This window comes from Mixophyes fleayi, chromosome 11 (genome assembly GCF_038048845.1).
Source record: "Mixophyes fleayi isolate aMixFle1 chromosome 11, aMixFle1.hap1, whole genome shotgun sequence".
Lineage (NCBI taxonomy): Eukaryota > Metazoa > Chordata > Amphibia > Anura > Limnodynastidae > Mixophyes > Mixophyes fleayi.
This window is the reverse complement of record NC_134412.1, coordinates 5,933,192-5,994,139: the sequence shown is the minus strand read 5'-3', so window position 1 is coordinate 5,994,139 and position 60,948 is coordinate 5,933,192. Positions and strand designations below refer to the sequence as shown.

General features: G+C 41.5%; 1 protein-coding gene across 1 annotated transcript; it reads right to left on the bottom strand.

Annotated features, from left to right (window-relative positions):
* Window positions 1-848: 848 nt before the first annotated feature.
* On the bottom strand, window positions 849-57,074 carry LOC142106874 (IgGFc-binding protein-like). Its single transcript, XM_075189913.1, has 21 exons — window positions 57,021-57,074; window positions 49,840-51,063; window positions 47,325-47,674; window positions 43,906-44,175; window positions 40,836-41,133; window positions 37,448-38,046; window positions 36,549-37,116; window positions 34,244-34,851; window positions 29,627-30,197; window positions 28,125-28,324; window positions 27,582-27,723; window positions 15,978-16,306; window positions 13,849-14,419; window positions 12,716-13,314; window positions 11,669-12,233; window positions 10,158-10,738; window positions 8,757-9,327; window positions 6,595-6,794; window positions 5,031-5,405; window positions 3,140-3,429; window positions 849-1,807 (listed from the first exon to the last, which is right to left on the bottom strand). Exons 1-21 carry the CDS (start codon window positions 57,070-57,072, stop codon window positions 1,798-1,800), a joined length of 8,973 nt encoding a protein of 2,990 aa, XP_075046014.1. The 5' UTR covers window positions 57,073-57,074; the 3' UTR covers window positions 849-1,797.
* Between the last annotated feature and the right edge of the window lie 3,874 nt (window positions 57,075-60,948).

Below are 60,948 nucleotides of genomic sequence, written 5' to 3'. Positions count from 1 at the left end.
GAGCCCGTATGGAGAAGCTTCCACTGCAGCTCCGCAAAGGAGGCAATTTGTGGGATAGGAGGTCACTTTGTCCTGACCTGTGGAGTAGCTCACATTAATCATATGCAAACGCTACCAATCAGATTCTAGCATTTTCTGGAAATGATAAGTGCTAGCTAGATTCTGATTGGTTGCTACAGACAACACCTCCACTTTTCATTTATAGTAGGTTTGATAAATTTACCCCACACTATCTATTGAATAACTAGGTACACTGGTCTTTCATGCTTACACTTGAACTGAAAGAGCTTAATTTATATATATATATCTATATATTTTTTTCTTTTTCTTATTTTCCATTCAAATAGAGCAAACGCAAATGCAATGAAACGTTCATTGTCCTCTATTGCCTTAATTTTAGTCCTGTAGCTAGACTCCTTAAGATACAATCTGTATTTGACTAAGAAAGGATGTCCGCAGTCAGACCACACAAGTAAATTTGTGCTTAGCAGACACTTGGGTTGGAGGGCATGGGGCATATCTACTCCCTGGGCCGGTCCCATAGTGGGCTAATTTGGTCACTAGGCCACCTGCATATTTTTTCTTTTAAAATAGGCTGCCGAGTCGGTTCTCGCCCCCCCGGGCTAAAATCTGCCAGCCTTCCCCTGCCACCTGCTGATATTATCCGTGCCCTCTCAGGGTACAGTCATCTGGGATTTAAATCTGGTTAGATCCAGGTAATAGAATTCTCTGCATAATTTTTAATGTGTCATGGTGCAGAAATTAATTGTTCTGATTCATTCATACTTTTTCAATAAGATTTGCACAAGTGTACAAGATTATACATAAAGGCTAGATCGATACTGGTCCAAAATCAAAACTTTTGCTTTTATTAAGTATTTTATGTTTAGCATTGATTACATCAGCGAAAATGATAGTTCATCACTAATATTTTTTTCTATAGAAATAAGCATATAAAGTAAGAAATTAACAACTACAAACGTAATTCGTGCTCTTTATCCAAAATAGCATGCTCCCCTATAAAGCAATTTGATAATGTTGTCAAAATTATGCAGAAAAGTAACTGTTCACAATATCTGATGTGACAATATATCTTATATAACGCTGTACATTTTATTTACTGAAGATAATGATTCAGCTAAAGTGGAACTTAATGGAGGCTAAGAAATTAACATATGTTGACATTAAATGATGTAGCTTTTTATACATTGGAAATTAAGGATGGATAATATATAAAAAATACATCTACATACTTAATATTTGCTATAATTGGTAAGGTGCTATAATAATCTCTGAACTTTGAGGCCAATGTGATAGACATATCACAATGAACAGACTTTGTGATGGCTATTTAAAAAACAAATCTGAGATAGACAGATAAAGAAAGAGAAAAGTTTACATGCTAGCACTACAATATGTTTGTGACTCGGCATTGGTATGTAGTTTTTAAAAAATATGGAAATGTGCATTGACCAATTTAGAAATAAAATACAGAGTAAAGACAATCACTCTGGTACACGAGGCAAGGTACAATAGAACTGATTTTGGCTTCTTTTTATTTTAGATTTATCTCCATTCCTACAAGAATACATTTTTCTATAACGGAAGACAAGACAATAGAATTATGCGTAATCTATTGGTGAATGAGCACTTTTTTCCAAGGTAAAAACGTTTCATTGAGAGCAAACGTCTGTCTCAGGAAACACATTTGACGAGCAGGTGATTCTTGCAGCGAAGTAATAAGAAGAGGAGAGAGGATTTGTTGTGTCGTTGAAAGAAACATGTAGATTGATCTTCTCACACCGAACTAAAGCAAACAGAATAAACATTGTTAAAAGTTTTGAATATTCAAACTGAAATTGTTGTGATACTCTTTAAAAGAAAGTATAAGTTGTGATCCTGACTTTAGTTGTAGGTAAATTATTTGAATGGATTGTGAGTGATGCAAATTGGAACTATATTGTAGAAAATTATTTTATAACAGCAGTTTTTTCGTGAAGGATCGGTTATGGCTAACGAGCACAATTAGTTTTTCTGAAGAGGCAAACGTCAAACGAGATCTTGGCAGCGGAATTGATGTGATAGAGTTGGATTTTGTTCTACATAACAGTAAGGTACATAGAATGGGAGTAGTAAGTCTAGGGGTAAAACTACGTACATGGGTCAAGAACTGATTGAAGAACAGGTGACAAAGGATCGTTAGAAATGGAATATATTCCAACTGGATGAAAGTCCTTAGTGATGTACCACAGGGATCTGTATTGATTGTCCTTTTAAATTATTTTTTTTATTAATGACCTTGTAGGGTGGCCTAAGAAGTAAGGTGTCCATATTTACTGATGACACTAATGTTTATTAAAACGGAGCAGAAAAGGAAATTTCCACCATAAATTTTTCACAAAATATTAAGTGACCTATGAGAAGATAAATGTAAGGTAGATAAGTGTTGGGTTACGCTACTTGGGCTATGGTAATAGTTTGTTACTTTGAGATGAAATGAAATACAATTGGGAAAAACAGCTGGAGAAGCATTAGTTGACAGAAAGCAGAGTTGCAGCCCAATGTCAGATAGTGGCTGAAAAAGCAAAAACAAAAATCATGGGATTCATTAAAAACAGGAATGTATGTACATGATTACCATGGAATAAGTCACTTAGTTTAATGTCGTTTTTCTAAACAGTGAAAATGTTACTAATCATTAGTATTAAAAGTGATAAAGATATTCTGAGCAAGAGTATCTATGAGGTACTGGATTGTCAATGTTTATAGCTCATAGTTCAAAGGTTACACTAGATAACTCTTGTTTGTACAATGCATTATCACTGTAGCATATTCACTACCCAAGCATTAATATAGATTGTAAGCTCTCACAAGCAGGGTCTGTTCTACCTGTCTGTACCTTCTCCATCAACCTGGTATGTTTCTGTTTTGTTTTTATGCGTGATTTGTGTTTTTGTATGATTTGTTATGCCGACTTTCTAGCTCTGCAGTTTTATTTGCATTGCAAATAAACATTGAAGACGATCTCCCTTTGGATCCCGGGTATTGGCCAAGCATGGTGTCTGTTCCGTGGACCGTTGCTCAGAGCCGTTAAAATGTATAAACAGGACTTTATAATCTAACAGTCAGCAGCTCTTACCATGTGGTAAGGTATCTTGCAGTCCAGGAGCGGACAGTGTACTCGATGTCCATTGACAGGTCTCCGTTCTTCAGACGCAGATCATCGTTGGCATCCCCATTAAAGTTTCCGCAGGGTCCACAAAGATCTCCGGCTAATTTTTCCTTGACAATCAATGTGACCTTACCATTTAAATTCAACCGCACTCTGACCAATTCATGCAGCTCAATAGATATTTCGGTTCGGGACAACATAATATTTACAGCGCCATCTCCGAGAACGCTTGAGCCTTCCAGCTCCCGTCCATTTAACTATAGATAATGAACAGAAAACATTATTCATAAATTACACATATGACATTAATAATGTCAGAGTATACTGTATAATATACTGATATAATGTACAAGATGCCTTCTATCTATCTATCTATTTAGATTAAGCATTATTAGAGCCAATTATTACTGTTCCCATAATTTTTTTTAACATAGATACAAAAACATCATTTAATATTATTATTATTATTATTATTATAATTATTATTATTATCATTTATTTGTTAGGCGCCACAGGGTTTCCGCAGCTCTGTACATAGTACAAACAGTAGACCATACAGGGTGACATAGTACACAACAATAAACACAAAGTACCAGTGTTTCAGAAACTCCGGGCAGACATATGGAGTAAAGACGGAGCAGAAGAACAGGTATGGAGACAGGAGGGGAGAGGGGCCCTGCCCATAAGAGCTTACATCCTAAGGGAGGGTGAACAAAAACAGGCACAGAAGGGAGCCAGTGAAGCAGGGGGGAGAGAAGAGAGGGACCAGGGATATGTATTAGTGAAGATCAAATCACATTTTCACGGCTTGCCTAGAGTCTTCTCTAGTGTTCTAAACGGAAAGCAACAAAGGAAAATCTTAAGGGAAATAATTCAAGATAGAGATCTATTTTGCACATGTACCGTAATGATATCTGTAACATGTAGGTTACTGCAGGGAAATAAGGCAGATTTGTAATGCTTCAATATTACTTTAAATTTTTTATTAGCCCACACCCACCACATCGGGGTTGTGGGATGAGCCCTAGTGCTTTCAGTAAGGGGGTGCATTTATTGCAGACCCAGTGCCATTAGGAAATTTAGCCCTGTGCTGAATGGCCTGGTCTAGTTGACTCTAAGGCAGAAGGAACCCACGCTTCGGTTTTACCTGCTATACTGCCACCGATCCTGGCTGGTGTTACCTCGTGCTGGTATTGGCACTGTCGGAAGTACCCCGCACTTTCAATCCCCTCAATTTTGCTAATACCATCCTAGGCTAGCATCGCTAGTGATGGGCGTACTTTTGGGGGAATCACTTAAACATGCGACTGTATGTACTACACAAGTTGCACATTTTTCGGACGCAATACAAGTCTACATTTTTGGGTCATTTGCGTCCAACCTTACATGACGACCCAAGAAAGGATATCTATCATGGTTTGGCCCTTAAATCAAATGTATGCACACGTTCCTCATTTTCTATCCTATTTTGCTGTTGGATATTGTACAATGCTACTAAACTAACACAAAACCCCTTCTGGGCATTACAAATGCAATTGGTCTAGTTGAGAAACTTCTGTTATTTGGCAATTATACCGAATAACCAAATGTCAGCGAGCACCATTCAGAAAGGCCGTAAGCCAATCAGATACACCTGCAACCTAGTCGAGATGATTAAAACAGAAAATTGTTGCTTTGATCCCGAAAAATAGAAAAACAATGCAATTTTTTAAAGCTCCGTTCTTGGTCAACATAGGTTACCTTAAATGTTGGAGTTGGATTTCTATAATGCTAGCTATGAAAGGTATTGTCTTTATTTTGTGTTGGTCCTACCCGTGCTCATCTATTGATATTAAAATAAGAAACTGTAAAATCTCACCCAGATTTCTTGCTCTCCATTGACTGATATCAGCCCTTGGGACGTAAAGATGTGCAAAGTTATTCCATTACTGGTCCTTCCTCTGCATTTTCTTACGTCAACGACAATTATAAAATGCTCATTTGCGTTTTTGCTGCAAGTTGATGACATCACATACGACCCTTCTGTTGGGAATGTTCCAGACACCCCGTCAAAAGTAGTGAAGTGGTAGTCAGCACTTAGGGTACATTGAGATTCCCGTGGCTGGCAGCTGCGCAGCCCTTCTCTCACTTGGCACACCTCATTGGCTGCGCAACTTATACTGGCACAGGACACAACACCAGACTGGCAGCTGCAGCGCTGACTGCAATCTTCAGAAACCACAGATTCACCTGCCTGAGATAGAAGAACAATGTCAGCTTTAAGGAAATTGGAATTTCTATGGAGAATTTATGTTTTCAACAAAATAATATAAAGATTACGACCACCTTTGTAAACTTTGGAGGGGTAAAATGTGTACAATACACCCAAAATATCTATTCTTAATATAACTCCTATTCCATGTGCTACAATTTACTGTATACAACCTCTAGTAGAGTGTGTAAAGCCCTCACATTACCTGCAGTCCCTTAAGGGCCCACGCATCTGCCTATGTGGCCCTCAGTCTATGGCCTGGCCCCAGAGGTAGTCTGGGCTGGGGGGCAGGGGTCATCAGCCCCCGGGCTGGTCCCAGAGTGGGCTATCTTGTGCTGAGTCACTGAGCCACATGCATTTTTTTCTCGTTATAATAGGCTGCTGAGTCGAGTCTTGCCCCCCCTGGCTAAAATTTGCCAGCCCTCCCCTGCCTGGCCCCTGTTGGTGCTTCATCTTGCTGACTTCAATGTGTTTTAATTTGTATGTGCTAATCAGCTCCTACCTGAAGATGGGAAGACCTTGATGCACCAGTGCTTGGTTGAGTCATAGATGGAGATTTATACTTCGTTCACATCCCACCCTGGCAAATTTCCTGGTCGACCGGGTTCACATTGATCCCGGGTCTGTCCGGGTCTCCCTGGCAACATCACAAGAGGAGCTTTGATTAGCATCTCTTGTGATGTTGTTTTTTTTACAGCTTTGTAAAACTTGTCGATGTGACCCGGTATTTTTTAACCCGGGTCTCACCGTTCAGACTGTTATCTGTCGGACCCTGCAAAAGACCCGGGTCTAATTACCTAGTCATCCGACCCGGTAGATGCAGGAGACCCGTTCACACTCGGCCTTGACCCGGCTCATCAGGGCTCTCCCTGGCAATAACCCGGAATATTGAGGCAGTGTGAATGGGGTATTAGAGATGCCTGGCCTGTCAAAGATGCACAGGAATTGTGACGGCTACATACATTCTAATTGAAAGAGTATATAGGAAACTGTTACAGATAAGATAGAGACTATACTTTCAAAATGCATGTTTTGGCCTATTTTAAACATTCAATGAACCCCCCCCCCCCCCCCCCCAAATAAAAGCTGTTGATGATTTATTTAAGCATACACCAGTCACTGGGGAAATAAGAAAAAGGTAAGTGACTGATTAAACCAACATTGGACTTACTTTCAAATACCTTCCATTGAAGTTACATCCACAGATATCCATTGTTACACATTTGTCTCCATCGAACACATACCCAGGGTCACACTGACAACCTTCAAAACATCTGCTGGTACAAAAGCTTTGCGCAAGGAGACCACTACAGGTGGAGTCACAGGTCCGGGTACACTGCTCGTAATGGCTGTTGGACTGACAAACGTGTGCTGTGCAGAATTAACAGGTTAGTATTATTACTAAGGCACAGGTGGGTTTGCAGTAAAAAGTATTTGTATATTAGACATAAACAAACTGACAGAGTGGGCAGTCTTCTCAAGCACCACGGCTCATTTTCAATCATTATTATTATTATTGTCATTGATTTGTAAGGCACCATAGTGCTCTGCAGTGTCAGACAGTGGGGAAAACAGACCATACACAAACAGGAACATACAAGGTAGAAAAAGTAAATATAGTGCGAAAACAAATGGTAGTGAGGGCTGTGCTCATAAGAGAGCTACATTCTGGAGAGAAAAAGACAGAGCAAGGACAAGAGCAGCGGGTGGGGGTCAGAGTGGTGATTGGGACAGTTCTGTAGGTGTATTAGTGTGAGTAGTATAGGTGGGAGTAGGGTAGGTGTGAGAGTGAGTTAGTGTGAGTAACGTATAGGTAGGAGTAGGGTAGGTATGAGGGTGTACCAGTGTGAGTAGTATAGGTAGGAGTAGGGTAGGTGTGAGGGTGTAGCATTTAGAGTAATATAGGTGGGAGAAGGGTAGGCTCTAAATGGGTTCGTTTTCAGAAAGTGTTTAGAAATTTGATTGCCAGAAGAGTGTCTGATCAGACATGGAAGGAAATTTCAAAGGTGGATAGTTGTACAGGTGAAGTCTTGTTGGTGGTATGGTGAGGTTCTTATCAAACAACAGGCGAGGTGCAGGCCACATGTAGATCTAAAAAGGCATGATGGAGAGTATTTATAATGAGGTTTGCAATGAATGAAGTCTTGTAGGTTACTGTGAGTAATATAAATTAGATTCTGGAGGATATGTGGAGTGGTGAAAACCCATCTATTTTTTAGAGATGACCATATCCCAGATAACACTATACCCTCTAATGCAGCCTCACAACTATCTCAATCTCCACTCTGAGTCACACTCGCTCCTCGTTACAGCTGTGCCCTCTTCCACTTAGAATGTGAGCTCTCTAATGAGCAGGGTCCTCCATACTCTTTGTTTTCATGTCTGCATTTTTTTTATCTACCTTGTATGTCCCTGTTTTATGTATGTCCTATTTTTCCTACTGTACAGCGCTTCAGAGCACTGTGGTGCCTTACAAATCTACGATAATAATAATAATAATAATAATAATAATGCTTCAGTGGATATATCAAGAGAGGAAGATCAGTGTTGCCCAGCATTTAGGATGGATTGAAGCAGGAATATATAAGCAGAATACCAGATAAGAGGAGGTTACAGTAGTTGTGGTGGGAGATGATGAGATAAATTACAAGAGGTTTGGCTGCATCTTGGGAAAGAAAAGAGAGTGAGTATCATCACACTGCCAGGGTTGACATCACTGCTCAGAAAATGTTTATTTAGTAGAGAGATCTTAAATACATTTTGAAACCAGATCAGCATCACCAGTATAATGCGTGTTTTTGCTCCAAATCAATAAATTAATGGATTGATCTGGGTCTGAGGTGACATCATCTGTTCATCAATGTGTTGGCAAGGTATACATTATTATAAATAGGTGGAGTATATTTCAGAGAGAGGAGAAGAGTATTGTGAAAAGGAATTACATTAAAAAATATACTTTGTAAATAGACAAATCTGCATGGTAATATCATCATCATCATCATTTAGTTATATAGCGCCAACATATTCCGTAACACTTTACAATTGGGGACAAATATAGTAAACTAATAAACAAACTGGGTAAAACGGACAAAGAGGTAAGAAGGCCATCAATGTTCAAACTATCAAATAGTAGCGATAAGTTGTGATAAGAAGAAATATCTCATGCTCCAATTAAACCCTTGAGAACTATATATCCTATATATCAACGTATTGCCTGTAAAAATAATTAACCAATTACTGCGGGAAAAAAGCCCAACATTAATGTTCAAAATAGCCATTAGAATGCAGGTATTAATTTATAACGAATCAAAGAATTGGTAGAACACGACTTACGGCAGCTGGCACTATCCCTCCAGGCTCCTATTTTAGCTCCTTTCTCTTGACATAATGCCGTATAGGCTTGCAAATTGGCACACAGAGCATCCTGACCATCATGCCCGGCACAGACATCGTACACACAGCTCTTGGCATAGTTCTCTGGGGGCACCAGGACGTGGCAGTCCTTAAATGGACCTTGGAGATCTGTTATCAGTCCACATTTGGTGGGTGACTTAGCCTCAATGGATTTAGCTTCAGTACAGGTCGAACATTGATCTCCAGTACATCCCTGGCAATTAGACCCATCTCTAGCTCTTGCCCAGGACGCACCAAACACCGCTGGATCAGTGACTCTGGTACCATCTGGTCGACGGAAATCATCCGTACTGTCCTTGTTGTAATTTCCACAGAGCCCTTCGGTCAATCCTGAGAATGAACTGGGTACCCAGACGGAAACATAGTACTGTCGATCAAACAGTACCTTAAAACCGGCTTTAGTATGAAAAATCACATTATTTCCTTCTTCGGTTACCCAACATATACGATTTTCCGACTGGCAGGGTAGGTTGTATCGCTCTCCATTCACCTGAGATTAAAAAAACACCAACAAAAATGCAAATAACCAAACAACTCTTACAAGAAAATAGTTTAATGGGTGGTTGCAAGCAGAAATCTACTAGGGCTATAACAATGACAGTTATTAATAGTTATTCTACCCGATTTATTCATATCTTTCTAAAATAAATGGTATTGTTTACTGTACTCTATCACCAAAGTTGCCTATACATTGTCCCCAACTGGTGATCCACACGCATAACGATGGGAGATCATTGACTGAGTTCTCCATTTTGCTCATCAAATCTGGATTTTAATTTTCCAGAAACCATCATTTCAAAGGCCACACATATTAAAGTATGGTTTTAAGGTTAAAAAAAACCATGAATGAGTGGCCAATTTTAGTTGTAGGGTAGATCGTTATGGATGGTTTCAGAGGTGACCGTTGTACTTTGAGCTATACCTATGCATTCATTAACGTTAGCACACATTGTCACACAAACGTGGCTGTGATTCAAAATACATTTTTCTTGCCAGGTTATGACATTTACCAGTGGTGTACAATATTTAGGACAGGGTAGCTAGCTCAACCAGAAACATATAAAAGGATTTTCAGCAAAGGCCTTAAGACCAAACCATTAACAAGTAAATACCTATATGTGCCATGACCACTGTACATTAACCTTTCAATAATCAACATTTTCCATTAAAAACTTCACCCATATACAGTTATTTAAAAAAATGTCAGAAGGAAATAAGTTAATGGAAATAATAAAAAAATGATTATACATTTACCAATGTGTTATTAACAAACGAAAAAGATAAATATTAAATATTTAAAATTACAATTAAATCACTCACCACTATGGTCCAGGCTCTCTCTCTTTCCAAGCGTATGACATGACCTTCATAGGTCACAGTGACTGATTTGGTTACTGCAACACTTCCATATGGTTCGTTGTCTACCGTCACCAGGAAGTTTACCCGGTCTGTCTGAATTCTAACAAGGATGTAGGAGCAGGTGCCTTGGAAGTCATAGTATACTAGATCAAAGGTGATATAGTGTGGGTCACCCCAGGCTACACATTGCCCAAACTCTTTGGCATGGCAACCTAGGACACCGTCCACCACTTTGCACTCGTCATTTTCTCCACAGCTGCTGTCCACGCAGGTGGTGATGCCATTCTGCCCGCATGTGCATTTCCTCCGGCACAGATTGTCGGTGTAGAATTCCAGCCCCAACTTATAATAGGTGTTGCCATAAACACAGCCACATTCTGGAACAGGCACACAATCTTGTCCACTGAGGATGAAGCCATTATTACAGTAGCACCCTTCAGTCTGGGATTTAACGCAAGCTGGAGGAGTTGTGAGACCAAAACAGGTGGCCGGACATCCATCCCCAAGGAGCCCATAATGACTATTCTTGGGGCAGGTCATTTCTGTAAACCCAAAATGAGAGAATTAGAAATGAATTAATCATAGAATGTTACAGGAGTGCAAACAACATTTTCATGTCTTTTTGACCACAAATTAAGTCTATAATTTTCTCTTGCCCCAAAAGCTTAATTAAGTACAGGATTTTAATTAAAGCAAACAAATACATTTTTGTGTACTATCACCATTGTGTCTACTAAGAAAAATTACTGGAACCGTGCATAAATTGCAATCTGCTACTGGAATACCATCTCAGTTCCGCCACAGGACTCAGTAAGTTCAACCATGATTTTTGCTGCCATCCATGCTCCTCCTTTGGTGACCTTTGTGGCCTCCTTGGTTACAGCAGCTGCTTCTACAACTTTGTACATAGGGAACAAGTGTTCTGGCTCTGTATTCAGCAGCAAGCATGATTCCAAAGGAAAAAAAACGGGCACACAGGTATTCCAAGCTGGTGGTTGACCATAGGAGTGCCCACGTGGAACAAGAGCTAAAGCTGTTTCCAGAACCAAAATAAGAAGGAGGTTTAGTTGATTTAAATGGTGAAGGACAGTCTTGATTCTACAAGGACTGGTTCATCTTTCTCCAGCACCCATTGTCTCTTCTGACTTTAACCGTGCAACTTGCCAGAAATGTCAGTCGCCAATGATGCTTTAATATTGGTATCTGATAATGCTTCTGCCTTACAGTTGCCACACACAGTTTACCCTCCCCTTCCACAATTGTGATTCCACTCATTTATGAATTTATTGTTCCCTACACCGCTTAGATCGTACGCTCATTTGAGCAAGGGCAACTTAACCTTTTGTTTCATATCATTGTATGATATTTATTTGTACGATGTAACTCTATACAGTGCTATGTAATATATTATTTATAAATAAAGGATAATAGTAAGAAGAAAACTCGTTATAATTAAAAATGTAAAACATTACCGCAGAAAGATGGTGTCCTCCATTCATTGATTATGTGACCATTTCTTTGACATTCAGAGACATAGGACGCAATGCTGGCACAGACAATTGGTTGGTGACCCTTGTAGGCACATGCATCAAATACACAGTTGTCAAAGTATGGAGTTGGGTCAATGGAAGAATAGCATTGGCTGAATGGACCATCGGGTTTGGTGAGAAGTCCACAATGCTGGTCACCCTTGTAGACTTCCTTTTCTTTCTCGCTGCACTTTGAACAGTCTGAGCATTCAGCCGTGCATCCCTCTACTTCTCCCACCTTCCAGTGGTTTCCTAGTTCTTCAGGAGTTTTGGCTATTACACCCTCATCTATGGTGAAGTCATCAGAGGGGTCTCCATTGTAGTTCCCACACAAACCATTAACGGCTGCTTTGTATGTACTTGGCAATCGGATAACCAAATTGCTCCATCCATCAAAAGTCATTGTTAAATCAATATCTAACTTGACAATCACATTTGCTCCTGACGTGAAAGCTACGATCTTTGTTGACTCATAATAAAAAGGCAAGGACATCAACACACCATCAACCTAATAAAAAATAAACATATTTAATACAGACAGTTAAGTGTGTGTGTGTCTGTGTGTATGTGTGTGTGTGAGAAATAGTGGCACAAAACTAACAAGTAGATGATGCATTTATTTTATTATTGCTATTGTTAGTTCACTCGAGAAAGTAAGGGGACATCAGTGTTTATTTTAAGTATTGTCATTAATAATGTGTTTACTAGTACCAAACTGACTACTTGGTTTTTTTTGTGCCTAGGTGGACTAGGAGGAGTAAACTGTACCCCACTCAAAGTGTGAGGCAACACTACTGTTTTCAATAAGGTGCAGTTATGTTCCAGCCCCTATGGAGTTAACAATTTTTGTAAAGCTGTCAATTTTGGAACACGTTCATGTTTATCTATCTTTGTCCCTGGCCACAGGCTACCGCTGTCAATATAATAATGTACTTATCCCTACCAATCCTATGGTCACTGGAAGTTGTAATTTCTATAAGAATTCCGTACCTTGATCTGCTGCGGGTAGTCTCTGCTCATGGTGACGGTTATGTCGTACACTTCCAATATCACGTCTTTGGTGAAGGACACGGCTTTGTTACCTCTGTGGTCATTCTGTACACTGATATTGAAGGGCGTCAGAGATAAGTCACTTGACGTTACCTCTACCATCCGGTAGATGCAAGTGCCCATATAGTCAAATCTCTTAATATCAAATGTCACATAATGAGGATCACCAGAGGCTGTGCAAGTGGCATACTCGGTAGGATAGCAACCACGTATGCCATTGACCACCATGCATGACTCGCTGTCTTTGCACTTGACTTGTTGACAAACCACAACTCCCACCGCCGGGTCACATTTGCAGAGCACGGTGCACTTCTCATCATACCAGGACTGGTTAGGTTCGTAATACCGTCCATTATATTGACAACCGCAGCTTGAGAGGGGAACACACTTGTCACCACTGAGGACCATTTTGTCATTGCATTCACATGTCTCTACACAGGACTTTGTGCATTTTGCTGGGGCATTTCTTTCGGAGCAATAGGCCGGACAGGCATTTCCACAGGCGTTATAATGACTGTTCACATCTTCACATATCTTGGCTGAAATAAATACAAGGAAGGAATACCGTTCATGAAATATGTCTTGAAGACTGTAGACACATGATTGCCTTGTGCAAATAACTCGTTTTGCTGTTGGTTCTAGTAATTCAGCACTGTGAAACCAACTTTTATTTTCGCCTAAATGCATATTACTTTTAAAAGGATTGTCCATTTTTGGACTGCTCATCCCATTTATATAATCAGCCCCCCCAAATAGCAACTAGAGGGGTCCTTCTATTGAAACACTCGTTGCCTAAAACCACAAGTCAATCGCATTTACTGGTGCAGTTTGTGTTCTGAGTTCAGGTAACAGGGATTATTGTTGAGGATCCCCATTTACTATCCAGCTGGGGCAGATTGTTAAAGGTCAATAGAAATTATATTGGTTTCTGAAAAAAATGTTTAATGTCTGTTAAATTGATAAATTGATAAATTATTTTTAAGAGCTCTAGAACATTTTATATGTGTGGCTAAAACACTAATATACTACAGCCACCTCTATGTATATAGAGTAAGTAAATATATTGCACTCACGACAGCCAGATGGTGTCCTCCAATCATAGAGCTTAACTCCTTCCTGTAGGCAAGTGCTTGCGTACGTCTCAAGCGCTTGGCAAAGGATATTTTTGGCGCCATCATTCATGCAGACATCAAAGAGACAGTCATCAAAGAACTTGTTGGGGCTGACTTTTGGGATACATTCTCTAAATGGTCCATCCGCCTTGAAAATAATACCACAGCTTTTATCGCCCCCATATTGTTGCTTCTTATCTTCGTCACAGGTCGGACATTGACCAGGGCAATTGTCAAAACAGAACGGATCTCGGTCGTACTCTTTCCACGATCCTGCCCACTCTATGATGGAGCTCACTAGATTTCCATTTGGCGTTTTCTGTTCATCGCTTAGATCTAGATTAAAGTTGCCACAGAGACCAGATGTCGAGTTATGATAGCTACTGGGCAAGGTCACAGTAACGTGCCAATTCCACTCATAAGTGACTACAATACCACCTACAATCTCCACAACGGCTGTGAAACCACTTTGACTCGCTTTCACTTTCCCACCAGCTAGACTGACCGGCAGATTTGTTAATTCGTCATCGACCTAAGCAAATATAAAAAATACCAGAGTTAAAAGGATGTTTGTCCATTTAAAATCAACATTTTGAGCCTAGAAAATCTTACAGCAGGAGACTTTTGATATTACTATAAGGTACGAAAAGCAATCCATTTTATTTTACTTCTTTACTTGTTAGCTAACTACAATTGCCAGCAGTGGGTTACCGTCGAGAGTGAAAATATTATATTGCACGAAAAAGATATGGATTATATAAAGTATCTATTTACTAAAAAGGGAATGATTGGGCAACCTTGGAGTCGCTTCTTTTAAGTACAGTGATCTGGAAACAAACGGCTTACGAGGTTAATCCAATGAGCAATCTGCTGTCCAGTGCTACTCTGTAATATGAACTTGTTTCTTAAAACGTACAATTTTTAACAAGATCATTTCCAACTTCAGATTAACAGTGGTTCCATGGCGGTGCATTCAATAGCAGCGTGTGTATCTATTGTAATGCAAATTGTTTGTGTTTTTTTCTGTTGAGCGGTCTTAATATTCCCATAGGTATGATTTCCCATTAGAACGCTATTTGTGCTGTCACAACATTAATAAAAGAGTGTAACTTCCATACTGAGATAAAGGTGATCTAATGAGAATGATGAGTAAATATAATATAGGTAGGGATTGCTCACACATTACTTTGCTGATCTGCTTAGTAAATGTTTATCATTTATCTCTCTCTTTCTCTTTTTCTCTCTCTATTTCTATATCCTTCTCTTTTCTCTTATTTCTCTTCTCTTCTACTCTCTGCCTTTTCCATCTTTCCCTATTCTTTTTCTCGATTTTACCTCCTCCTCAACTCTTTTTTTACATTCTTTCTTTTTACTTATATCTGGCACTCTCTCTTTCTCATTCTCTATCCTTTTCTAGTATAAAGGATTTAATTTAAACCCACAGGTAAGGCCGTAACTAGGGGTGGTGCGAGAGGGGCTACCGTCCAGGGGGCATATCTGAAAGGGGACGTAGGGAAATTAATATTTTAGGTTAATTTGGTGAACTTTGAAGGCAGTAGGTGTCAGTTCTTACCAACAAAAAAGGAGCTGATCTGCTTATCAAGATGTTTGAAGCATCAAGCGCATTGCAAACAGAAGAAGACTAAATTTGGCCATTTAAATCGGTTCTTTAAAGTTGATTGTTTTAAATCAAATCGTAAGAACAGCATTACATTAGGTGTAATTGGATCGATCGATAATGCAATCGGCAATGATGGAAAATGTTTATCGGAAACGATGTCGTTGAAGTTTTTTAGTGCATGAGTTACATGCCATAAGTCTCATGTTATAAAGCGTGAAGTGGATATTTATTCTAATCATGTTACAAAAATCTGTTCGGAAACTGTCATTACAATGTTTGTCGTCATTGAAAGTTTCTGTAACCGTATGTAAAGCCTATCTGTCATTCAAAAGCGTAATTGTTGCATCTATGGCCTACCTTAAGAAATGTCTCCTTGAATAGAATTTAATATTGTTACAGAACTTAGATTAATGTTTTGTTTTAAATCTATAAACATTTGTTTTACAAGGTTCTATTACAAAAAACATACTGTTATTTGAGGAAATTTTCCGACTTCAATAGAGATCTTGACACCAAAGATGCTAATATCCACCCTTTTCACATACGAGACGGCTTGGTTTCCTCTGTTATCATTTTTTATGACAATCTTGAATGGTACCAGGGTAGGATCATCACCCGCGTACTGAGCAAAGACATAGCTGCATGTGCCTTGGAAGTCATAGTCGATACCATCCAGGGAGTGGCAATGGGGGTCCCCCCATGCCCAACAGATGCCTGTGTAATCTGGCACACAGACCGCAATGCCATCCTGGAGCTTGCAGCTCTCCTTCAAACGGCAGGTTTTGGATTTACAGGGATCTGAAAGGTAACAAAATATTTCTCATTTGTCGAAGTCAAATAATTGGATAAAGTCGGTTCAAATTAACATCCAAAAATCTGGTTGCTATTGTCTGAAAATATGCAAATAGCACGCTACAGCGTGGAAGGACGAGTTTAACCACAACACATGCGAACACTTCTACACACAATTACACTTACGCATTCACTTGTAAATAGTTCACCTTAAAATAGTTCCAACACACAGTTGTTCATAATCAAATGTAATAGAGTTAATAGTTAAACAAAATATGTTAAAATCACTTTGTTGAAATCTAAGGTTTGAGATTTAGGAAATATATCATGTTTAATTCCATCCTAATCCACTTTTTCCCATCAGACATCTCGCTACTATCGGCTAAGCGGTCGCATCTTGCGTATGCAAGTTATGGATAATAGAGGAATAATGATCAGAATGATATTGAGTGTGTAATGCAAATAGACTAGTTTAAACTAGCTTTTCGGTGGGAAGATACGTATTCAGCTTTTGGAGAGCTAACCCCCACCCCTTGGAGGGCATCGTTTTAACTGACCTATGTCCTGCATTACACTAGACTGTCCTGAATCCTGAACCTATGGAAACACGCCAAGACATCTCTACTGTTTTTTTATGTATCACAAACTGTATATAAACCAGGCTGTTGGGTCCACTATACAGTCTACTTGACCACAGACTTCAGGATTGAATGACTGTATGCTGGATTCAGAGCGCCTGCGTATCTGTCACGGGCACTAGGAGTCTTTACCCAGGGATCACCAGGTGATAGGCTTACCAGAGCAGTATAGGTGGTAATATGGTACTCTGGTAGCAGGGTGATCACGGAACAGGAAATAGCAGATGATGAGATGCTCAGGAAAGTCTATGACTAGCAGCACTGGCAATATGGAGGTAGTAATACACGAGGAACTGTATGGACAAAGGACACGTGAAGGTAGTCAGTGGTCTGCGGTAGCAAGTTGTACCACTGCTATAGTGAGGAGGAATGTCCAACAGAAACGAGGAGGTGATGAGAGTCAGCGGTCTGCGGATAGCAAGTTGTACCGCTGTCTGAGTGAAGGAATGGAATCCAAGTGGAGGTATCCGGGGAGTCAGTGGTCTGCGTTAGCAAGTTGTACCACTGCTATGTGAGAGGATACTGGAACAGGTGAAACTGTAAACAGGAGTCAGTGGTCTGCCACTAGCAAGTTGTACTACTGAATATATATGTGAGGAGGTGCACGGGGAGAGACTGCAACACAATATATACACGGGCACCTTGACTTTGATCCACAGTAATATGCACAATATAAATGTATAAATGACTGAACAACACTGCCAATATAGAAAGTCTCTTGAAGTAATCCGGCATGAGATAACACAGTCAATGATGGCAGTAGAGTCAGCAGATAGTACACTCCAGAGGAGAACCAACACAGTCAATGATGGCAATAGACTCAGCGGATAGTACACTCCAGAGGAGAACCAACACAGTCCAGCAAGGTATGCAATACACAGCACAGTCAATGGGAAGTATGCATACCGTGGTTCAGGAGAAGGCAGTCAGACAGGAGTGCAGAGATACCTGAAGGGCAGGAGGCCAGCAGGATACAAGTCCCTGGATGGGTGAATCAGGGGTCTAGCAGGTGCAGCGCACAGGTAGGTAGACCAGCAGGGAACACAGGAAGGCGTGGAGAGCGGATCAGCAGTAGATGGATGAGTAGCGCTGAGAAGTAACAGCAGCGGGTCTCTGCGGGAACACGGAGGTAACCAATAGCAACCAGCAGGTGCAGTAACGATGGGACACCGGAGCAGAGTTGAACTGGAACAGATGATCACGGAGAGTAGCGGGTAGCAATAGTGGCAGCAGACTCAAGGAAACACGGTAGAGTAGACAAGGACTGAAGACTGAAGCGCACAGAGGCAGCGGATAGGAATCAGCTAAACAGTCACGATGAAACACAGACGGGTTGCAGGTTGAAGACTGTAGTGCACGGAGGCAGCGGATAGGAATCAGCTAGCAGTCACGATGATGAAACACAGACGAGTTGCAGGTTGAAGCCTGTAGTGCACGGAGGCAGCGGATAGGAATCAGCTGGCAGTCACAATCATGAACAGGTGAGTGGATGTGGTTGAAGCCTGTAATGCACGGAGGCAGCGGATAGGCATCAGCTAACAGTCCCAATGATACATGGTAGAGTTGAAGTGATTAGAAGACTGTAGTGCACGGAGGCAGCGGATAGGAATCAGCTCACAGTCACGATGATATAGTAGATGGTAGAAGTGGTATGGGAACCACAGTAGCAGAAGTGGTTTGGAAACCACAGAGGTAGAAGTGGTTTGGAAACCACAGGAATCAGCAGGGCTGAATGAACAAGGAAACACAGGAACACCTTCAGAGACTCATGGGGAATGAGACTCCAAGATCAGGCAACGTGGTGTTGACCACAGGTGCTTAATATAGGGAGGTTGCCTGATCTGCCAATTAAGTTAAAGGAACATACACTGAAGGTTTGGAAAGGGCTGCGCATGCGCAGTCCCTCAGGATAGAGGACGTCCACGGTTCCTAATAGTCCGGGAAGAAGCACTCACAGTCCGGTGAGTGACAGTACCCCCCCTTTTAAAGGTGGGCACAGAACGCCTGGAACCGGGCTTGTCCGGATTTTTGGAATAAAACTTCTTCAGAAGGGCAGGAGCATTAAGATCTTCAGCTTTGATCCATGAACGCTCTTCAGGACCAAAGCCCTTCCAATGAACGAGGAAACGGAGGACTCCTCGCGAAATTTTTGCATCCAATACCTCAGTAATCTCGAAATCCTCCTCCTGATGAACTTGAACTGGCTGCGGTGCTGAGGGAGGAGTCGAGAAACGATTGATAATAAGAGGTTTGAGTAAGGACACATGGAAGGCATTGGAAATCCGAAGATTCTTAGGAAGAAGAAGTTTAACACATACTGGATTGATAACTTGAATGATCCTATATGGACCAATAAAACGAGGGGCGAATTTCATAGATGGAACCTTCAAACGAATATTTTTGGTAGATAACCAGACACGATCTCCAATTTTTAGTGGTGGAATAGCCCGCCTCTTCTTATCTGCGAAAGACTTATATTTGTTAGATGTCTTCTTTAAACAGGTTTTGACCTGAGACCAGATATTTTTGAAGGTCTGACAAGCAGTCTCCACAGCAGGAACTTGGGTGGGCGGGAGGGCAGGAAATTCCGGAAAAGACGGATGGTGACCGTAGACCACAAAGAATGGAGTTTTGGATGATGACTCATGGTACATGTTGTTATGGGCGAATTCAGCCCAAGGGAGCAATTCTACCCAGTTGTCTTGGTTGGCTGAAGAGAACATCCTAATAAAAGTCTCAAGATCTTGATTGACTCGTTCCGTTTGTCCGTTAGATTGCGGATGGTAAGACGATGAGAGTGCTAATCGTATGCCCAAGGTTTTACAAAGGGCCCGCCAGAATCTGGAAACGAATTGTACTCCTCTATCTGACACAATCTCAGACGGACATCCATGGATGCGGAAGATTTCTTTAATGAAATGTTCAGCCAGAGTAGACGAGGAAGGTAAACCGGACAGAGGGACGAAATGAGCCATCTTCGAAAATCTGTCTACCACTACCCAAATAGTATTGTGATTCTTACTTGGTGGCAAATCAGTAACGAAATCCATACTAATATGGGTCCAAGGCTTGGACGGAATGGGTAGTGGTCGCAGCAACCCTGCTGGAGTTCTGCGGGAGGATTTGAACTGAGAACATAAATCACAGGAAGCAATAAACTCTTTGACGTCTCTCCTCATTGAAGGCCACCAGTAACTACGAGAGAGAATCTCAAAGGTCTTATGTTCACCGGCGTGTCCAGAAAAACGAGAGGCATGGAACCACGAAAGGATTTTCCTCCTCAGAGTAGGAGGCACGAGGGTCTTCCCAAATGGTAGCATTTTGGTGGATGACGCAGCCAGAGAAATACATTTGGGGTCTAGAATAGCATGGTTGGGAACCTCTTCTACATCAGAGGACGTCACAAAAGCTCGAGATAGAGCGTCAGCTTTCTTGTTCTTAGCAGCTGGTTTGAAGGTTATAATTAATTCAAAACGGGAAAAGAAAAGAGACCATCTTGCTTGACGAGGGTTCAAGCATTGAGCAGATTGCAAATATGACAAGTTCTTATGATCCGTGAAGATCGTCACAGGATGGCGAGCTCCTTCCAACAAGTATCTCCATTCCTCTAATGCAGCTTTGATGGCCAGCAACTCCTTGTCCCCGATAGTATAGTTTTTCTCTGCGGGCAGAAGACCCCGAGAGTAGAAGGCACAAGGATGTAATTTTTGTTGCTCCGAGCGTTGGGAGAGAATAGCTCCTAAGCCCACATTAGAGGCATCTACTTCTAGGAAGAAGGGGAGTGTCACATCAGGTTGTCGCAGAATGGGAGCAGACGAGAAGGACTCTTTGAGGATTTGAAAGGCTTGGAGAGCCTCAGATGACCATTGCTTAGTATTAGCCCCTTTCCGAGTTAAGGCCACAATGGGAGATGCAATGGATGAGAAGTCTTGAATGAAGCGTCTATAGTAATTGGCAAAACCTAAAAAACGCTGGATGGCACGAAGAGTAGTTGGCTGAGGCCAATGTAGTACAGCATTTACTTTGTCTGGATCCATCTTCAGGCCAACTCCGGAAACTATATACCCCAAGAATGGAATCTGGGGTAACTCGAATGAACATTTTTCCAATTTACAGAACAATGAGTTTTTCCGTAGTCTGGAGAGGACCTCTGCCACATGTTGGTGATGAGAAGGCAGGTCCTGTGAGAAGATCAATATGTCGTCCAGGTAGACAACGACACATACATATAATAAGTCCCGAAAGATCTCATTGATGAAACCCTGGAAAACCGCGGGGGCATTACACAGCCCGAAGGGCATTACTAAATATTCGTAATGCCCATCTCTGGTGTTAAACGCGGTCTTCCATTCGTCACCGGAACGGATTCTAATTAAATTGTAGGCACCACGAAGATCCAACTTAGTAAATATCCGAGCTCCCTTGATGCGATCAAATAGCTCAGTGATCAGCGGAATGGGATACCGATTCTTGATAGTAATGGCGTTGAGTCCACGAAAATCTATACAAGGGCGTAATGATCCATCCTTCTTTTTGACGAAGAAGAACCCAGCTCCAGCGGGAGAGGTGGAAGGTCGAATGAACCCACGCTGGAGATTCTCCTGTATGTACTCAGATGTGGCTTGAGTTTCAGGTAACGAGAGAGGATAGACCCGACCCCTGGGAGGAGTCTTGCCAGGTAGAAGGTCGATCGGACAATCCCAAGAACGATGAGGAGGAAGACGTTCAGACTGAGCTTTATCAAACACATCGGCAAATGAAGCATACTGAGGAGGGAGTCCCGGGGAGGACGATGAGATGGAAGATTGCTGTACTTTAAGAGGAATAACTTGAGAGAGACAACGATGGTGACATTCAGGCCCCCAAGACGTAACTTGAGGGGTGCGCCAGTCAATCTGGGGAGAGTGACATTGAAGCCATGGAAGGCCTAAGACAATCGGACTTGTCGTAACAGGAAGAATTAAAAACGAAATTTCTTCATGGTGTAGTACACCAATCTGAAGGGTTACTGGAGACGTACTCTGGGTGATGAGACCATTGATGAGACGTGATCCATCTATAGCCGTCACAGTAATGGGTGTTTTTAAAGTGATCACTGGTAGGGACCATTGATTCACTAGTGATTTAGAAATGAAATTTCCTGCTGCTCCGGAATCAATCAATGCCTGTGACTCAAAGGATTTGGTAGCAAAGGAAATCGTAACATCGAAAGCGCAGACTTTAGATTTCATAGACAATGGAGAGGACTCCAGGGACCCTAACTTCACCTCTCCAGAACTAGTTAGGGCCTGGCATTTCCCGATTTCTTAGGGCAAGAACTGAGCATATGTGTGGAATCAGCACAATAGATACAGAGTCTATTCTTTACTCTTCGTTTCCTCTCTTCTAAAGATAATTTGGAACGTCCTATCTCCATGGGAATCACAGAAGGTGAAACTGGACGAAATTGAGGGTTTAAACGAAGAGGTGCTTTAGCAGAAGTTGTTTTCTCAGATTCTCTTTCACGAAATCTCATGTCTACACGATGGCAAAGAGAGATCAAATCTTCTAGTGACGAAGGAAGCTCTTGGGTAGTCAGTGCATCTTTAATTTTATCGGAGAGCCCCTGCCAGAAGGCGGCAACTAATGCTTCAGTGTTCCACTGAAGTTCAGAGGCTAAGATCCTAAATTGAATGACATACTGTCCTACTGTATGGGAGCCTTGTCGCAAACGAAGAATGCTGGAAGCAGCGGAGGTCACACGACCTGGTTCATCGAACACACTTCGGAACGTGGAAATGAATTTGGCACTATCTTGTAGAATTGGATCGTTTCTTTCCCACAGAGGGGAGGCCCAAGCCAGGGCTTGTCCAGAAAACAATGAGATAAGATAGGCCACTCTGGAACGATGGGTAGAAAAATTTTGAGGTTGGAGTTCAAAATGGACTGAACATTGGTTAAGGAAACCTCTACAAGTTTTGGGGTCCCCGTCATATTTTGACGGAGTAGGCAGGTGAAGCGTAGGAGCTGTAGACACCTGGGATGGCACTGGGGAAACGGAGGAAAGCACAGGAGCTTCAATACTAGCTGTAACAGTCTGTCCAGATGTTCCTTGGGAGGTTAACGATTGGTAACATTGAAGTAACAGCTGTTGGCGAGCATCCTGTTGCTCCACACGGCTGACCAGATGCTGCAGCATCTCTTTAGCAGTAGGTTCCGTATCTGGGTCTGTCATGGCCTGATCTTACTGTCACGGGCACTAGGAGTCTTTACCCAGGGATCACCAGGTGATAGGCTTACCAGAGCAGTATAGGTGGTAATATGGTACTCTGGTAGCAGGGTGATCACGGAACAGGAAATAGCAGATGATGAGATGCTCAGGAAAGTCTATGACTAGCAGCACTGGCAATATGGAGGTAGTAATACACGAGGAACTGTATGGACAAAGGACACGTGAAGGTAGTCAGTGGTCTGCGGTAGCAAGTTGTACCACTGCTATAGTGAGGAGGAATGTCCAACAGAAACGAGGAGGTGATGAGAGTCAGCGGTCTGCGGATAGCAAGTTGTACCGCTGTCTGAGTGAAGGAATGGAATCCAAGTGGAGGTATCCGGGGAGTCAGTGGTCTGCGTTAGCAAGTTGTACCACTGCTATGTGAGAGGATACTGGAACAGGTGAAACTGTAAACAGGAGTCAGTGGTCTGCCACTAGCAAGTTGTACTACTGAATATATATGTGAGGAGGTGCACGGGGAGAGACTGCAACACAATATATACACGGGCACCTTGACTTTGATCCACAGTAATATGCACAATATAAATGTATAAATGACTGAACAACACTGCCAATATAGAAAGTCTCTTGAAGTAATCCGGCATGAGATAACACAGTCAATGATGGCAGTAGAGTCAGCAGATAGTACACTCCAGAGGAGAACCAACACAGTCAATGATGGCAATAGACTCAGCGGATAGTACACTCCAGAGGAGAACCAACACAGTCCAGCAAGGTATGCAATACACAGCACAGTCAATGGGAAGTATGCATACCGTGGTTCAGGAGAAGGCAGTCAGACAGGAGTGCAGAGATACCTGAAGGGCAGGAGGCCAGCAGGATACAAGTCCCTGGATGGGTGAAGCAGGGGTCTAGCAGGTGCAGCGCACAGGTAGGTAGACCAGCAGGGAACACAGGAAGGCGTGGAGAGCGGATCAGCAGTAGATGGATGAGTAGCGCTGAGAAGTAACAGCAGCGGGTCTCTGCGGGAACACGGAGGTAACCAATAGCAACCAGCAGGTGCAGTAACGATGGGACACCGGAGCAGAGTTGAACTGGAACAGATGATCACGGAGAGTAGCGGGTAGCAATAGTGGCAGCAGACTCAAGGAAACACGGTAGAGTAGACAAGGACTGAAGACTGAAGCGCACAGAGGCAGCGGATAGGAATCAGCTAAACAGTCACGATGAAACACAGACGGGTTGCAGGTTGAAGACTGTAGTGCACGGAGGCAGCGGATAGGAATCAGCTAGCAGTCACGATGATGAAACACAGACGAGTTGCAGGTTGAAGCCTGTAGTGCACGGAGGCAGCGGATAGGAATCAGCTGGCAGTCACAATCATGAACAGGTGAGTGGATGTGGTTGAAGCCTGTAATGCACGGAGGCAGCGGATAGGCATCAGCTAACAGTCCCAATGATACATGGTAGAGTTGAAGTGATTAGAAGACTGTAGTGCACGGAGGCAGCGGATAGGAATCAGCTCACAGTCACGATGATATAGTAGATGGTAGAAGTGGTATGGGAACCACAGTAGCAGAAGTGGTTTGGAAACCACAGAGGTAGAAGTGGTTTGGAAACCACAGGAATCAGCAGGGCTGAATGAACAAGGAAACACAGGAACACCTTCAGAGACTCATGGGGAATGAGACTCCAAGATCAGGCAACGTGGTGTTGACCACAGGTGCTTAATATAGGGAGGTTGCCTGATCTGCCAATTAAGTTAAAGGAACATACACTGAAGGTTTGGAAAGGGCTGCGCATGCGCAGTCCCTCAGGATAGAGGACGTCCACGGTTCCTAATAGTCCGGGAAGAAGCACTCACAGTCCGGTGAGTGACAGTATCTATCACCTGTACTTTGTTATTGAATTGTTATCTTTTGCATTTTGCTATTGAATCACTTTGTGCGTTGGAACCACACCAAATCGCAGCAGACAATTTTAATTGATAGCGTCAAAACCAACATAACAAATTTTATATTGGAGCACTATAAATCTGTTGTGGTATACTAAACACAGTTTATTTCTAAACATGTTATATCTCCATTATTATTTGCTTAATAGTATTTGTATAAGAAGAACCGATGGACCTCACGTTTAGATCAGGGTCTGCAACAGGTAGCAGTTAGGTTCAGAGAGATGCCGATTTCCCCACCCTTTAGTTAATATTTTTTAATTGTTCTTTTGTTCTGTGTGTGTGTTTTGTGTAGTATTGAGTTTGGGTGGGTGTAAAAAAAAAATAGATTATAAGTTAGTAAATAGATTATGTCTAGTAACAGCAGAGTTCAATGGAGCTTTGTTTGAAGACAGTACCTCCCAAAATGGAAGTGCATTAGATAAACAAGTCTCTCTTTCCCCTAATTGGTTTTGTTAGCATCTCAAAAATGAAACCACATTTGTACTTTATAAAGGAATAATAAGAAAAAGCTGTTTGCGTCTCCGTTGTAATAACAAAATGCATACGCCTCTTCCTGTCGTTCGCTGTGGACGGCTACTCCTTTAGAGAAAGAGTTTTTTTATGGAAAATTTAGATAACAGATAATGTTTATTCTGTATTATTCCAGTATTCAATGAGATCACAATCAGGTGAAGTTATTATAAGGCAATTTAATGTATTCCTCTGCCCATTTTACAAACAACATCTGTTTTATTTCTATCAATATATCTTTTTTGGTTGGACAGATTTTCATTGGGTGGCAGTTTTGGTGACAGTTTCATCGCCTTGAAGCCGTTGTGAACACGCTGATGCATTTCTTTAGATACATTTCCATCAGCATTAGGAATGACTGACGACTAAGGAGTATATTTATCAAACCTTCTAGAAAGTAAAAGAGGAGGTGTTATCCAGAGCAACCAATCAGATTCCAGCTATCATTTATCTAGTATTTTGTAGAAAATAATAGCTAGTATCTGATTGGTTGTTGTGGACAACACCTCCAATTTACCTTTGTTGAAGGTTTGATAATTCTATCCTAAGCAGGGGCAAACGCAGGATTTGTAGAGGAGAGTTTCCACACCACGCCACCAGTGGGCATGACCAGCATGCATGGGGGCATGGCTATAATATTAGACAGTTCTTGGCTGCTCTCCAACTCTTCTTATCCCCATAATATACATGGGCAATGCTGCGTGCACTACTGTTAGGTGCAAGCAGCTCTCCCTTGTCAAGCAGAGCCGTTTGAAGTGGGAGCAGGGTCCAACCACCTTAATTATACAGTGCCCCATGCTTGGAGGGGGTTTCCGGGCAATAGGAACCCCCCCCCCTCGGTTTGCCTATGCTAAATATTCCTTAGCAATGCTTAAGCAAATTCCTTTCCATAATGACACAAAGTCCCCCTATATTTTGCTTGCTATGTGTTAACAGCAGGGTTGGCAACTAAATAATCATATTTTTCTTGATTTTTCTTTTTTCTCCATGCTTGTCAGTATAAAGACATATAAACATACTATGCGTCAGGGCTGCAAATTCTTCCCTACCACCTAAAACAGCATCTGCTATCTGTGTTTCGTCCTCATCAATTATTAGGTATTGACTCACAGCATCAATATTAATCTGACCCCATTTCCATCATCATTTGCACAGGTTTAGATGGGGGGAGCAGAAGCTCTTTGCAGTTGATAATGGAGGTCCCTTATTAAGAATATTTTTAGCGACTGTTCTGTTTATTACTGCTCAGCTGCTCAAATTGAAATGGATGGATGATCTTTTCTGTTATTTGTGTGGGTTTTTGTAGTCTTCTCTCTCTTCAGACTCTTTTTCTCTTGGTAATAGTTTTTTTGTGTGTTTATAATGCCATTTCTGGGGTTGCTCCACATATTTGCATCCGGCAACTGATAAAAAGCCGTTTTAGGGGGTTGTCTGAAAGTTTCCTGTTTTGGGTGTGAGCTTTCCTCTTCCAAGGTTTTGAATACATTAAAACCATACTATTCACATACAACATCATTTAGAAGAGGAATTAACAAAAGAAATCTATCTAGTTGAAGAACAATTAACAAAGCAACTATCTAAGAATAGTGAGACAGGAACAATTTGATAGAGTTGAGCCATCTGGGTGGATGTGTTTTGGGGAAAAGAGTAGTCTCAAAATCACATCCACCAATGTGACCTTCACGATACATTTGGGACTGATTGTGATCTCCTACTTGACAATGCCCTTCTGCAGTTGCGGTACCGTGGACAGGGCGATCCTACAGACCATTGCCCCCTCTTATGTCACCAAAAGGTGGTCAGACACGTTTCCTGGACCAAGAAGATCCTTCTACTCTATACTGGTCTACATCCTCAAGCTGGGTAACGTGTACAACAAGAGTTCAACTTTATACTCCCCTAATAGGCCAGCATATTCAGATCACATTACCCTCAAAACTTGCAACATTGAAAGGCTGAACTCACCAGTGTTGACACAAGTCCGCACACCGTCCACAATTTCACACTTCTCGCCCTCCGCACAGGTTTTGTTCTGGCAGATAACCCCTGAGATAGGATCGCAGGTACATGCCTGAGTGCAGTCATCATTCAGCACAGTTTCATAAGCCTGTGAAATAATAGAAAATAGATGGACAACACAATAATCAACTCTCCCTCTGTGGGACTCCAAAACATGATCAGCCAATGAGTGGCCACCTTTAAATGGTGGATAACTCGACATCAACAGGTTACATTCAACTAGATAAGAAGTATACTTACAGACAAAGATCTGACAATCTGCAATGATGTTGGAAAACGTACTTGTACATTTTTGGGTAACACACAATTCCTTATCACATTGGATCATCCTCAACTTTAAAAGTAATTTTCCTTCGATATAGACTTGAAAGGTTACAGACAGATCATATTCAGCATAAGTCTAGCTATGGTTAACCAACATTGTCATCCCAAAGAGTTTCCATGAAGGATATGTTATTATAAAAAAATGCAAAACATATTGTGCCATACCTGATAGTAGCGTCCATTGTCAAAGCATCCACACTCGCTTAATGGGATACAACCCTGTCCATCAAAAACGTAGCCTTCGTCACACTCACAACCTTCATCACACCGGTCAGAACACTCATATGTGTCTGTGATTGAAGCACAGGTAGTGGAACACATGTCTGCACATACAGCGTAATGACTGTGCGGCCAACACGCCATGGCTGTAGGTAAAATTGAGACACAACGTTACATAGAATTGGACAATATGTTTAAACATTATGACATGCTTATGTAAACTCTGCATACAGCAAGGACCGTGTCCGATATGTGTGTTGACCTAGAGCAGTGTCTCCCAAACCCATTCCTCAGGTACCCCTAACAGAGCAGGTTTTCCAGGTCACAGGGGAAATAATTAGGACCACCTGTGGATCTGTTACAATGTGTCAGTCAGTGATGAATACACCTGTGATCCAGCAAGGAGATATCTAAAACAAGCACTGTTATGGGTCCCTGAGAACTGGGTTTAGGAGACACTGACCTAGACCGAGATATAAACATGTCCAAATTTGAAATTATTCAGCTACGTGACCAATCCCATCAAGTTCATGGCTTTTATGAGATCATAGAGCAAACGGCGTTTTTTATATAATGTATATGTTAAAACTACATCTGTGTTGGCCGGCTGAAGACTATTTCAAAAATTAAGTCAGACAATAGAGTCTGCAGAATTTATGATGAAAGGTGGGGCCACAAAAACACTTTGGCTCACCACTTCCTGTCTATAGACCACAATTTTATCAGCCCTGCTAAGACTAATTTAAAAAAAACAATGATAAACAGTGATTTCTTAGGCCTTCATGGCAAATATAGAATATAGACCATCGACGGGCAACTTGGTACACTACTCTTCAACAGGACCACATATGACCCTTAATCTAAGTAATAAGATAAAACAATACATTATATCAAAGAAAGAGACACCTATCTGTAATAATTAATCAGCAGGCATTTTAAACAAGTGTTACAAGCTATAACAAGCAATAAAGCAGGATGGAGCTACGGGTCAAGGGTCGCCTCCTGCCCATCACTGCTATAGACTAAAATTAATTAGTAGCACATTAAAAAAAAACAAGACTTGAGCTGCAGGTTGACAATTTAATAGGAGCCCTTAACATAATTTTATCAGTCGGTTAATCTGAATGTGACATCTCAAACAATCTTAATTGGGGGTTGCGTATTGTATATTCAAATAGTTTTAATAAAGGTAGGTAGGATAGAGGTAATCAAAGTCATCTTGCCAGCTGTAAGTAGGCTCCTAGTTAGGATCTAGCTACATTGACTACCCCCTCCCTCTAGAATGTAAGCTCTACCTGGAAGGGTCCTCTCTACTTTTTGTCTCTTATCTGTCATTCTACCTTGTATGCCCCTATTTCCTGGTACATTGTATTGCTTCGTTTTGCCAATTTCTCTATGTACTTCTTAAATAAAGTAGGATAACACTTTGATTCCACGATTTTACTTACGACAGAAACCGTCAGTCCTCCAGTTTATGTCTTCCACCCCGGCTTGTTTGCAAGCGTCTGCGTAAACAGCGACACTGCTGCACAAAACGTTTCTGTCCTCCCCATTGGTTTGGCATAGGTCAGAGATACAGTCATTCAGGAAAGGAGTGGGGTCGACAAGTGCATGGCATTTCGCGAACGGACCATTGGTGTCACCTATAACGCCACAGTTAAGGTTTTGCGAAAATATTTTTTTCTTTGGCTCTGAACAGGACGGACAAGGGTTATCTGTGCTTCCACATCCATCACATCCCTCTTCTGGATCTCCAGGCAATTTCCACTTATTTCCAAACTCGTTGACCTCAACAGGTGGTACACCTAAATCGTCTTCAGCATTTTCATTGTAGTTTCCGCAAAGACCACATACGCGGTTCCGGTAGTTGCTGGGAACACTGATGGTGACGTGTTGCTTGAGGTCATATGTCACCACCAGACCAAACGAAGTCTTAACCATGGTGCCTTTACCATAACACTCAGCTCGTACTTCACCAGCCAATAAAGTGACTGGAAGTCTGCTGGCTACACCATTAACCTGATAAAAAAAATTACAATTGAGAAAAAAACAAAAAAGAACAAAAAAAAGTGAAACAAAGAACAAATAGCACAAATAACAACATAAATAGCACAAATAACAACACAAATAGCACAAATAACAACAAATCATATACAATGTACACATTTCATTTATCCCGTTTTATTTTATATGTAATTTTAATTATAGGACCATTGATCTGAAAGCCAACATGATCACCAAGTAACTTCTCTGATAGTGCCATCCTTACCTACAAAGCCCTCAACAACACCACCCTTTCATAAGACTCAAATCCCATATAAAAATACTTTCCCTATTGCCCTTTCAGATCTATTTACCTGTGCCTCATCTCATGTTTGGTAGCCACCTCTCACACCTGCCCAGGGGCAGCCTGTGTTGGGGGGGCAGGGGGGCATCTGCTCCCCGGGCCGGTCACATAATGGGCTACCTTGGGCTGGGTCACTGGGCCACCTGCATTTTTTTTCCATTAAAATGGGCTGCTGATTCGAGTCTTGCCCCCCGGGCTGAAATTTGCCAGGCCTCCCCTGCTCTTGCCTAAAAAATATGGAATGCCCTACTACGCCCAATCAGACTTCCCAACAGCTTATAAACCTGTAGGGGGGAATTCAATTGGCCGCATTACTGTAAAACGTAACGCAGCCTACGCACTATTACCGTTATTACGGTAATAGTGTGCTTAAATACCGCTTTACGGTAGATTCAACCAGGGCCTGATCAACCACTAGGCTGACCATTTTTTTTTTCGGGGTGGGGGAGGGGGGGTCCCTGCTGGGGGTCGCCGTGGGGGGGGGGGTCGCTGCAGGGGGGTGGAGGGCTCGACGATCAAAAGCATTGGTGGTCAGTGGTTAGCAACACACAGCCAATCGCCAGGCTGCCTGTTGCTGTGCAGCAGACAGGAAGCAGGACGTCTTCACTTCCTATCTGCTGATCTGAGGAGAGGAGCGACACTGGCACAACTACAGGTAAGTGAAGGGGGGAACTGCCCTGCATATCTATAGGGAGGGGGGGGGAACTGCCCTGCATATCTATAGGGAGGGGGGGGAACTGCCCTGCATATCTATAGGGAGGGGGGGGAACTGCCCTGCATATCTATAGGGAGGGGGGGGGAACTGCCCTGCATATCTATAGGGAAGGGGGGAACTGCCCTGCATATCTATAGGGAGGGGGGGAACTGCCCTGCATATCTATAGGGAGGGGGGGAACTACACTGCATATCTATAGAGAGGGGGGGAACTACCCTGCATATCTATAGGGAGGGGGGGGACTACCCTGCATATCTATAGGGAGGGAGAGGGGGGACTGTCATGCATATGTATAGGGAGGGAGAGGGGGACTGTCATACAAATCTATAGGGTGGGAGGGGGGGGCTGCCATGAAAATCTATAGGGAGGTAGAGAGGTTGATATGTATGAAGGAGAGCAGAGGAGGGGGGCTGATATATGTGACTGGGGGAGTTTTGATGTGACGGGGGGGGATAGCTAGCTAGCAGAGTGGAGGTAAGGAAAATAGCTGCAAGGGGGATGGATAGAGGGTGGGAGGTAAAGAAAATGGCTGCAGCAGGGGTTAAGGAAAATGGCTGTGGGGGGGGGTTGTGGTTAAGGAAAATGGCTGTAGGGGGTATTTAAAAAATAGAGCAGCTTTGGGGGGCAGAATCTCATGATTGTGTGGTGGTCACATGGGTGGTCTCAGCAATCACTAGAATACTAAATATTAGTGAGATGGGGCTGGTAGAGGTTTGTATTTGATTGACAACAAATATTCAGATATTGCTTATATATGCCTGTCCAATGGGGTACTTTTAGCTGGCCATAATGGAGTGTTTTGTTTTAAGTAAAGGGCCTAATCATTCAGGGTTTGCATTATAATACATTTTTGCATTTTCAAAAAAGGACGCCAACTTTTCAGAAGCCAGCGAGAGGATAACAAAGTTGCAAGAGAGAAGAGCAAGAATAGGTAAGAGACAATGGCACAATCTGTCTAAATTTGAATGCTGGAGAATACACCTGAACATTCATATTCAGGAGTGTTCCTATACACCTATATATTCGGAGGAGGGGGGGGGGGGGGGGGCGCTGCGGCCGTATTAGCCTAGGGCGGCCAGAACCCTTAATCAGGCCCTGGATTCAACACCGGCTCAGGGAGCTGTGAGCAGAAAGTCGGGTTACATTTACCGTAATAACAGTAATACATTTTACTCTGCGCTAATTCGGGGGGGGGGGGGGGGTGGAGTTGAATTCCCCCCTTAGACACTCTTTGAAAACCCATCTCTTTATTAGAGCTTACCTTATTCCGGCTGATACTACTTACACTAATGAACCCTCACAACTGTCCCAATCCCCACTCTGAGCCACAATCGCTCCTCTAGTTTCAGCTGTGCCCTCTTCCTCTTAGAATGTAAGCTCTATATTGAGGAGGGTCCTCCATACCCTTTGTTTTCATGTCTGCATTTATTTCGTCTATCTAGTATGTCCCTGTTTTATGTATGTCCTGTTTTCTCTACTTTAGGATGTTGTGGCACCTTACAAATCTACAATTACAATAATAATAGTCACTTTGTGCAATTCTTATAAACAATATAAATAACAGGGCAATGCCCATGAAAACTGACAGGAGTACATTTTAATTACTTTTAATAGTGCTCCATATCATAATATGGGAGTATGGAAAAATCCAAGAGGTATATTTGCCAAGTGCCGTTTTGCCGTACTTTTTATTTTAAATGGCAAGTTTATTAAAGACAAATCTCTATAGGTTTTGTCTTTAACAAAAATTGCCGTTTTACGAAAATGGCAGCAAACGGCAGAGAATCTGCAGTTTCGCGGAAGTGACAACAAATATTCAGATATTGCTTATATATGCCTGTCCAATGGGGTACTTTTAGCTGGCCATAATGGAGTGTTTTGTTTTAAGTAAAGGGCCTAATCATTCAGGGTTTGCATTATAATACATTTTTGCATTTTCAAAAAAGGACGCCAACTTTCCAGAAGCCAGCGAGAGGATAACAAAGTTGCAAGAGAGAAGAGCAAGAACAGGTAAGAGACAATGGCACAATCTGTCTAAATTTGAATGCTGGAGAATACACCTGAACATTCATATTCAGGAGTGTTCCTATACACCTATATATTCGGAGGAGGGGGGGGGGGGGGGGGCGCTGCGGCCGTATTAGCCTAGGGCGGCCAGAACCCTTCATCAGGCCCTGGATTCAACACCGGCTCAGGGAGCTGTGAGCAGAAAGTCGGGTTACATTTACCGTAATAACAGTAATACATTTTACTCTGCGCTAATTCGGGGGGGGGGGGTGGAGTTGAATTCCCCCCTTAGACACTCTTTGAAAACCCATCTCTTTACTAGAGCTTACCTTATTCCGGCTGATACTACTTACACTAATGAACCCTCACAACTGTCCCAATCCCCACTCTGAGCCACAATCGCTCCTCTAGTTTCAGCTGTGCCCTCTTCCTCTTAGAATGTAAGCTCTATATTGAGGAGGGTCCTCCATACCCTTTGTTTTCATGTCTGCATTTATTTCGTCTATCTAGTATGTCCCTGTTTTATGTATGTCCTGTTTTCTCTACTTTAGGATGCTGTGACACCTTACAAATCTACAATTACAATAATAATAGTCACTTTGTGCAATTCTTATAAACAATATAAATAACAGGGCAATGCCCATGAAAACTGACAGGAGTACATTTTAATTACTTTTTAATAGTGCTCCATATCATAATATGGGAGTATGGAAAAATCCAAGAGGTATATTTGCCAAGTGCCGTTTTGCCGTACTTTTTATTTTAAATGGCAAGTTTATTAAAGACAAATCCCTATGGGTTTTGTCTTTAACAAAAACTGCCGTTTTACGAAAATGGCAGCAAACGGCAGAGAATCTGCAGTTTCGCGGAACTGACGCTTCGTAAATATCCCCCAAATCACCCTAAAATTCATTAGTCGTTTAATTATATTTTTCATAAAGTTTATGCAGAAATATGTAAAGGGTTAAAGTGTATTTAGTCAGAAAGCTTTATTACCTGGATAACACCTTTCTGCCCTTGGGTGAGGGTCAGATTTATTTGATGTACTTCTACAGTTACACTTTCCATGATTCCAGCATCGGAATCTTGTCTCTTGATTTTTAATATCACCTTGAACTCGGTTAACTTCCTGTCACTCCCAGCAGCATTGTCTTCACAACTCTGAGCCAGCGCATAGGAACAAAACCCTTGGAAGTCATAAGATCGACTGTCAAAGGTCTGATAATGAGAATACCCGGCAGCTGTGCAAACTGCTGACCCTAATGGATGGCACCCAAGCACCCCTTTCTCTACACGACATTCCTCGTCGGAGGAACAGGATGAGGTGATACAGTTCATAATTCCTCCCTCGGTGCAGGTGCATCTCTGAGTACAACTGTCTCCAACATAAATGCTCTCTCCAACAGAGTAATAAGCATCATTGTAATTGCAGCCACACTCTGAGATGGGGACACATTTTCCGCCACTTAATATGAATCCACTATTACAAGAACAGCCTTCTGTACAATTCCCATCACAGCCGTCTGGGGTGGAAAGACCATTACAGGTGACCGGACAAGGATCAGCACAGACCTCGTAGCTGCTGTGATCGGGGCAGGAAAAGGCTGAAAATATAAAATGCAGTCTATTTATCAACCAATGAAATAGTTATCTATCTATCTCATACCTTTCTATCGATCGATCTATCTATCTATCTATCTATCTATCTATCTATCTATCTATCTATCTATCTATCTCATATCTTTCTACCGATCTATCTATCTATCTATCTATCTATCTATCTATCTATCTCATACCTTTCTATCGATCGATCTATCTATCTATCTATCTCATATCTTTCTACCGATCTATCTATCTATCTATCTATCTATCTATCTATCTATCTATCTATCTATCTCATATCTTTCTACCGATCTATCTATCTATCTATCTATCTATCTATCTATCTCATACCTTTCTATCGATCAATCTATCTATCTATCTATCTATCTCATACCTTTCTATCGATCTATCTATCTATCTATCTATCTCATACCTTTCTATCGATCAATCTATCTATCTATCTATCTATCTATCTATCTATCTATCTATCTATCTCATATCTTTCTACCGATCTATCTATCTATCTATCTATCTATCTATCTATCTATCTCATACCTTTCTATCGATCAATCTATCTATCTATCTATCTATCTCATACCTTTCAATCGATCGATCTATCTATCTATCTATCTATCTCATATCTTTCTACCGATCTATCTATCAATCTATCTATCTATCTATCTATCTATCTATCTTATATCTATCTATCTCTCTATATATATCTATCTATCTCATATCTATCTATCTATCTATCTATCTATCTCATATATATCTGCCAATCGATCGATCGATCTATCTATCTATCTATCTATCTATCTCATATCTATCTGCCAATCGATCGATCTATCTATCTATCTATCTATCTATCTATCTATCTCATACCTTTCTATCGATCGATCTATCTATCTATCTATCTCATATCTTTCTACCGATCTATCTATCTATCTATCTATCTATCTATCTATCTATCTTATATCTATCTATCTCTCTATATATATATCTATCTATCTCATATCTATCTATCTATCTATCTATCTCATATCTATCTGCCAATCGATCGATCGATCTATCTATCTATCTATCTATCTATCTCATATCTATCTGCCAATCGATCGATCGATCGATCTATCTATCTATCTATCTATCTATCTATCTCATACCTTTCTATCGATCGATCTATCTATCTATCTATCTATCTCATATCTTTCTACCGATCTATCTATCTATCTATCTATCTATCTATCTATCTTATATCTATCTATCTCTCTATATATATATCTATCTCATATCTATCTATCTATCTATCTATCTATCTATCTATCTCATATCTATCTATCTATCTCTCTAGATATCTATCTATCTATCTATCTATCTCATATATATCTACCAATCGATCGATCGATCTGTCTATCTATCTCATATTGATCTATCTATCTATCTATCTATCTATCTATCTATCTATCATATATCTATCTCATATATTTCTATCTATCTCAACTAACATTATTATAAGGATCATTAGAAACCTGCAAATTTAATAAAATCTCACTGCTTCAAGTTAAATTAGAAGAATTCTGATTTGTTAAATGCTGAAATAAGTGATGTTATCCTAGGTTTAGGCTTACAATGTGAACATATTTGTTCTGCAAAAAGAATAATCTTCTCAGAGAATCTGCCCCACCTTTAAAAAGTTACTTACGGCAGAAATTTGGGGTCCGCCAGGGGTAGACGGTTCCTCCTGCTGCCTGGCAAGCCATGACGTATGATGTTATATCTGAGCAGTAGACGGTCTGGCGCTTTTGCAGAATGCAGTAATCATAGACGCAACTCTTGAAGTAAGACTCTGCATCTACAAGAGCGTGACAGTCACGGAAGGGCCCCTGGCGACTAATTAGGATGCCACACTCACTGGCTCCATCCCTTTGCCTTTTCTCTTCAGATGATAATGTAGGACAGACTGGACTGCCGTCATCTCTACACCTGTACAGCTCCTGAACTTTCCAGCTCTTGCCAAACGTAGTTGCGTCGGTGATGTCTGTTCCTCCTTTGGGTGTTAAATCATCACCAGGCTTGCCATTAAAGTTACCACAAAGTCCACAGAGAGCATTTGCATATGTGCCCGGTACTTTGACTCTGACAACACTGTTATAGTCGAATGTGATACTGACACCAAAGTCTAAATTGACAACAGCTGAGCAGGGGTTGCGATACATGGTAACACGACCATCCGGTGATTTGTATGGCAGATTTATCAGCAAGTTGTTGAACTACATAAAAATAGCAAAACAAAAATAGTTTTCTTTAGGCAACAGTTAAGAAATCCAATGCATACATGAAATATTTTGTGACTTCATGGGGCTATCAACAGGTGAAGATCCTACCCTACCTTCCAAGGGTTCCATCACGAAAACCCGCCAAGTTTTTAATTTGAAAATACTTGCCGTTGTCTCTAAAATACTGGTTAATGCAATGCTATGTATTTGTAGTAAATAACTAGCAAGTTTTATCTGGCAAACTATTCAATCTTACGGATTACAGAGGTTACAAATGCTACTTAGTAGTATTGTTAGGGTCCTCACCTTATATGGCAATGCTTACCATGACTTTATTAGGGTTCTGTCTGCTGAGTTGAATCTCATAGCCGTAGACGTGTATGTAAACCGCTGTTATGTATGAAACTCTGACGTTACCTCGATTTTGGTTGCGAACCCAGACACGGAAATCGGTTAATTGTCGACTGAGGTCACAAAGGCCGGTGAGCTGATAGATACAGGTGCCCTGAAAATCAAACTTGGTTCCATCATAGCTGATGTGATGTGGGTCACCAGATGCAGAACACACACCAGAGGATTTTGGGTAACAACCTAGAAGACCTTTCTTCACAACACATTCCTCTTCGACTCGACACGGGCTGTCCTTGCATTCAACCTTTTGGGTTTGTCCATTACACACACATCTTTGTCGGCATACGGTGTCATTCCAGAATGCCTCATTAGAAGCGTAGGAGAATCCATTATAGGAGCAACCACAGCTACCTCTGGGAATGCATTTGCCTTCGCTTAAAACAAAGCCTGGATTACACTCACAAGTCTCCACACATGGATCAATACAGAGGGCTGAACCTTCTGGATCTTGACATGTTGCTGGACAAGCGTTCCCACACAACTTGTAGGTACTGTTCCCTTTGCAAGGCAAGGCTGAAAAATAGGGCAGTAGGGTGCAAGTGTAATTGCATATGAGACATATTTTTTTGATATTTACACCCTCATGATCTGGCTTATTTCCACTATTTGCAATCAGGAGTGCTGAGAGTGGTGGACAGGTACAGAAGCCATTCCTGGGGGCCCCATCCTACCTGTGTAGTGGGAAGAGCCACCAAACCCGGTGTGGCTACACTCCTTTCGGTGGCTATGGAAGGGGCCCAAAAAAAGTTGCTGTACCGGTGGGCAAAATTCCTCTTGGCAGCCCTGAGGTCAATAATTGTGGGGAGGGTCATACTGCATTTGTTTTGTAGCAGACTGTACAGTGTTTTATTTTTTTATTTCATTTATATTTTCAAACTCTCTTTCAATCCCCTTATAAGAGGATCCCAGTTTAAGAAAAAACACTATTGTGAAATTTGTGAATATAAATAACATTATGAAATGAACTGAAGGTGACACTAAAAATCATATTAGAATGTGCTCACATATAATCTAAGATAAACACCAGGAAACATGAGTTGCATGTGAGAAAGTCAAATGTCATGCAAACGACAGTATTAAATTCAGTACATACAGTATATCTCCCAAATTATTGCCCTTCATCATCATCATCATTAGCTATTTATATAGCGCCACTAATTCCGCATCGCTGCACAGAGAACACACTCACATCAGTCCCTGCCCCATTGGAGCTTACAGTCTAAATTCCGTAACATACACACACACACAGACAGACAGAGAGACTAGGGTCAGTTTTTGATAACAGCCAATTAACCTACTATTATGTTTTTGGAATGTGGGAGGAAACCAGAGCACCCGGAGGAGACCCACACAAACACAGGGAGAACATACAAGCTCCACACAGATAAGGCCAGTGCTGTGAGGCAGAAGTGGTAACCACTAAGCCACCGTGCTGCCCTTACCCTTTCATGTCATTAATTACATAGTATAGCTTTTGTCTCTTTTAATTACTTTGTTTATCATTTACAAAAACTTCTAAGTGCGTAATAGCAAAACAACTGATTTTTATTCTCTATGTCCTTGTCTGTTCTCGTGTAAAATTAATTTATTGACCACCATTCCAAGACAATTTATGGTTGAAAGTTTGCAAGATCTCAGTGTAATTTGCCTTGTTTGGGTCCTGTTGCAAATTATGAAATGAAATTATTCCGATGCATGTACAAAACCTAAGCTTCTGTTTCTGCAAAGTTTTTATTTGGGATAAATGCTTCTCAGTTAGAGCAAAGGGGGATAGGCAACAGCTGTGTGCAGTAACAGACACACATATGTGAATGGTGCAGCTGAGTCAGGGATATTCTGATAACATAGCGCGACTGATGTAGAGTTGGTTGTGAGTGCAACTTTTAGAGAGGTGTTCATAGCCTGAATGTGGTATGGGCATTTCACAAACTCAGCTTACTATGTAGAGGAGGAAGCAGGGCTGTCCAGAGGCTGCTCTCTCCCTGGTGCAAGATCCGTGAAGCTGATGGTGATTTTCACCAGCATGGGCCTTGCTTTTATGTGTTAACAAATTTCACTCTCAAGAGTTCTCAGTGTAGTATTAGCATACCCAACCAATTTAAGGTCATCACCGTTTGCTGAGAACAGTCGTGCACCATGTAAAATTGCTTATATCTATTTACTTATTTTATTACCCCACACCAACCGCACCAGGAGTGTGGGATGTACCCTAGGGCTTTCAGCATGGGGCTGCTTTTTTAAGGTGGAGCATATTTTTCTTAGGAGCCCAATCCCCCTACAGAACTCAACCCCTTGCTGAACAGCCTAGGACTGGTTGTCCCTATAGCAGGGATCCCAAACTGTTGGTTTCCCTACTATAGTGGCATCAACTGTGGCTGGCCTAGCCTAGTGCTGATATCAGCAATTTTTTTTGGGGGGGGGTGGTATCTCGTGCTTTTTTGTCCGTTAGACAGAAACTTTACATCAGTACTCTGTGCTGTTGAGGGACTCTGCCCACTTCCGTATACAACTCTCAGTCTTTGGCTTCATGCTTGCATCCTTTCCCCTCCTCACATCATGATGTAGAAGCTGTCACATCAATGCCTCCTACATTCTGATAATCTGATTGGGTACAGGTCATTTTATCAGCTCCCATCTCAAAACTTAAGACAGATGGATGAGCAGGATATGAACCATTATGACAACAAAGGTGCTATGACCTGGACCACGGTGATCCATTGATCACAGCTACAGAACTATCATTTACGGATAGAATACAACTTGTCCCAGAAGAAGCCAGCTATCTTAAGTGATAGGTTTCAGAAGGTGATGATGACATACGATCTCCCTCAACTCTCATGTCAGAACCTTCGTATCTGTCACTTGCCTCTCCTTATGAGTGGACATGGGGAAAGGGGTTGGTATGTGTAGACTGAGTAAGTAACGGCAGTAAGGACATGGATATCTAATTGCATATAATTCGATGTGGACACATCTGCGCATCTCTTGCGGGAACTCGAGGGCTGGTGCAATAAAACCTAATGATGATGATGATCTTTTTCCTACGTATATTTGATGAACAAATGCCTTCAATTGTAAATAGGCCTGCATGACCCATTTCTTTTATAATTTATGCAACATTTTGGGTTACAACTACAAATTTTAAAGAAAGTTGTTTTAAGACTCATTAATGTGATCTTTGATCGGGTATTACAGCAGTTCTTCCAGATAAGACCATTTGGGATAGTCTGAGAAATAAGTCTGGGATAACTTATGCTCTATCTTTACTAGATCCATATACTCTATATATTACTTGTACTTACGGCATCCAGCAGCTTCTCTCCACGATGTGATATTCACCCCTGCATTCTGGCATGTTGCAGCATAAGCTTGGACAGCATCACATGAAATCTTTTTGAAGCCACCATTTACACATACATCAAATACACAATTTTCCATATACATCTTTGGATCTGCAACAGCATGGCATTCACTGAATGGGCCATCTTTTTTACCGATGAGTCCACAGTAGCCATCGGTTGTGTACTTTTGGGCACTGTTGGCAGGGCATTTTAGGCAGGGTCCACGGCAATCATGCCAGCAAAATGTGTTGTCTGGCACCTAAAGTTAAGAGATAAATGCACTATATATATATATATATATATATATATATATATATATATATTACATATTGTTATGGTTACAGGTTAGGTAGTGGTAATTTGCAACCTGTCCATGATCTGAAATTTTGAATCTATCCCAAAAAGATTAAAAATGTGTTTGAGCACACCCATCTGCAGCTAAGTGCAGAGCTCAGAAAGTGGCTGAGTAGGAGGTGAAGTCATGGACTGAGGAGAAGGCTCATTGAGGAGCGGAGGAGAAGGTTAAGTGAGAAGCTGAGGAGAGGCTCAGTGAGGAGCAGAGGAGAAGGCACAGGGAGGAGCGGAAGAGAAGGCTCAGTGAGGAGTGGAAGAGAAGGCTCAGTGAGGAGCGGAGGAGAAGGCTCAGTAAGGAGCGGAGGAGAAGGCTCAGTGAGGAGCGGAGGAGAAGGCTCAGTGATGAGCGGAGGACAAGGCTCAGTGATGAGAGTGGAGAAGGCTCAGTGAGGAGCAGAGGAGAATGTCCAGTGAGTAGCAGAGGAGAAGGCTTAGTGAGGAGCGGAAGAGAAGGTTCAGTGAGGAGTTGAGGAGAAGGCTCAGAGAGTAGCTGAGGAGAAGGCTCAGGGAGGAGTAGAGGAGAAGGCTCAGTGAGGAGCGGAGGAGAAGACTCAGTGAGGAACGGAGGAGGAGACTCAGTGAGGAAAGGAGGAGAAGGCTCAGTGAGGAGCAGAGGAGAATGCTCAATGAGGAGCGGAGGAGAAGGCTTAGTGTGTAGCTGTGGAGATGTCCCAGTAAGGAGCTCAGTAGAGAGCCAAAGTTTGAGGTTGCTGTGTGTCTTCTGGAGGTGGTCTCAGACAGAGAACTGGGTGAAGAAGCGAGGGTGTCCTGTCCTGGAAGAGAGTGTGGGACCACAGTGACTGGCAGAGAAGGGAACCTCAGGACTATAGGGACTTTGTGGTATGTGTGTTCAGTCACTAAAGAGTAAGTAGAGTGGGGAGAGAGAAGGTGGATGCACTAGGGCAATAGCAATGCACGAGCTGCTGAGAGAAGAGGAGTTAACCACACTCCTAATATATATTATGGGTAAATAGGGTCACTTAGCGCTCAAGTGCATGTGTGGGATAGGAGGATATAGCATGTATAGAGAGTGCAGGTGGAGGCTTAGAGGAGCCTGTTGCGGGGATGTTGAAATGGATAAGTTTCTAGTTAGTTAGTGGGTGGTGATGTTGCTGGTACGAGTGATGATGATCAGCGCTGTAGTTATCCGAGCTGTAGCTGTCAGGGAGCGCTTGGTTTCTCTGTGGGCTTCTGTCAGATGTGGTGCTCGAGATGCAATTACCTGTGAGGTGATTAAATTGAGCTGGTGGTAATGGCACCGGTGGGTGGAGGTGACGTGATCTTAGTGTGTGCGCTGAAATGCTGAACAGCCCACAGAGAAACCAACCGCTCCCCGAAAGCTAAGCCTCCACCTGCACTCTCTATACACGATATATTCTCCTATCCCACACATGCACTTGAGCGCTAAGTGGCCCTATTTGCATATACTAAAGAGTAAGCAGCCTAGGTGAAAGCTGGTTAGAGGAGAGCCAAGTAATGAAGTAGTGCTCTGCTGGATGCTACATGTTTTCTGTTGTCTTAAAGTCGGTGTTATTTTGCTGTAAAGCTGCCATAATTAAAACTCATATATGTTCCAAAAGTCAGAACTTATTGAGCAGAGACCCTTTTGTGCACATTTTTATCCACTGACCAGATGTATTTTTAGTGCATACATATTTATGCCCATTTGTGTAAAATGTTTGCAACTGCTGCAAAGCGGATATGTCACAAAAGCCTGGACGTGACCTGGACAACTTTTGGCTTTCCAGGTATTGTAAAACTACAAGCCCCAGCATGCTTCGGCAGCCGATAGACAGCCAATAGCTGGCAAATTATGTTGGGATTTGTAGTTTCACAATATCTGGAGAGTCTTGGCCTGGACCTTTGCATTTCATCATTGGTTCATAAATGACCCTCAGTGGGTAGATGCTGATGTCATTAGTTAATAGATCATTAGCTTTGATACACTAATATGATAAGGAAAGATGTAATGAAATAAAAATAGAGATGTGTATATTTCTATTAATAAAGAGGATGAAGGAAAGAAATAAGGTTCTGCAGATAATCGGAAAGGAGAGGGTCAAATTGAGTTTGGAATATATTACTGATTTCAAAGTACTTTGCAGATGTCTAGCTCTTTTAACAAGCCGAAGCAAAATACTAGAGCACATTTTGTACTGAGATCTTCTTAGAGCGACGTTCCTTCTGTTCCTTGATCATCAGAAAGGTATGGTCCTTCTCATGACACCTTAAATGATTCCCAAATGCAGCCACCAAAAGTCACAATTTTTCATGTGAAATTCCAAAAGTGGGCAGGAGGGACTCACAGGACAAATGTATCTAACTAGATGGTGGTGTGGCTGGGCTGGCTTTGCCATCTTAGGGAATTTTTCATAAAATGATACTTAGACAATTCTTCTAGTGAGAAACTAGATCATATTAGGGGAGGGGCCACTAACATTCTGAGAAGAAGAACAACAACAACAACAAGAAAAAAGAAGAAGAAAGAAGAAGGAAGAATAAATAAGTAGGAGAAAGAAGAAGGAGTAAGCAGAAGAGGAAGAAAATTTAGGATTCAGAGTTATAGGGACAACATTAGAGGAGACAAATAGTAATTTATATAGAAGACATTGGTGGTCTGACTAGTTTCATCTTATGTCCAATTTTACATATCCAGTACAATATTGTTATATCTTACCACCCAGCTAGCACCAAAGGCTATCGCATCAGGAGCTATAGTTGCAGATGGAGTTTGAAAGTCATCTGCTGGATTTTGATTATAATTTCCGCACATGCCGCATATTTTCCCAGCGTAGCGCCGAGAGAGCTCCACCCGTAAATTATGGTTCCAGTCATATGACAACAGCATATCATTCCCGAGTTGTATAACTACTGAGTTCCCACTCTGGAAGAGTCTCAGCGTCCCATTTATCATTGATGCAGGAAGTTGTTTTAGACAATCATCCACCTGGGGGAAAGAAATTATTCAGTAGGAATTATACTTAAATTTGAGATAAAAAAAATAAATGATTAAAAAATGTTAAAAAGCACAGTATAAAATTAAATTGCACAGATCTTTCAAGAATAATTATTGATCCGTTACTTATCTTGACTTCACATCTCATCTTCACTAAATACTCCTCTACTTCATAACTATTTGTGCTGAGCCATGGCACATTAAACAGACCAAATACCTGAAAAAGTGGTCCACCACTTGAGGAATTCTCAGTTTTATGCCACCTTCTATCACTATGAATTCATTCGCTTATCCTACAACACCGCCATGCAGGGCCGGATTAACCATAGGGCTAACTGGGCTACAGCCCAGGGGCCTTTGGCATCCAGGGGGCCCTTGAAAGTGCACAGCAGCAGTATTGATCGGTCGGGGGCGGGGGCGCCCCCGGCGCGATCAGTGCTGCTGAGCACTTTCACTGCGGTCCTTCCCCGGTGAGCTGTAGTCTCCTTACTGAGGAGATCTCGTGAGTCTTACTCTCACAAGATCTCCTCAGTAAAGAGCATACAGCGCTCCGGGGAAGGAGGTAAGTGCCGGGGGGGGAAGGGGGGCGGGCAGCTCGGATCACGGGGGGGCCCTCCATTCCCTTAATCCAGCACTGCCGCCATGTCACTTGCCAAGCAAACCTTCTTCAATTCTGTAATATCCACTCAATATTCTATTCCCTCTTTGCCCACCTCCCCCTTCCTTTCTTACAGACCATGGGCCTGAATCATTAGTGATCTTATCTTGTGCAAAAGTTAAGATGCTTATTTTAAGAAGAAACGGGGAGATAAGAGTGAAGTTGAGATGGATTTTTTCATCTTAACTTAAGAAATTATTCACTTACGCAGTGGATTTAGCTTCTTATCTCCCTTTTCTGAGCATGCACAGAGTGGATTTGCTTAAGATAAGCACAAAACGGCAGATAAGATCACTAATGAATCAGGCCCCATGACTTTTTCTCCTACTTCAAAGACACAATTGACACCATTGGACAATCTCCTCATGCCAGGAGCTACATGCCCAACCCACTTTCTCCTTCGCTACTCAATCCACCCTCAGTGCATTCATCTATGTAGCCAAGGACAAAGTCTCTGCTCTCCTCTCATACAGCTCTGCAGCCTGCCACATTGTCCCTAGTGACTCCCAACTTTTCTGATCTTTATCCCTCTGTGTGTTCACCTCTAGTTTATCTCTTCAACCTGTCTCTCTGCACTGACACATTCCCATCCTCCTTTAGACACGTGCTCATCTCACCAATCCTAAATATATCATAGTTTGACCCATCCCCTCTCTTTAACAACAACTCTATTTCTTTACACGCCTTTACATCTAAACTACATAAAAAAAAACTGAGAACAACCACCTATCTCTCTTTCTCTTCTCTCACTCCTTGTTGGCTCTCTGCATTCAAGCTTACGCCCCCAACATTCCACTGAGCCTGCCTCACAAAAGTGATCTACTTACAGCCAGAGGCGGGCTGGCGAGTCTCAACCCGGGGGGCGCACAGGCGGCCGCATCACAGGATAGGCGATGCGGCCGCCTCATTGATGACGCGGCCGCATCGCCTATCACGTGATGCAGTCGCGTGTTTTGCGATGCGGCCGCAGGTAAGTATTAAAAAAAAAATTGTGAATTCACGGGGGGGGGGGCGGCCCGAACGGGGGTCAAACGGAGCGGCCCGGGGGACCGATGCCCCACTAACCCCCGCCCCAGCCCGCCCCTGCTTACAGCAAAGTATAAGAGTCACTTTTCCATCTACACTGTTGATCACTCTCTCCTCCTGCACAATCTTCACTCCATTGTACTTTGTGAAAAAATCATTTCCTGGTTCACTTCCTACTTATCCATCTGCTTCTTTAGTGTCTCTATGTCTGGCACATTCTCCAATCCACTTCCACTATCTGTTTGCAAGCCACAAGGCTCTCTCCTCGTCATTCTTCATTATCTTGTGCAAATAATTGACACTCTCTGCTACTTCTACATGAATGTGCCAACGCTATACTAAAATAAAACATGTCCACAACAAAGTTTATCCTCTTCCTTCCTCTCAGAGTGAAAACTTTCCCTCAATTCTCCCTCAATGTCAACACCACAATTTTCTCAGTCTCCGAAGGCTGCTGACTTAGTGTCATCCTTGACTCTGCTCTCTGCTTCTCTTCTTGCATCCAGTCTCTCTAGCAGTCCTGACACCTCCATCTTTAAAATATTGCTAGAATACATTTCATACATAAGATGCAGCCAAAACTAGCCATAATCTCCAATTTTGCCTACTGCAAACTCCTCCTGCCTGTATTCCCGGTTCTCATCTATCCCCACTTCAACCCATCTAAAATGCCGCAGTAAGACTAATCTTCCATTCCCACCATTCCACACCCGCATAACTACTCTAAAGATTACTATACTGGCTCCTCATATCCCCCAGAACCCAATCTCAATCATTCACCATTCATCTAGCCATCAACAACTCTACCCCTTCATATCTAAAATCTCAACAAAAATCTCAACTAAAGATATGCTCGGTCACACCCCCTCAGAGATGTCTATGGCCTTTGTCTTACCTCCCACTTTTTTCTTTAAAGGGGCCAAGATGAAGTCTAGGCAAAGGTGACATCTGCATAGAGCCCAGCTCTCTTTGAAAGACATACTTAACACATTTTATCCGTTACTCATTTCAGAGTTACAGCAGATAACCGTCAGGAAATACCGACCTGCCATCAGCATTATAGATACTTTTTTTCTTCCATGTTTTGATTTCTTTATGGCCGTCAGTACAAACAAAGAGATAATCTTGTCTGCACGACTGAACTACCATTTTATGTGGAGGGCAGAGAGAAGGGCACAGCATTACTGGCTCTACTCGGCAATACCATGCCACGTGGACCTTTTAGTCAATCTCTTTCACGACTTTCAATAAACATAAACCAGGACAATGACACTTCAGGTCTAGACGATTTTTGCCTGAGGCCTACAGGGGATTTCAGGACAGCTGAATAGATACCTAAAATGTGACAATCCCAGGTAAGCCAGGACACTTAGAGGTATGTATTTATAGAAAATATCTTATACCCTTTCCTTTAAGAATAAACTTTTGAGGTAACTGCTCTACAGTCACTACTCACCCTTACGTAGCCAACCTCTTGCTTCTTGACTACAATAGTGTGTATCCCTGTTTTGAAGGTGACCTGAGAGACATAGGAAACACGGACATTCCCACGATTGTCATTCTTTATTAAAATCGTAAAAGTTGGAAGACCTTCCTCGACAGCTCCACAGAAACTTGCTAAGGTGTAGGTGCACGTGCCCATGAAGTCATAATATACATTATCGAAAGAACAGAAATGTGGATCTCCTGTTGCCCAGCACACATCCATCTTCTGCCTGACGCATTTTGGCTTCCCATTCTCCATAACACATACTTGACGTGGAGCACAGAGGATAGTTCTACAAGTCGGTGGTGGAGGTCCTGGATCTAAATCAGACAAAGGGTAAGTTGATTAAAATGTCTTCACTGGAGGACTCAAACCAATTTAAACTTCTCTTTTACCTCATTGTGTTCTATAGTTTACTTTTCTATGTAACAATGGTTGAACTATTTGCTTTTGTGCTATTTTCTACGGCCGAAAATCAGTCAAAAGGACATATTTGCTAGGGCAATAGGACATAAATGTTAGAAATAATATAAATTTGTGAATGAACTTACTGCCATTTGATTTAACCTGTATTTTACTGATTTTAACAGTTATCTAATGGTATAGCACTGTCAATCAAAAAGACAAATAGACAAAAGAAGCTCAAATATGCCACACTAGCAGGGGCGTAGTACATGTATATATATGTATATATATATCTAATATATAAATGCTTAGTGGCGTCTGTCTGTCTGTGTGTGTGTGGAAAAAAAAACAAAGTTGCAGCGCCACCTGCTGGGCGGAGTTATACACTGACCTACTAAATTCTTAGTGTGTGTGGGAAAAAAATTCAAAAAGGGCTGAAATTTGGTAGGGCTCAAACTCATTTTCGTGAGGTAATTTTACCTCATGAACACACATGTGTAGAGGCGTGCGTTAGTGTGTGTGTGTGGAAAAAACTATTTTCTCAGAAAGGGCTCATCCAATTGACCTGAAATTTGATATACTGACATTATTTGACAAAAAAATTAGAATAGTCAAGTCAGTTAACTTCCATCATCCCCCCTTCCCCCCGTGGGAGAGGTAGTAAAGGCTAAATTTATGAGTTGAGGGGTCAAACTCATTTTCGTGAGGTAATTTTACCTCATGAACACACCTTAAAAAGGCCGCTTGCGTCAGGAAGTAACGCTCTTCCCCTGAGGAGGCCTGGCCTAGGCCCAAATGCATGACAAGAACCTTTTTAAGACCTTAAGTAGCTTGATTTGACTAGAATGCATGAGTATCATGCACGGGTTAATATATATATATACACACACACAAAGTAATTTTTTCTATAACCATTCGAACACAGGTGCATGCTTCCAAGAAGTACATGATCAATCTGCCTATCATTGCAGTTTTGTAGGTGGCCTAAAATCTAACTTGGTCTTATTCCTCTTAAGTGTAATTTTTGTATTTTTTCATCTCAATATACTGCCAGTAAGGGGATATTACATCTACCTTTGCAAACATGACAACATTTGGCAAAACCATGCCCACATCTGCCCAAATCACACCTATTTAGAGGAGGCCATGACTACCTAAAGTGTGACTGTCCCGGGATAATCGGGAGAGTTGGGTGGTCTGCATTTCTTTCTATTAATTTAGTTGAAAGAATATTGATTTCCATCACATTCTACTTCATATTTCAGGCCAATTTCCATGGCCTAAAAGCCCTGTGGTGCCCAGCAGAAATGGGAATATACACAATCATCGCCCCTTTAGGATCACTTAAATTTTATGGTGAGACATTGCAGATATCTTACATCAGTGAATTGGGCATACAGTATATATGCACATATATGCACTGAGCTTTACCAGAGCTGCTCTTGATAAATTAGTCCCCATTCTCCCAATTTTTGGATTGGCAGAGCTGTACAGATAGACAACCTTTAATATACAGGTTAAACTGAGTGCCATTAAATACATTCCCACATTGCTATTATTTCTAATCTATCTAATCTATATATTTATAGTTCAGTAGATATCACCATTCTTTAGGCATTTTATTAGTGATTATTTCATTAATTTTGAGGTCAGTGATGTCCAAGTTTTAGGGTGGAACAACGCATGGACTGTGCTGGTCCAACAAAGGTGAACAAAGACAAAAGAAAATTGCACATAAAAAGTATGTAAAGAGCATTTCAAAACTACACCTGCATTAAATAAGTCATAGAAATCATCACACCAATTTTGGACAGTTTAAAAACAGAAACCATACACCAGACACTATACTATGAGATTTTAAACAGAGCTGGAACAATATAGATATCTACAATTTATCTCTCGGCAAGTATGAGTAAAATAAACTTCCTTACATCTGGTGGAACACAAATTGAAACTCTCACTTAACTGACAAAGTAATGTAGGGTTCAAATGCTAAAAGTACACTTTAATATATTTCCAATATATTTCCAATATTTTTTTTATTTTTTTATGAAGTCATTTGAGAATGCCCAAAATGTACCTTTTAAGCAAGACCCCAAGGTGCCATAGCTGAAGAGTGCCCCGATCCCGACACTCAGTAGACCAAACTTTGAAGTGGGGTGATCAACTTTGTGAGAAGTGAAACTGTTTCCAAAGTTGTATTCGAGCGAGCTGTAGCCTGTTCCTGGTATTGCAGTCCATTGTGGATTAATAAGGGGTCTTCCATTAAAAGTAATTCCGCCAGTTGCGGAATTCTCAGCTATCATGATAGCATAGTTGTCAATGCCCCGTTGGCCATATATGTAGTAGGAGCTACAATAACTGTTTACGTCTGGGATAGTCATCAGGAATGGGTTATACACATACAGCCTGGCTCTTCCACCTGTGTTAAAATAGGTGACTTGTACAGAATTGCTTGCTTCAATTTTCAAAGGTAATCTTGAAGTTTCTATTTCTAGGACCTGGCCAGCCTCCATATTTTCTTTTCTTTGAGTGCCATTAGTGCTGTAGGTGACCTCTGTTTTGCCTGCTGCAACGACATTCACTATGTCTGTATTTGGTTGAAAAGATAATGAGGGAACCAAGTAACTTGTTCCCCAATTTGGGACACATTGAAGCTGCTCGTAGACATGGTTGCTTCGAGTGTTCTTCTGTGCACTAGTGTGTCCACTTAGAACAGCCACAGGTTTTGAAGAAGTCACTCTAGTACCCGACTGATCACCAGCACTCATCAGCTGGACTCCATGAAATTGAGGTAGAAGTACGTTAATAATGCTGTTTGCTTCATATCTTCTACCATTTAACTGGGTGGCAGCTTTCACTTTAATTGCAACAGAAGCTTCTTCTTTTGATGCCACGACTGAGAACACCTTAGAAGAGCCAGAAGACCCAGTTTTGGGGGTGAATAGATAATACTCAGTTCCCAAACGTTCCAATGGGCACACAATTGAAGTCTCAGCACTTTGGAATTTGTAGCAAAGCACAGAAACTGTGATGGGTTTGTTAGATTTGACATAGACAGAGATTATGAAAGTCACACTTCCCCTAATCTCCACAGATGCTGGCAGCTGCACAGAGACAGTAATTCTACTTTGTAGAATTAAGCTTCTGCTGTAAGATCCTCCAAAAACTGTGACAGTTACATTGGTATTGTCTTCAAGGGCACTTATACGAAGCTCATGTCTTGGATCGCTGGTGATGGTCAACGCATTATTCATGCATGTGGTGATAAATTCTTTCCCTACTTGACCTGTCCACCCAATTTCTGAAAGAAGAGACAACGTTAATATGACCAACAATTAATATAATGATTGGAACACAATAAACATCTTAACCAATGTGTTACGGGTTTAGCATGCGACGCACATAGTCAGGGATATCAGCATTGTAGTCATCATAGTCAAAGGATTGGTTCATGGGGCTGGGTCCAAGGTGGAACCCTTTCTGGAGTGTTGTTGTGGAACATGCATTATGCTTGTAGGGCATTGGTTTTTAACAGGTTGCCCCAGCCCATTAGAGGCATCTTATATGTCCATTTGGATGGCACAAATAGTTAAACAGATGCAAGAACTAATTACCACTAATTTTGCTATTTTACATGAACAATCTAAAACCCAGAACTGATAAATGATGGTGGTCTGACTCTGGTTTCCAGATGTTGCCAGAAGTGGTAAAAAGGTCATGGTGCCAATGTGCACAATCATCTACAAGTGAAATGACACAGATATATGGCAGAGAACGTAGTGTGGCAATTGATTTATGTTAGTTGCATTTGAATGGAGGGGTGATTGATATTTCAAGAGAATTGCAGATTTGTATTGGTGGAGAGTCATATACGTTTCTCAAGTGGGACTTACATCAGATACAAGCCCTGTCATTTTAAAAAGAGTCTGTGCTTACATAGTCAGGCAATGTTTATTAAAAGGAGTATGAGGATTTGGCTTTGCCTGATATTGCTTCTATTCCTCAATGCTAGGTAAATAAAGAAAAACTGATGCAAAACAATCTTAGTTCTCCAGGTGTCTCTTCAGCCTATACATGGATAACACACAAAGGGCCTCAGTTAGGCTGGGTACACACTACAGGTTTTTCACCCAATCACACGTTAAACGACTGTTCAGCACGATATCGCTTTAGTGTGTACACTCCGATGATGAAAGATTATTGTTCCAAAGCACATTGTATCACTTGATTTGATTTTGTAAACGGAATAAATATCTCGTTCAACGATGGAACGTTTTCGTTCCAACTCTGCAGTGTGTGCGCACTCACAACCAGCTGTGTAGACAGATCCCCATAGAGTTTACGATCGATGGTTATGAAAGATGAAGAGCACAGATCTGAAGGTAGGTCATGTAAATGTGTATACTGTGTACACATGAATCGGCATGACTTTCAGTCATTGATAAAATTGTTAATAATATCACATGGGGAGAAATTTTCTGTAGTGTGTACCCAGACTTAGAGTTGGACCTATTTGTGCTCCGTATGTATGCGGAAAAAGTTGTAGGCAAAGAATAAAAAAACTCTGAATGAGGCCTAGTTTTTAGAGAATATCTCATCTAAGCTGCTTCTAGACAGAAAAGGTAAAAAAGATTGAAGAGTTATCTAACAGAAATAAACTCATATTATGTCAGACTCATATTATGTCCTCTCATCAGCGATGAGCTTGGCACTAAACAGGGTGAGAAAAATCTCCTTCTTTATTTATGATTCTGTAAACATTTTGGATGAAATTCAACTGTTGTTTTTTCCAGGATCTATGACAATGGAGTGGAGTGAAGCCCATTGTGGACAAAAAACAGAATGTCCATATCAATTGTATACAAAGCATTCTGGAATGGGAGCGATTACTAGAATTTCTGATGAGGAAATGGATTTTGCTTAAAAAAAAAACACGATTATTCCTAAACAATGTTCCAAAACTCCAGTCTGAGAAAGGTTTACAGGGCTATATTGTCAATAATTTGCACCTTTCTTGGCCCCATCAGCTTTGCTAAAGGCACATCTAGTGATATCCCCTAATCTGGAGAAGGGCACCACCCAATGCAAAAATTAGAGACTATTTTAACAGTTTATTGGAACATAAAATTATATACAAGTATTGTTTGGAATTTGCACTATTTTTAGCTCTATAATATGACTGTCAACCATTTCAAACAACAAATTTTTGAAGGGGAGGATTTGGTGAGGGGTTTGAAGATCAACGTAAGCAGCTTGAATTGAATTCTGGTGGTGTAAGGATTTGAAAAGTGGTGCAGTGCACGTGGAGCAACGATAGTGGACAAACTGAGGCATTTAGGATGGATTGTAGTGAGGCAAGATAGCAGAGGGGGAAGACAGATAATAGGAAGTTGGAATAGTCAGGGCAGGAAATAATGAAAGAGTGGATAAGGGTGTTTATAACATCCTGAGTGACAAAGGAGCATATTCTTGCAATGTTTCAAAGGAGGAGGTGAAAGTGCACGGGACTGGTTGTGTGGGTTAAAGCAGTAGTCAAGGATGAAACCAAGGCAGCAGGCTTGAGGAACAGTTGAGATTGTATTATTGTCAACCATGAGAGAGACTTTAATAGAGGTAATGACAATAAGAGAAGGGAAGATGATGAGCTCTGTTTCGGCCATGTTGAGCTTTAGGATATACCGGTGGAGGTTTCAAAGAGCCAGTTGGACAGATAGGCTAAAAGAGAAGGAAAGGAATCAGGAGGGGAGTAATAGATATGACCCCAACAGATAGAGGGAGTGGAGGAAAAGATGTGTCAGTAGAGACACTGAAGGAGCATTCAGAAAGGTTGGAGGTGAATTCGAAATAAAAGTTCTGCAAAGTTCAAGGGAGTGAAGGGTGTTGAGGAGAAGAGGGTAGACAACTGTATCAAAACTGTCATAGAGGTTGAGAAGTGACCTTTGGACTTAGCGATTAGTAGATTACGTGCTACTTAAGTGAAGACAGTCTTGATGGAGGGTAGAGGGCCGTAGCTTGAGTAAAAAAGATTGAGAAAAGCATGCTCAGAAAGAAAGTAGATCAAAAAGTTGTACACAATCCACTCAAGTAGTTTGTAAGCAAAGTGGAGATAGCTGGAAAGAGAGGAAGGGTCAACAAATGGTTTCTCGAAAATAAGAGGGATGAGCGCATGTTTGAAGATGGAAGAGAATGTGTCTTTGGAGTGGGACAAGTTGTAGAGGTGAAGCATTAGGAAGCATTAGGACAGAGAGGTTTGGAGGAGATGGGAGGGAATCTGATTGAGGTGACAGGTTGATGGGGAAGAGGAAGACAGGAGTGTAAAGACATTGTAACTGATGTAACAGTAGCATGTATGCCATTTTGCTTCTACATGTGGGGGTGCTGTGGGGCATTAAAAACACTGGATCATTGACATTATGCCGCTCATTCAGTGTTTTAGGTGCCCCCTAACCATTGGTACCCAAGGCAATGTCCTAGGTTCGCCAGTAGCACCAGCCCTGGCGGTATCCTTGCACATTCACTGTTATAACTTCAACAAATGGAGCCCTAGGTTACCGCTGTACAACATGTTATGATCCTATGTCAGTGCTCATGACCATTGTTTAACAAATATACGAAGGTTTATTTCACCATATGTAACTTTTTTTTTAATATAATTCTAGTGGTTGAAAAGGGACAGTAGATTTTAGCTTCTTGCATTATATATGAAAATTAATTTTTGGGGTTTAGTTCTGCAATAAGAATTTCTTTGTTTGAGTTTAAAACCTTTGTTTCATGGGGATATGCTCTCCTGATAGGGACTTAACTGCATCTTTTGGGTCCCCAGCGAAAAATGTACCAATCGACTTGTATGTAAGATAGGATAACATATACAGGTGTGAGCTCTGCAGGAAAATCTTGGTTATCCTTTTATTGTTCTTAGAGGGGATACATGATCTATGAAGCTCTTTTGAGGGGGTGTGCTGATACTGCTTACAATTAAGCTTGAGAGCTGATTATGAATTGCTTGTGGAGGACTAAAGACTTGGAGGAATGTTTTAGAGGACTGTCTTAGAGCCTGTGGACTTATTGAAATTTATGCATGGTAACTTCCACCCTGTGTATCCTGTTCAGAGCTAAAGCTTTCCTTTCAACGGGCAACTGTCCCTACATTTCTGTGACTTGATTGCCTCCTGTTCTGGTGCATTGAGCTTGTATCTCTCTGCATAGGCCGAATGCTACTAGAGTTATTGATCCAATTTCTAAGAGTTGTAGAACTACCGTATTTCCCCATGTATAAGCCGCTCCCATATATAAGACGCACCTTAATTTTGTCCCCGAAATGTTTTAAAAAAATATTACAGTAGCTGTCAAAAAAGGCAGGGAGAGTGTAATGGCTGGCTGCTCTGTTTGTGATCAGAGCAGCCGGGCAGCACACTCTCCCTGCAATCCAACCCCCCCAACTGCCACTGTACCTCTGTCCCCCTCCTCCTGGATCCCCGCTGCCACTCTGCCTCTGTCCCCCTCCTCCTGGACAGGGCCATCTTAACAACATTATGGGCCCCCTGGGCAAAGCAGTGCACCGGGGCCCCTAGATATAGATATAGATATAGATATAGATATAGATATATAGATGTATATAGATATAGATATAGATATATAGAGATAGAGATAGGTAGATGTACTTGCTCATTGACCCTTGAAGGTTTTTTTTGTAGGTTTTTTTCTTTTGCAGGATTATTTATTCTCATTAAGAGCCATGCCTATGGGGCCCCGTTGCCCGTGGGGCCCCCGGGCAGCTGGCCATTGTGCCCAATGGAAAAGATGGCCCTGCTCCTGGATCCCCTCTGCCACTGTAACGCTGCCCGCTCACCATCGATCCCCTGCTGCCACTATAACGCTGCCTCCCAACCCCCCCCCCCCCCCTCTGCATCCCCGCTACCCCTGTAAAAGATGCACCCAGGTTTTGGACCCAACATTTTTGGGAAAAAGGTGGGTCTTATACATGGAGAAATACGGTAAGTATCAGCAGCAGCAGTAGCTATTTCTATAGAGCCACTAATTCCACAGCGCTGTACAGAGAACTCACTCACATCAGTTCCTGCCCCATTGGAGCTTACAGTCTAAATTCCCTAACATACACACACACAGACTAAGGTCAATTCGATAGCAGCCAATTAAACCTACTATTATGTTTTTGGAGTGTGGGAGAAAACCGGAGCACCCGGAGGAAACCCACACAAACACGGGGAGAACATATAAACTATCTAAATATCCCTACAACTGCTAATGGTAGAGGCAAATCCAGTATCCCTTTGGTGTAATACTTTAGACTATTAATGCTTTCAGGTTAGGCTGAGACTCTGTCTGAACCTGGTGTTGCCACAACTATAATTCGCATACCTTCCATCATTCCTGATTTTTCTGCAAGACAGACCATTTTCCAGCAACCAAAGGGATGGGCTCATTCCCAAAATGGATATAACTATGTCCAAAATGAACGTGGTTTGCTTGGATTGGGGTGACCAGAGGTGTTATTTGTGTGGTGCTGCCATATGGTATAATGTGTTGTCCATATTTCAGGCAGGAATGTTGTCAGGTATGCAAGTCCAGATTACACTAATATATACTAACATGTAGTTATATAAATCGCAGTATGTTGAATAAATAAGGGTATTGAATACATTTTAGGGAGGTACAGATATTTTGAATACTCTAGAGCAGGGTTTCCCAAACCCAGTCCTCAGGGCTCCCCAACAGGGCATGTTTTCCATATCCCCTTGCTGGAGCACAGGTGTAGATCCACAGGTGGTCCTAATTATGTCACATGTGATCCGGAAAACCTGCACTGTTAGGGAGCCCTGAGGACTGGGTTTGGGAAACCCTGCTCTAGAGGTTTTGAGCCAAGCTTATGCTTATGGGAGCTGGATTAATGCTTTGGTCCATACTTGCCTAAAATGGCGTGATCGCATCATCACGACTTGATTGGGGGGCAGGGGGGGCCAAGATAAAGCATTTGCATCACCAGGAGCAGCCCGATGATTCCTGATGTTCCGGAGATCCGGGAGAGTAGGAAAGAATGCATTGGTCAGGGGAGAACACTACACCACCAGTAGTTTGAGGACAGCGATGCAGTCTGCCCCGCTCTGTTCTCCTGTACATGATCAATAAACCCCTGTTTTGGGCCACTCATAGCCACTGCACCCCCTACAAAGGTGGTAGTTCTGCCACTGACTTTGGTATTATAATAAATACTTTATTTTGCACTACTTTAGATCTTACCACAACACAATGAAATCCAGGCACATAATTGCACAATCCTGTGGAACCCCATCTCTGAAAAGGAAACAATAAATAATTTATTACTTATTTTAGTTCAAAAGTGAGAAGCATTTAGAGTTCATGAGTACTTTATATTTAACTTCATTTTTACTCTAAATACCCAATCCCAAATAAAAATGTTCATAGTAATTTTGTAAACAGACTTTCAATTTTTTCTTAGCACACAAAATAAAATAACTACTGAGAACTGTGCAATCAGTGGTCAAAATTGTTATAATGCTTTCTTGACGTTCACTAAACAAGAAAAACAGTGTTCATCTATTGCTTATAATCAGTGAGTTCTGATGTCAGTGAGGGAACCTTGTATATAAGAAGCAGCTCACCCCCTATGTCATTTATTACAGATATCAGCAGTCACCTCGGATCCTGCCTGCGGTATTGTGCTTTATTATGGTCACGTAACGCCTCAGTGACTCATAATATCCTAATGTTTACAGCACAAGATGCATTATCCTGCATATAGGATCATATACCTGGTTTGTAGGCTATTTAATTAAAATGAAAATTCTAATTGATCTGATAGATGCTTTGCTGATATTAACTGAAACAAAACCAGTAGGGGGGGGTATTCAATTGTCAGCGAGTTTTTTTTTTGACTGCGTTAAGTCATTTTAACTCTGTTTTTTATCATTTTCGAGCAGGTTAACTTTACCCGCGATTCAATTTCATTTTTAACGCTCAGTTATTTTTCAGGAAACGGTCCTCTCGCGATCCAGTATAAGGTCTATTGAAAGTATAGGGTGTGCGAGAGGCAGCCGAGTTAAAAGCTATTCAATTGTTTTTTAACGCGGCGGGTTAAACAGGAAAATATACTGTTTTATCTCGCACCTCCTTGAGGTGTGTTAAAATAAAATATAAAACCTCTGAAAAGTATTTGAAATCATGTAATAATGGGGAAAATAGTTAATCTTATGTTTATCACTAATGTCTAACTTGTGTAAGTTGATTTTCTTGTGAAAAATAATGAAATAAAATAAACATAAAAAAATAAAGAAACAAAATCACTAATTAGTTATATTTATGTATGTTTTTGGTACAAATATGGATGTAGTAATGTGTTTTGACATGGTATAGATGAGTGTATGGTAAAATATAGTTCAATTAAAAAATATGCTAAAGAAAATACTGTAATGTAGATATTAACAATGTGTAATGCAATCTAATGTATGGAAATGTATGCAAAACCTTTTTTTGTGTTATACATGACCGCGTTAAAACTCCCCTCACTCCCCTAAAATCTCGCAAACACAATTTTTAACGCGCGGGGGCAGCGTTCCCTCTTGATTCAAATGAATTGCACGAGCTTTCCCGCTGCGCTAACTGAAAACGGTCGCTATTGCCGTCAAAAATGATTTTTTTGTTTTTACGCTGCGAGGAAATAAAATAACTTGCTAACAATAAAATGCCCCCCTGTAGTGTCGTATTAACCTTCTTGAATCCAATATGGTGAAAATGGAAGCTTAAAGGAAGGATTGTTAACACTTCAAGGAGTAACACTAATTTTATCAACTCTCTACAGTCGAAACTAAGAGCAATGCTTGTTCAATGCAGTTTTTCCAGAACTTCTAAACTATATTTATAACTCATTCACAGAACCAGCACTATATTTGTCAGAACCAGGCACATGAAGAGGATGTTGGTCCTGTTCTTATTATGTAAGGAAAAACACTTGCTGGTGATCACACCCCTAAGTAATTACAGGACACAGTGAAAACTGTGGGTTTGAAAAAGGGAAGAATTTGCCTATAGCAACCGATGAGATTCTAGTTATCATTTATTTAGTGCATTCTGCAAAATGACAGCTAGAATCTGATTGGTTGCTATAGGCAACATCTCCACTTTTTCAAACCCGCAGTTTAGTAAATTTACCACTCAGACTCTTTTATCCATAGTAACCTGCACTCCCAGAGCGTCCGGGACACTCCCGGATTATCGGCAGACCTTCCAAGGTAGCAGGAATTTCAACCAAAGGCCTGCGAAGTGGGCGGGAATGTGGCACGGTGACACAAATTGTATCACCAAGCCCCACCCACCTTAGGAAATGCTCCAACCAATCAGAAGGACAGAATAAAGGCGGAAGGTGTAGATTGTAAACATTACAGGTTCACAATTGAGGTCCCATAATATTTTGGAGGGCCCTTGTCAGATATGCAAATTATTCTATTAGGAACTATTATGGTATAATAAAGATTTGATATACCTCTAATACAACTTTTTCTATGAAAACAAAGATTTGCACATAGGACTGCCAAAGACATTATTTGATATAAACGCCCTTGTTAGAATTGATCGCAAGGTTAGGGTTGCAATAAATGCTGCGTGTATAGATCATTACTGAGCAGTAATTAATAGGAAAAGTCTAATCAAAGTGTATGAAGAACCAGAGTAACAGGTCTGTACTTGCAGTGTAGAAATTCCCCACTAGGGAGTACACTTGTCATTTTGAAAACAAGTTGGGCGACTGCTAGGCGTAAAATTAGTGTAATAGGATTTAATAACCCAGGTACCTAAATAATTAAGGTAATATACAGGCAATTTGTTTCCCAATAAGTCACCGTTTATCTGCTGTCACTAAACACTGACTGTACAATTGGGGCCACGGGAGTCAAAGAGAGGTGATTAAACCATGAATATTAATGAACTGAAAAATAGTCTGGGAGTAAAAAAAAATATTAATGATTTATCTCAGGCGCATTCCTTCCCGGCAAAAAGGTTTTTAACCACTTTATAACCAAGACATTTTGGGGATGTATCAGAATCACAGGGGAAAACGCTTACCAAAGCAATGTGTCCTTTTCTTAGGGAAGATATGATATTATTTTAGCAGTTTATGTTAAGTCAGCTAGATTTTCTTCACATTTTTATTTTGTTTATTACTCTACTTTATGTATAGTTGATAGCCTTAATTCTTCTATTGTCAGCACTAATACTGCAGATTCAGTGTAACCCGGATGTCAGGCAGAAGCTTTAGAATGGTGCGATTTTCTAAAGCCAAAGTTCCGTCAACGTATCATGACAGTGAGTTGCGGGATACTGTTCCCTCCTGCGCTATGTACAGACTGACCTCAGCTCGGTGACATTATCGTGACTTGGTGATTCGCTATTTGAAGCACAGATGTCCACATTTGGAGTCCTGTATGTACGTGTAAAAATTCTGTCCGAAAAAAAGCATAGTTACACGTGTATGTTGGGTTCATTTTTGACAAATGACACATTACAGTTATAATAAACGCTTAAGGTCTTATTTAAGCAGTACAAAATGGCCAAAACACGGAACAAAATCCTCTTTGGTGATGTCATTATCGTTATAGCTGTTAGTACGCACAGATTTACACAAAAGCGCATTAGTTCGTGGCGCAACATGGCAACATTTGCAGAGAGGCAGAAGTTTGGAGCTGCCGATTGGAGGAGTTGGAGTGAAGGTGTTGTTTGATAGGTACAGAGTAGGCGGGCTAGTGCTCCCAGTTTTGCAAAGGAAACACCAGCCTTTGTTTTGTGGCGCAAGATTACGGGATGTATTGTCTAGACAAACTTTGTCCCATGTTAAAAAAGGGTGCAACCTAACAAAAGTGGTACATGTAACAACGACAGTCCTTATGTACCCTTACGCTCATGATTAATGTAATAATAAATAAATATTAATAGATATATACACAGCGGTGGAAGTAGGGCATATGTCATATCGTCACCTCTCATACACATACATGCAGTGGTGGAAGTGAGGAAGGGAGGGGTATACTGGAGTGTGATATTGATATAACACTATCACATTCCAGGCACTTACATTTTCCATTCTGTCACCTCTAAATTTCCACTTTGACCACTGTATACACTTACTTAATTAGATGATAAATGAATATAAACCAAG

Excerpts from the sequence above, each read along its gene's own strand:
- LOC142106874 (XM_075189913.1), bottom strand. The coding sequence starts at position 57,072 with ATGGGGTTCCACAGGATTGTGCAATTATGTGCCTGGATTTCATTGTGT. Across the intron at positions 30,198-34,243 it reads GGCAGAAAGGTGTTATCCAG|GTTAATGGTGTAGCCAGCAG; the intron begins GTAATAAAGCTT and ends TTTTTTTATCAG. Across the intron at positions 12,234-12,715 it reads ACTACCCGCAGCAGATCAAG|GTTGATGGTGTGTTGATGTC; the intron begins GTACGGAATTCT and ends ATTTTTTATTAG.